This window comes from Zootoca vivipara, chromosome 6, assembly GCF_965207765.1.
Source record: "Zootoca vivipara chromosome 6, rZooViv2.hap1.1, whole genome shotgun sequence".
NCBI classification, from domain to species: Eukaryota; Metazoa; Chordata; class Lepidosauria; order Squamata; family Lacertidae; genus Zootoca; species Zootoca vivipara.
Window position 1 is genome coordinate 94,822,247 of NC_142589.1, and position 70,259 is coordinate 94,892,505.

At 47.3% G+C, this 70,259-nt stretch overlaps 4 protein-coding genes across 4 annotated transcripts in view; 2 read left to right on the plus strand and 2 right to left on the minus strand.

The window, feature by feature from the left end:
- The first annotated feature begins 589 nt into the window (after positions 1-589).
- LOC118087557 (nuclear receptor ROR-beta) lies at positions 590-37,550 on the plus strand. The gene is made up of 10 exons (XM_035120322.3): positions 590-904; positions 23,315-23,400; positions 25,335-25,476; positions 26,463-26,876; positions 28,154-28,275; positions 29,228-29,360; positions 30,461-30,568; positions 30,680-30,790; positions 32,471-32,583; positions 33,229-37,550. Exons 1-10 carry the CDS (start codon positions 898-900, stop codon positions 33,388-33,390), a joined length of 1,398 nt encoding a protein of 465 aa, XP_034976213.1. The 5' UTR covers positions 590-897; the 3' UTR covers positions 33,391-37,550.
- Positions 37,551-43,943: 6,393 nt separating this feature from the next.
- Positions 43,944-45,497, plus strand: LOC118086464 (RING finger protein 224-like). The gene has a single exon (XM_088671314.1). It carries the CDS (start codon positions 43,951-43,953, stop codon positions 44,431-44,433), a length of 483 nt encoding a protein of 160 aa, XP_088527440.1. The 5' UTR covers positions 43,944-43,950; the 3' UTR covers positions 44,434-45,497.
- A 1,494-nt stretch (positions 45,498-46,991) lies between these two features.
- Positions 46,992-57,464, minus strand: KISS1R (KISS1 receptor). The gene is made up of 5 exons (XM_060275224.2): positions 57,203-57,464; positions 56,061-56,185; positions 53,177-53,312; positions 50,535-50,773; positions 46,992-48,458 (listed from the first exon to the last, which is right to left on the minus strand). Exons 1-5 carry the CDS (start codon positions 57,447-57,449, stop codon positions 48,099-48,101), a joined length of 1,107 nt encoding a protein of 368 aa, XP_060131207.2. The 5' UTR covers positions 57,450-57,464; the 3' UTR covers positions 46,992-48,098.
- Positions 57,465-63,113: 5,649 nt separating this feature from the next.
- R3HDM4 (R3H domain containing 4) overlaps positions 63,114-70,259 on the minus strand; it is a 14,126-nt gene continuing 6,980 nt past the window's right edge. The window contains exons 6-8 of the mRNA XM_035118142.3: positions 68,897-68,982; positions 68,371-68,426; positions 63,114-67,204 (exon numbers count right to left, since the gene is read on the minus strand). Of these exons, the coding sequence (XP_034974033.1) occupies positions 67,101-67,204; positions 68,371-68,426; positions 68,897-68,982 (246 nt within the window). The 3' untranslated portion in view covers positions 63,114-67,100. The remainder of the gene's footprint in view (positions 67,205-68,370; positions 68,427-68,896; positions 68,983-70,259) is intronic.

The window sequence follows — 70,259 nt, forward strand, 5'->3', positions numbered from 1 at the left end:
TTGTGTGACTGCAGTGTACATTGTTTATTGCTTTGATTTTATGGATCAATGGTCTCATTAGATATTAAAATTCATGTTAGATTGCTGTTTTAGGGGTTGTTTTTAAAAGTGTGGAACGGATTAATCCATTTTGCATTACTTTTTTGGAACACTTTGGTTTAGGAACGGACTTCCAGAACAGATTAAGTTTGAGAACCAAGGTACCACTGTAAATGAAAACAAAGAATTAAATAGCCCTGATGTTGAATATCCTTTTGCCAGGGGTGGACAGAGCAGGGGATATATGGCTAGAATCACGGAATCACACAATGGCAGACTCGGGAGGGACCCCCAAGGGGCATCTGGACCGATCACCTGCAAGGCAGGAGTATCGGTGAAAGCATGCAATTTTGTTACCAAAATAAAAATAAAAATAGAGAGGGAGGAGGAGGAGAGAGAGAGGTGATGTTTTGCATTATATCACAAGAAGAAGTTGCGAGTAAGATGACATAATAACAGGGGTGGGCGGGGCCTGTGGAGGCATGTGATTGACAGGAGATGGGCGGGGCCCTGAGCCCGGGGATTCTCTCCTGCAATTTTTTTCCACGCTTTGCAGGAAAGTAGGTTAGCAGATCTCTCCAAGCGCGCTTGGCAAAAGGCGAGAGAGAGGAGGCGCGCGAGGGAGCTCCCGGCCACCGACTCGCATATTATTATTATTATTATTTATGCCGAATAATTAGGGTAGCAAAAGCAGAAAGCAGGAGGGAGGAAGAAAGAAGGAGCCTCGGCTCTCCATCTCTCCTTATTTATTTCTCCTTTCTGCTCCATCATCCATCCTCCTGCAAAGAGTTTCGCTTCTGCACTCAATCTCCTACATGCGATTTCCAGAAGCGCGCAAATAAAGGAAGATCAGCCAACATGCGAGGTAAGGGTTTTATTTCAAAATTTTAAGGGGGGGGGGAATGGAGAGAGTTTAAATCTCCGCTGGTCCCGATCCGAGCGCTTTTTAAACAACCGAAAAACAACAACAACCACCCCAAACTCTGCTTTACGCAAGGGGATAAAGGTTAGAAGCGTGCGTAAATCTCCCCGCGCGCGGACGCTGAACTGCAGCCTATTCGGAGTAAACCTATTGAAATCGGGGGGGGGGAATCTGATTTAAGTGGGTCAACTCTTGAGGAGGATTTGGTAGTGCTTGGGTCCGCAGAGAGGGAAGAAGAAGCTGCGCTCCTCCGAGCCGCGCCTACTCCGAAGTAAATCTCCTTCTCTCTCCCCCCCCCCGGTTGCAATAAAAAAAGGGGTTGTTGGAGCCACCTGGATTTTACTCAAGAGTAGACCTATTGGAATAAATGGGGTAGCGGGAAGACTTATTGCCACCCGAAAACTGTGGACCCCCCCCCCCATTCATGCGCAGGCTTAACCTGGGAGTAAGTAAGTCTCATGCTTATTTGCTTCCGAGTAGACTGCAGAGGGATGGCGCTGCTTACTTGGGAGTAAGTCTGCGTTTAGAGAGGCTTTACTCACTCGTAAACGTGCTTAGGCTTTTGCAGTCTGAATGATGACGCCGTGGGGTTGACTCGCAGGCAAATCCTTATGTGCGCAGGGAAATGAACGCGTGTAGGATCGCATTGTGTAGGATCGGATTGTGTTCCCGGCTTTTTAGAAAATGATATTTTCTCCCAACATCAAGCAAACATTTGGCCCACTTTGGAGCTGAGCAACTTTACAGTATATGGCGTCAAAATCCAGCTAACAATAACATTTATTATTATTATTATTATTATTATTATTATTGCCATAAGGGAAAAATAAACTGTCGATTGCAATCCACCCTTTAAAATGAATTTTGAGTCAAGTAAAGTTGCGTCCATTCATTTCAATGGGTCTTCTCTGAGTAGGGTTGGGTCAATGATTGCCATTCCCCACCTTGATTTATCCCCTGTCTTGGTGGCGATTTATCTTGCCTTGAAGATTCAGGACCTGCAATTATTATTACTAAATCCTGAGCAACTCTTACTTAAGTGATGGACATCGGGAGATACAATTATGTTGGTGAGGCATACAAGATGACAAACATTATATAAAATTTGTATACACTATGTAGCATTCCAAGGGTTTTCCTTTTAAAAAAAATTCAGAGAGAGAGAGAGATTCAGAAACTGGGTTGTGTCCCCCCCCCAAAAAGGTGCAAAAAATATCTCATTTTGAACTTCACCGATTAGATTCCTGCCTCTTCCTTTAAAAGAAAAAAAGTTAATTTTAAAAAAGACGTTTTATTTTGCTATCAAGAGGTTGTTTTTTGTTTTTTGCTGTAAGGTTTTGTTGTGTTTTCCAGACTGCAGATCATTCAGGCTGCAATTGTGAATTATGTTTGCTATGGATCATGCCCCCTGCCCATAGCTGCCAAGTTTTCCCTTTTCTCGCGAGGAAGCCTATTCAGCATAAGGGAAAATCCCTTAAAATAAGGGATAACTTGGCAGCTATGCCCCTGCCCCCAGAAGCCAGTGGGACTTACTTCTAAGTAAAACATATTGGAGACTTCCCTGCACATCTCTTTGCTTCTCCATTCCCTTGTATAATTTGATGGCTTTCCCCCTCGCTGGGAGGGTATTTTGTTGGAGAGCTAGATTAGGCGGGGGGGGGGGGGAGTTAGGCATCTGATAATCCATTTCATATGGGTAGCAATATTAATTTTCGGGAAAACTTGCTTCTCTAATCTGGAAACCTTTCTCCCATCGTCCCACACACCCCTTGTTGCTCGGTGCACTCTGCACTTCCTCAGGGGCACCCTTGCCCTGCCAGAAATCCGGCCTCGGTGAAAGGGCACAGTTTTTTCCTTTTTTAAATTTCCGGATTCCCCCAGCGCAATATCTGCTGCAAATAGCTTCCCACTGAAACGTTGATCTTAAATGTTTTATTTCTGTTAGGTGGGTTAGTGCCATTAAAAAAAAGTTTCCAGGGTTAACATGGAAGGAAATATATATATATATTGTCCTTTAAAAAGGGGGGGGGGAGTAACAGCCTTGATGAAGAGATTCTAGAGGGGGGAAATAGGTGGGCCGAAAGAAAATAGGATATATATATATATTAAATCACCCAGTAGACAGTTCCCGTTCCATTTGAGAGCTGCCCACCACGAAGTTAAAAGTTCAATTAATCATTATTTTTCTATAACGTTAATACCAGGCCTTCAGCATTCAATTTGGGCAGCTGCAGAAGAATTGTTTGTTTGCTTGCTAGCTTGCTTGCTTGTTTTGAGAATGTATTGACTTGTAGGACTGTCCTGCTTCGTAAACGTTTTATAGGGAGGGTCTCGGTGAGGGTTTAAGGAATTAAGTGGCGTGTCATTAAGCCCCCCTCCCCACTTTGTGGCTTGGTGGGTGGGTGGACTCTTAATCTCGTGCTTGCGGGCTCAAGATCCGCGCCTAGACCAAAAGATTCCTGCATTGCAGGGGGTTGGGCTGGATGACCCTCGGGGTCCCTTCCAACCCGAAGATTCCAGCATCCTGTTCTAGGATAACCTAGCAAAATACCCAGTGCTGGCAAGCTTCCTGGTAGCCCAAGGCAAAAAATGGGTAGCCGGAGCTAGGATAGAGGGTCCTAGAAAAGGCCGCTTCGGAGGTGGGGCAGCCCAGACCCCACACCAAAGCCCTTTGGGGGGGGGATACCGGTCTTCTGTGCCCCACAGTCGGACCCTGGCACCGCTGAATTCATACAGATTTCTCCATATTTGATGCCACACATCCATATTCCCCCTCCTTCTCCCCAGATTCACCCCCTGCCATCTGTTGACCCAGTTTTTTACAGTCACGACCCACAGATTGCCCAATATATGGCATATATATATCCCCGAAACCAGATTTACAGGATTCGGGGGGGGGGGGACATACAGTACTAAGGATATTACACGTATCTTGTTGATTCCGTCTCTTCTGGCAGACCTGAGTTTCTGTCAGGTATTACTTTCTGAGAAAAAGAGAGGCCCGGATTTTGCTACTAGGTGCTAAGACAGTCGAAGGTCTGTGCCAGCTTTCGCGTGGCCCTGAGGAATGTTCCTGTGTGACCCGCAAGGCTTGCGCATTGCCACACCTGGCCCGTCATGTGCTTTGGCATAAATTGCTACCGGCCGCTGTTGTTGCGTTAACAGTCTCGGAAAAAATAAAGAGGAGCAGTTATTTGGGTCAGCCTTTTCTGCCCGGGTTTTAAATTGCATGCCAGTGTGGGCAAGTCAGCTGAGCTGCAAACAAGAGACTTGTGAGACCTGGCAGCTTGCATGCTTGTGTGGCAAAAAGAAAAAGAAAAAGCTCTCTCTCTCTCTCTCTCTCTCTCTCTCTCTCTCTCTCGCTTTCCTGTTCATCTTTCTCCATCCCTCCTTCCCTCCATCAACCAAGGGACTGTGTGGGTTTTGCAGTGTGATGGAACAAGGTTTTTGTGACCCCCTTAAAGGCATAACACATTCTTATTACGGAACGCTCTGTCATGGAATTAGGAAGCCATGTCTGTAGCCTTTTTGGTGGGTAGAAGATGCAGAATTGGTGCGGTTCAGTAGAATGTCCCTATTTTCACCGGATAAATGTTGGGAAGCATGGAGTTATCTGACTCATGCGCTGTCTGAAGGCAATCCTGTATAGGGAAGTTTTTTCCCCATGTTTTATTATGTTTTTATATATGTTGGACGTCGACCAGAGTGGCTGGGGCAACCCAGTCAGACGGGTGGCATATAAATAGCAAAAATATCCTTACGGAATGGGACGTTTCATTGGAGGAAGGTTGGAGTGCACAGCACATGTTGAGAGCAGGCTTGGGAAAATTCACCTCGGCCTTCTCGAAAGCGTTCTGCCTTTTAAAGCAAAAAAGGAGAGGTGTTTTCTGTCCTTCTGTGGTTTTCCTTCGAGCCGCACGGCCTCCGCCACGTGTCGTGTGTCGTCCCCCACCCCCATGTCGGCCATTTTGCAGCGGCCTCCGCCACCTCTTCTCTTCCCAGCCGTTCCAAAGATGGCCGCAGCGATGCTAACAGGCAGTGGAGGCGGGGAGAGAGAAGGGCGACTGAAGCATGAAGAGAGGTAGAAACCCCTTTGCTTGGCAGGAGGGCGACGGCGTTGCGGGAAAACATCTCGCGCTTCCGTTCGTCGCCGAGCTTAGGGGTTGCCGGTGTGCGGATAACGTATGAAATTTCCCACACTGGGATTTGCAGAGAGGATTAGCTGTGGCAGAGAGGGAAAATGTGCTCATCCCTATCTCGCATCCCTGGACCCGAGCCTCCAGTTTCCATCTGGTCTCGGTTCGCACATGTCCCCGGCGCCATTTTGGTTCCATGCGCCACGTTGGCGAGAACCAGTATGTGCCCCTCCCTTCTCCCGGCGCCATGATAGCTAATCCTTTTCTATCGGCGGGGAAAAGCCAGCGCGCTTCTCTGCAACATCCATGCTCACATGCATGAGCCTTGGCATTTCTCGCCGAGCTCGTGGCATCCATTTTCAAAATGCCTCCTTCCTTTATTTCTGCAAATATTTGTGGGTTGTTGGTTTGTTTTTGTTTTGTTTTTGCATTCGGTTTCTGTTGAGCATGGGAGCAAGGACCCCAAGGCCAAACGATGCAAGCATAAAAACAGCAACCGCTGCGCTTTTTTCGGCCTAGTGGCACCAGTGTTCCTATTGGAAACGAGGGGCGCCCCTAACATTTTGACGTTTCATTCCCCTTGCTGAAAACAACCCCGTTCCACCAAGGTTTTTTTTTTTTAAGAGAAATATCTTGGGGTTCTTTGTTCCATATTTTGTGGCTGCGTATGCACCCCCAATTTGAAGCATCAGCCCGGGGAGGGGGGGAATTCATGGGAACTGTAGTTTGCACACCCAGATCCACAATTCCCAGGTTTCTTTTTGGGGGGAAAGAAAGAACTTGGTTCAGTCTTGGGGTTCTTTGTTTTGCGTATGCACCCCACATTTAAAGCCCCCTCTCCCAAGAGAACCCAGTTTGCCCACCCAGAGCTACAGTTCCCAGCACTTAACAAACACTGGCTCCCGGGATTCTTTTTTTTTTTCGGGGAAGGTGGGGAGCCTGGGACCAAGAAACGATCCCATTTCAGCGTGGAAATTTGGAGAAGCTGAGGTTATGACCATCTCAGCTGCTCCCCAAGACTTCTGGGAGCTGTAGTTTGCCCAGAGAGCCGAGAGTTGTGAGGAGACCCCCCCGGTCCCCCTCTGAGAGAACTACAGTTCCCAGAGTCCCCCCGGAATAGGGATTGATTTGTTAAACCTCCCTGGGAATTTTATCTCTGGGGCGAGAATAGCGGCCTTCCAAGTGACTCTCAGCACCCTTCAGCCTCGAAATATTTAATTTAAAGTGGTATTGGCACCTCCCCGCCAAATAATTCTGGGTACTGTAGTTTTTAGGAGGCCCCCAATTCCCCTCCCAAAACTATAACTCCCAGGGCAGTCCCTTTTCCCGCAGGCAGCTCTGGGAACTGTAGTTCTGGGAGGCGAATCTGGGGGAAGCCCAACTCTACAATTCCCTGAAATCTCAGCAACTTTATAACAAACTACAGTTCCCAGAATTGCTCGGAGGAAGCCGCGGCTATTTAAAGTGGCAACATGGTGCTTCTAAAGGCCCAGGGTGCAACCTTCGAGTCGGTTTGGATTCTGTTTGCGGAAGAACAACATTTTGGGTGACATTTTTGGGGCTGCAACTGGCGCCGAGACCTTGCAGGGGATTCCTCAGAAAAGGGAGAATTTGAGTTCCCTTTCTCCTGCTCCCAGAAATAGCTTCTTGTTAGCCGCTCCTTAGGGTAGTGATGAAGTGGGATATCAACTCCAAACTCCTCCTCCTCCTCCTCCTCCTCCTCCTCCTCCTCCTCTTCTTCTTCTTCTTCTTCTTCTTCTTCTTCTTCTTCTTCTTCTTCTTCTTCTTCTTCGAGTTTCTTTGCCAAGCGAAGGGGGGAATTTATTGGGTGGTTTTTGTTTTTATTATGCATTCTGTGTTTTTCACATTGCGGTTTTAAGTCGTAACCGCCCTGAGACCTGTGGGTCGAGGGCGGTATACAATTTTTAACAACAACAACAATATTAATAATAGCAATAATTAAAATAATATCCCGACTGCGAAGCGGTTGTGGAGGACGTGCAACATTCGCTCATGGTCGAAGCGTTGGAAAACTGAAGGGAACCTGGCCTTGGCCCAGATGGGACTGATTTTGACCCTAAGGGCTCCATCCATGGCTTTGGGACTCCGCTCCCAGTGGGTTAAGGAAATTTTTTATATATTGATAGCTTATTCAAGTTGGCACCCCAAGATGCCGCAGAGCGCCTCTTGTGCAGGACGGGGGGAAAGCCAGCGCTTCCATACCCGCAATTTTGGAGCAGCTTCCTCCTCTTCTGGCTTCTTAAAAACCTCCTGGTGTTTCTGAGCAGATTGCTTCTGCAGAAGTCGAGTGTCCAGATCAAGGAAAGTCATTTGTTCTTGTTTAGTCGTTTAGTCGTTTCCGACTCTTCGTGACCCCATGGACCAGAGGACGCCAGGCTCTCCTGTCTTCCACTGCCTCCTGCAGTTTGGTCAAACTCATGTTCGTAGCTTCGAGAACACTGTCCAACCATCCCGTCCTCTGTCGTCCCCATCTCCTTGTGCCCTCCATCTTTCCCAACATCAGGGTCTTTTCCAGGGAGTCTTCTGTTCTCATGAGGTGGCCAAAGTCTTGGAGCCTCAGCTTCAGGATCTGTCCTTCCAGTGAAAACTCAGGGCTGATTTCCTCCAGAATGGATAGGTTTGATCTTCTTGCAGTCCATGGGACTCTCAAGAGCAGGCATCCCCAAACTGCGGCCCTCCAGATGTTTTGGCCTACAACTCCCATGATCCCTAGCTAACAGGACCAGTGGTCAGGGAAGATGGGAATTGTAGTCCAAAACATCTGGAGGGCCGAAGTTTGGGGGTGCCTGCTCAATAGTCTCCTCCAGCACCATAATTCAAAAGCATCCATTCAAAAGTCATGGTCCCTCTCTATTCTGGCTTGGTCAGACCACACCTGGAGTCCTGTGTCCGGTTCTGGGCACCACAATTTAAAGAGGATGCTGACATGCTGGAAGGTGGGCAGAGGAGGGCGACCAAGATGATCAAGGGGTCTGGAAGCCATGCCTGATGAGGAATGGTTGAAGGAGCTGGGGATGTTCAGCCTGGAAAAGAGGAGCCTGGGAGAAGATAGGAGATATCTTCCAATATCTGAAGGGCTGAGACAGGTAAATCTCCTTCTTTGGAGGTTTTCAAGCAGAGACTGGATGATCCTCTGTTTTGGATGCTTGAGCTGAGATTCCTCCATTGCAGGGGGTTGGACTAGATGACCCTTGGGGGTCCCATCCAACGCTATATAAACCTAAGGAGCAGTGAACCTTTTCCCCAAGGGAGAAACTTTCTTTTAAGGGACATCGGGGCTGGGGTTGCCAGGAAAATGCTAAAGTTGAATTCAGCCAAAGATGAAGGGCTCTGAGGTTCAGGGGACAAATACAACCCCCCCTCCCAAAAAAACCTTATATCTGGTCTACCCATCCTGCCCCCCATCACTGGTCCAGATGTTTTTGCCTGGCTGGGATGAGTCCCTGGAGGGAGGCTAGAGAGGGAGGGAGAGGCCTGCTTAGGAACTTTTACAGATGTAACAATTACCAAATGTTGCCCCCATGTCCTTTTTGCCTCTGGCGCTGCCCATCCCTCGCCTGTGGCCCCCACGAGGTTGTGAGGTGGCTCTCTGCTTAAAGAAGCTCCCTACGCTGCCTTAAGCTGCACATTATTCAAACGGATCCTTCAAGCATCTTAGGGCAACTTTTTGGAAATCTAAGACGCTGGTTTAGATTGCCCATTTCACAGAAGGGAAAAAAGGCACAGTGCCCAGGGGGAAAAAACACCCTCTTGCACAACTTACCCCCACGCCAAGCAGGAAACCCTCAAGAAGCAGGCAGCCTCCCCCCCCCAGGAAAAAAACCCTCCAGCCCCAAACTAAACCCTTAAGCCCTTAATATATATTTTTTTTAATGCATTATAACCGGGCGGGCAAAGGCAGGTGTTTGCTAGAGCCACATGCACCCAATTGGGGAACCCCGACATTTTGCCATCAACTCTTTGAAGTGAGAAGTTTTGGAGGCAAAAGGTCCCAGGTTCCTACCTATAACGTGACTAATTTTCCTATTTTATTTTATTATTTTATTTTTGTATCCTTGTTTGTTTTTCTCGTTTCCCCTTTGTCATTTTTTGCAAGTTGGCATTGATTGCAGCGGTGCCTTGGTACCCGAACGGTTTGGCTCCCAAACAAATTGGCTCCCGAATGCCGCAAACCCAGAAGTGAGTGTTCTGGTTTGCGAACGTTTTTCATAAGCCGAATGTCCGGTGCGGCTTCCGATTGGCTGCAGGAAGCGCCTGCAGCCAATCGGAAGCTGCGCCTTGGTTTCCGAACAGTTTGCAGGCAGGCATAGGCAAACTCGGCCCTCCAGATGTTTTGGGACTACAACCCCCATCATCCCTAGCTAACAGGACCAGTGGTCAGGGATGATGGGAGTTGTAGTCCCAAAACATCTGGAGGGCCGAGTTTGCCTAGGCCTGGTTCTAGGAGTCGAACGGACTCCCGGAACGGATTAAGTTCGAGAACCAAGGCTCCACTGTACTAGCTATTCCGCGTCAATTGCATTCCATGTTTTAATACTTTTGTCGGAAGCTGCCCAGAATGGCCTGGGCAACCCAGCCTGATGGACGGCATATAAGTAGTTGTTTATTATTATTATTATTATTATTATTACTATTACTATTACTATTATTACATCTCCACGTAGACTTGGAAAAAAAAAACCCTGTCTGAAACGCCTGAGGGATGCTGCCCAGGTGCCAGTGTTGACAACCAGGAGTGCCAGCTTGGCCCTGAGACTGTGGGTGCCCGTGTATTGTCCGGGCACCCAAATTTGTGGGTACCCAGCCCCTTCGTGAGGAATTTTGTGGGTGCTTGGGTACACTGGGCCCCAAGGAGTCGGGCACCAATGGTTTAATCATTTCCCCCCTCCCTGGGATTATAAGGGGGGCTTCCAGGAAAAAGGATGGAGTCTGGTCTGGTCTGTTGTTCCTCTGGAAAAAGTGCTGGGCTTCAGCTTTGGCCCGCCGCCTCTGTTTTTTGCGGTGCAGAAATAATGCCAGTCGGAAACCCAAACTTCCGGTGAAGACGTCTTTGCTGCCTCTCTCGCCCTGAGTCCTCCCCGGCACACCAGAAACCCTCAGCCTCCGTTCCTTCCCCTTTGCTTTTGCAAAGACCTGCGGCGCTTTAAATCCGTCCGGCTTCTCTCGAGGCCTCCCGGTTCTCTGCAGAGGCAAACGTGGCAGAAGTAGTATTATTAAGAGCTGTTCCAGTGACCTAGATCTGTCATTGCGGCGGGGCTTGCGTGTTTACGCACGAGGGGTGTGTGCGCAGCTGAGAGGGAGGCAGAGGGGGAATTGGAAACCCAGGGGAAAAAAGCTGGAAAGAGGAGCAAGAGTCAGGAAAGGCAGGGCTTGCAAACCTCTTAAACAGCAGAGTTTTATTCCCCCCGTGATATGCATCATCTCTCGTCGCCCCTAACCAGTGCCGGATTTACGTATAAGCTAAACAAGTTATAGCTTAGGGCCCCACTCTCTTGCCCCCCCCCAAAAGAATTATGAGTCTTTGTAAATTGTGTTTCTAAAGGAACTTTTGTTATTGCCAAATGCCAATGTGTTTGCATTATTAAGTTTGTCATCAGTAAAACATCATAGCATAGAATCGTAGAGTTGGAAGAGACCACAAGGGCCATCCAGTCCAACCCCCTGCCAAGCAGGAAACACCATCAAAGCATTCTTGACATATGCCTGTCAAGCCTCTGCTTAAAGACCTCCAAAGAAGGAGACTCCACCACAGCAAATTCCACTGCCGAACAGCTCTTACTGTCAGGAAGTTCTTCCTAATGTTTAGGTGGAATCTTCTTTCTTGTCGTTTGAATCCATTGCTCCGTGTCCGCTTCTCTGGAGCAGCAGAAAACAACCTTTCTCCCTCCTCTATATGACATCCTTGTATATATTTGAACATGGCTATCATATCACCCCTTAACCTTCTCTTCTCCAGGCTAAACATACCCAGCTCCCTAAGCCGTTCCTCATAAGGCATCGTTTCCAGGCCTTTGACCATTTTGGTTGCCCTCTTCTGGACACATTCCAGCTTGTCAGTATCCTTCTTGAACTGTGGTGCCCAGAACTGGACACAGTACTCCAGGTGAGGTCTGACCAGAGCAGAATACAGTGGTACTATTACTTCCCTTGATATAGATGCTATACTCCTATTGATGCAGCCCAGAATTGCATTGGCTTTTTTAGCTGCTGCATCACACTGCTGACTCATGTCAAGTTTGTGGTCTACCAGGACTCCTAGATCCTTTTCACATGTACTGCTCTCTAGCCAGGTGTCTCCCATCCTGTATTTGTGCCTTTCATTTTTTTTGCCCAAGTGTAGTACTTTACATTTCTCCTTGTTAAAATTCATCATTTTAAGTTGGAGCTTAAGAATTGTTTCACTATTAATATACTTCTGAATTGTTTCTTAATTATATTGCAGATCAATAATTACCTTGATAAAAATACCTATTTTGTTACGTGCAAATGGCTAGGTCCATCAATGACCATATAGCAGCTATTCAACACAAAAAAAAAACAGTGACAATTTGTTGTGGACAAAGGACAGCTGGACATAGAAAGGGCCTCATTACCTGCAGGAGCTGAGGGCCACATCAAACCTAAATACGGCCCTGCCCCTAACCATTGGACATGCTGGCTTGGGCTGCTGGAAGGTGACTATAGGCCACATGGTAAAGGCTGGCATTGTTCTTTTAAATTTAAGGGTCTCTTCCCCGCCACCCCATTGCACACAAATAAAACTGCAGCGTTGGAGGGCCAGAAATCAGTTGGCCACAATAAAACCTGTGCCAGCGTTTAAGGGCTGGGTGGGTGGGTGTTCAGATGGACTCCCAACTCCTATCCTTCGTTTATTCATTCATTAAGAAATGTATAAATCTCTATATGCCACTCATCCATTTGAAAGAAAAGAAATCAGGGCGGTTTGCAAAGACGGCACACAAAACCGTATTTTTAAAAGCCCAAACCGGAAACCGGCTAGCTGTTGTTGAAAGATGTATTTATTGCCTGTTTGAGAATAGGAAAGTTTAGACGGGCACGTTGCAATGGACGGCAGCTGGTGAATCCCTAGTGGCGGAGAGTTCCGCAGGACTAGGCTATGACGCTATAGCTGGGGTGCCCAAACTTTTTCTAAAGAGGGCCAGATTTGATGAAGTGAACATATGTGAGGGCCGACCCAAGTTGGTGAGCTTTTTTTAGGATTGAAGTTGTTGAGCTTTTCTTATGACTTTACCCCAAAGTTGCTGAGCTTTTTAAGGACATATACTGCCATGGGAACTGGATTAAATCAACCGGCGGGCCAGATTAGGCCCCCGAAATGGACTTTTCTTGTCGTTGCCGAATGAGAGCCTAAGGACCTTAGCTCATTGACAGAGCAGCTACCGGGCAGAAGATCCTGGGTTCAACCCCAGCATTTCCGGGTAGGGCTGCTGCCAGTCAGAGCCGGACGAATCAGTGGTCTGACTTAGTAAAAGGGAGCTTTCTAGTGTTCCTAAGAAGAGCTGGGGGAGGCCTCTTCCAGTTACCCGCTTGTCAATTCCTAAACATTTTAACGTTTGCTGGCGATATCTCGTGCCCGCAACCCTGGAGAGAAGCTGCCAGTCAGAGTTGGGAAAGATGTAAAGTTTCGTTTTGTAAACCGTCAGACAGGAGGGAGGGAAGGAAGTCATTAGGCTCAGTTGAGCCAAGGAGATAAGATAAGAGGGTACGAGATATATATATATATATATATGAATGGGAGAGAATATTGAATTGGATGGACAGTGGTCATATTGAATACAGTGGTAACTTGGTTCTCAAACTTAATCCGTTCCAGAAATTCCGTTCCCAAACCAAAGCGTTCCCAAACCGAGGCACGCTTTCCCAGGGAAAGCAATGCAGAACAGATTAATCCGTTCCAGACTTTTAAAAACAACCCCGAAAACAGCCGTTGAACATGAGTTTTACTATCTAACGAGACCATTGATCCGTAAAACGAAAGCAATAAACAATGTACTGCAGTCACACAGTCAATCCATCAGTAGCTGAACTGGGGTTCTTCCACACAGGCCTGAAAACGAAACAAAAAAAAGAGCTGCAAAAACAGAAAGGCAAAACAAATAGCAAAAACAGACAGACCGAAGCGTAACCCTCAAACCGGAGCACGTTTGGCTTCTGAAAAATATTCATAAACCGGAACACTTGCTTCCGGGTTTGCAGTGTTTGGGTTCCAAGTTGTTTAGAATCATAGAATCGTAGAGTTGGAAGAGACCACAAGGGCCATCAAGTCCAACCCCCTGCCAAGGAGGAAACACCATCAAAGCATTCCTGACATATGCCTGTCAAGCCTCTGCTTAAAGACCTCCAAAGAAGGAGACTTCACCACACTCCTTGGTAGCAAATTCCACTGTCAAACAGCTCTTACTGTTTGAGTACCAAGGCGCTTGAGAACCAAGGGACCACTTTAATGTAATATGTTGCTCACGGTGATCAATAGCTGGTGGAGTTTTGAGTTTGGGGAGGGGTTTTCCAAGGCAGCGTGGCGTAGTAGCTAGAGCGCACCGACAATGTTTATCTCTTGGCCCAGCCTACCTGATAAGGTGGTTGTTGCGAAAACGACACAGAGCAGCGAGGGTGCTGTGCGCATCACCCCGGGTTCCTTGGAGGAAGGAGAGCGAGAGGAACAATTTGCCAGGAAATCGTAACGGGCGAGGCTTCGGCAGATCCTGCCAAAGGAGCCGGGAATTCTGCAACTTGCACAAAGCATGCAAATTCTTATGCAAGGGCAGCCGAAACAATCGCTGGGATGGGGCAACTGTGATACGAGGGAAGGTTGCGCCATTGGGAAGCTCATTATTTACTGTATTCATATTTTTATTTATTTTTATTTTTTCCTTGACTATCAAACCTTTATTAGGCGTTTTACAAATAGAACCGCAAGAATAAGAGTCACATACAAAAGTATTTAAAATGCATACAAAGAGGCAACAGTAAACTGCATATACTAATTTTGTGTGTGTGTATCTGTATGTGTATGTGTATGTGTGTGTGTATAGATAGATAGATAGATAGATAGATAGATAGATAGATAGATAGATAGATAGATAGATAGATAGATAGATATATGGGACCCAGGTGGCGCTGTGGGTTAAACCACAGAGTCTAGGGCTTGCTGATCAGAAGGTCAGCGGTTCGGATCCCCGCGACGGGGTGAGCTCCTGTTGCTCGGTCCCAGCTCCTGCCAACCTAGCAGTTCGAAAGCACATCAAAGTGCAAGTAGATAAATAGGGACCGCTCCGGCGGGAAGGTAAACGGTGTTTCCGTTTGCTGCTCTGGTTCGCCAGAAGCAGCTTAGTCATTCTGGCCACATGACCCGGAAGTTGTCTGCGGACAAACGCCGGCTCTCCCTTGGCCTATAGAGCGAGATGAGCGCCGCAACCCCAGAGTCGGACACGACTGGACCTGATGGTCACGGGCCCCTTTACCTATATATATATATATATATATATATATATATATATATATATATATAATCTGACATTTCAGGAAGCTTATTAAATGAGGCCTGCCATGGAGAGAGAGAAAAGCTGTTCTCCTTCTCTCCTAACCCCAAGATGTCTTGGACATCAGTGCTGGAAAATTCGGGACGGATAAAAGGAAGGACTCGTCCATCGAGCTGTGGAACTCCCTGCTGCTTGATGGCTTTTGCAGAGAATTGGGTGAATCCATAGAATCGTAGAGTTGGGAAGGGACCCCGGGGTCATCTAGTCCAACCCCACTGCAATGAGATGGAGAATCTCGTTTTTCTACTTTCTGAGCTATCTCCAAGGTCTGTGGAGGAGGAGGCGGAGACTGTCAAAAGCCTCTGGCCTTATGTTATTCCATGAAACGTTGTCAATATGTTGGGGACACTCGATGCTTTGCCACCCAACACTTGGACGTCGCGGTTTTTGGAATCTCCACTTTCGTCTTCAAAACCAAGTTTCTAGTCCCTATGGGGTTGCGCCGCATCGAACCCCAGAAGAGGAGGTAGGGAAGAGAAGCAGGCTCTCAGGCAGTTCGACTTCGCGGCCTTGCTGCATTTACACTGCTCGTTTGGCAGAAACGAGACATTTGCGACACTTGAGGTCTAGAAACATGATTCAAAAGGAAAGTTAAAGCGTGTCATTCCCAGTCTGGCCGAAGCCACACTTTTCAGGAAGGGAAAAGGGGCGAGAGAAGCAATGAGGTTTTCAGGATTTCTGTATGCCGGGGGGGGGGGATTTCCTGGGTGCAGAAATTCAGTTTATTCCTGCAGAAGGCACAGGTGTGATTCTATGGGATTACGGCCTCCAATGCCCCACCCATCTCTCAAAGCAACTCTTCTCTGCCTCTACCCCCTTTCCCCCGCTTCCTCCTCCTTATATAACAAATCTTGAGTCCATGCCTTTGTGCCCAGGTTCAGAGAGTTCTGTCTTCTCCGTTCCATTTCCTTGTCACCATCCTCCTTCTGCTGAAACTCCTAACCCTGGTTCATTTCTCCTAACCCCAATTCATCTTCCCCCTAACCCCGGTTTGTCTCCGCTAACCCAGGTTTGTCTCTCCTAACCCTGGTTCGTCTCTCCCCTAACCCTAGTTCATCTCTCCCTAACCCTGGTTCACCTCTCCCCTAACCCTGGTTTGTCTCTCTCCTAACCCCGGTTCGTCTCAAACCTCAGCCTGTGTGTCTTGCTTCTCCGCCCCAACTCCTTCCAACTCTACAATTCTGCAGTTCATTTGGAGGAATCTGCCTGGCCTGATCCAGCACGCCTTTGGTCCATAAGTGGAGTTTCCGTGTATTATGCAAGCATCGCTTTGGTGGTACCCGTCAAAAGGGGGCGTATCCCCTTGTGGGCAGGGTTTGGGGCGTGGTGTGGGTGTGGCTACAGAGAAGCGCTGTCATCCTCAGGAACCAACAGGGCTCCAAGTCATTCTTCCGCCCTGGCTGGGACACCGCTCCTTCTCTCCCCCCCCCTTGGCTCTCGCCTTCCCGGATCCCCGTCGGTTTCCCCCTTCGGCGAGTAAGCAGGGGTCCAGATCCTAATTGGAGCTTCCTCCTTCCTCCCTGGGGTTGCCCCCATTCCGTGGCATCGACCGCATCCTCTGCAAAGCATTGTGGGCCGGGGACCTCATTTGCCCCCAAGATTTCAGCTGCTTAATTAACCACGGCACCACCGCAGAAACGGAAAGGACGTTGTGTCTCTCCCCTGGGTTCCCGTCGCTTCCTGTTTAATGAAGTCGAGAGGGGGTAACACCTGGGGGGCTGGTCGTATGAGACAGCTTCCTGTCCTCATTCTCTGAGGGCAGGCCCCTTCTGCTGTGTCTCTCTGGACCAATCAATGGATCCCGTTGCGCCCAGCACCAAGATCTGTGCCAAAACCTCCAGAGGAGTTTTCCTGCTGTGTCTCTGCATGAGTTGCTGTTCTGGGCATCTCTCTCCCTCCCTCCCTCCCCTCCACTTGCAGTCAGCATCAGGTTGTTCTTTTGGGTGCCTGGGCGGTGTGGCGAAAGCCAATGTTACCTTTATTTTTATTTTATTTATTTTTATTACTTGGTCAAAATAAAAAAACAAAGTAACGGCGGCAGCAGCAACAAATTATGTTGCATGTTATCTATACAATTGAAATACAGATAATGTTTGGGAACATTTTTTTACTTAGGTAAGATAACTTTCCCCTTTTGAAACCTTCCTTGTGTATTCCACTAAATATCATTTATTTTATGCAAAAAAAGGGAGGGGGAAACCCAGCGTTCCTTTATCCCCTTTTAAACTCGTATCGTTATTTCGATTGCGCGTTAAAATCAGTTGCGTGCTTCCACTCTTTACGCAGTGCGAAAGGACCCCTGCAAACAGGAATAATGACCGGTTTTTAAAATAAATTTCCTAAGTTTTGAATGTGTTGCCTACGGAACACCACCTGCATTTTATTTTATTTTTTTCCAGGCATGGGTACCTCGCTGTGCCCATACATCGGAGGGGGTGTTGTAGTGATGCTAGCTGCCAGACATTAAAAATCTGTTTTAAAAACAATAAACTGCATTCTGGGGGTTCCAGCATGTTATGTGTCCGAGTCTCGGGGGGAAAGGAGGTTGCATTCTCAACGGAAACGGAAAACTTAGCAATGTGGGTGCCAACCAAACCTCCTTCCATACAGCTCAGACTGACTGACAGGTGTCAAGATCTTAAATCCTTCTGAGCTAATATATCAATTTTCGATTAAATACACCAGGGGACCAAGACATAACGTAAATTTCAATTTCTTCCCCCAGTCCCCAATCTTATTTCCTCTTCTGATTTCCACATCAGTTGGCAATCCTTTTCTTTCATTTTTAGGTTCAACGAAATTAACCGGCGTTCCGGCACAAATTCTGCCCCGTGCGTGCATTTTGGTGTGAGATTCCCGTTTTCCGAAAGTAAAGTCCCACAATTAGAACCCTTTGCTTTTCTCTAAGTCTGTACGTTGCTTTGCTTTAACCTAGTACAGCGGTACCTTGGTTTACAACCAAAATTCGTTCCGGAGGTCCATTCGTAAACCAAAACAGGTTGTCACCCAAGGTTGCGCTTTTGCCAGTGTTGTTGTTGTTTAGTCATTTAGTTGTGTCCGACTCTTCGTGACCCCATGGACCAGAGCACGCCAGGCACTCCTGTCTTCCACTGCCACCCACAGTTTGGTCAGACTCAAGAACACTGTCCAACCATCTCATCCTCTGTCGTCCCCTTCTCCTAGTGCCCTCCATCTTTCCCAACATCAGGGTCTTTTCCAGGGAGTCTTCTCTTCTCATGAGGTGGCCAAAGTATTGGAGCCTCAGCTTCAGGATCTGTCCTTCCAGGGAGCACTCAGGGCTGATTTCCTTAAGAATGGATAGGTTTGATCTTCTTGCAGTCCATGGGACTCTCAAGAGTCTCCTCCAGCACCATAATTCAAAAGCATCAATTCTTCGGCGATCAGCCTTCTTTATGGTCCAGCTCTCACTTCCATACATCACTACTGGAAAAACCATAGCTTTAACTATACGGACCTTTGTCGGCAAGGTGATGTCTCTGCTTTTTAAGATGCTGTCTAGGTTTGTCATTGCTTTTCTCCCAAGAAGCAGGCGTCTTTTAATTTCGTGACTGCTGTCACCATCTACAGTGATCAAGGAGCCCAAGAAAGTAAATATTTTGCCAGTAGGGCCTCCGAAAATCTAAAAAAAAGGGGGGGGTTGACGCGCTTCCGGGTTTGACGTGTTTGTATTTTGGGAATAGAAGTTTGGGAAATGGGTGGTTTTGGGAATACATGCCAACCAGGGTGAATTTGATTTAAATCAAATCGATTTAAATCACGATTTAAATCGCTAGTCAGTAAGACTTGATTTAAATCAGGCATCCCCAAACCAGGCATAGGCAAACTCTGCCCTCCAGGTGTTTTGGACTACAATTCCCATCATCCCTGACCACTGTTCCTGCTAGCTAGGGATCATGGGAGTTGTAGGCCCAAAACATCTGGAGGGCCATGGTTGAGGAAGCGTGGCATAGACAGATAATGATGACATCATTCTGAGGTTTAATAAGTTAACGGTTTATATTCGGACAGCGACAGCTTTTCCACTGGACTTTATTGGAAGGAGAAAAACCATCATTTCCTTGATAACAACTTAAACAATTCATTTAACTAAAACAATAACATTATAGAGTATGTATACCCATGTTTGTTAACTGATGTGGTTAAACAACAACAACTTAGACTGAGTTTTAGCACACATGAAAAACTTAAATACAAATCCTTATTTCCTCATGAATACCCTTTAGACTATAACGTAACTTAAATAGAAAATATTTAAAAACATTTTTCCTCCAAAAGCATTTTATTTTAAAAATCCAATTTAAATTTTAAAAAGTCCGATTTAATTTTTTACAAAAATCTGATTGATTTTTACCTGCCCTGCTGCCAACTCCCTGGGGCCCCGGGTGCCCGAGCACCCACAAAATTTCCCACGAAGGGGCCAGGCACCCACAAATTTCAGTGCCAGGGCCATGCACTCTGCGTGGCACCCCGGGCGCCCACATTCGTGGGGCCAAGCTGGCACTCCCAGATGGTGTTGAGAGCAGGGTCAGCAAGCCTTTTCAGCAGGGGGCCGGTCCACTGTCCCTCAGACCTTGTGGGGGGCCGGACTATATTTTTTTGGGGGAGAAATGAACGAATTCCTACGCCCCACAAATAACCCAGAGATGCATTTTAAATAAAAGCACACATTCGACTCATGTAAAAACATGCTGATTCCCGGACCATTCGCGGGCCAGACTGAGAAGGCGATTGGGCCGGATCCGGCCCCCGGGCCTTAGTTTGCATACCCATGATCAAGAGGTTTGCATACCCATGATCAAGAGGTTTGCATCTCATAAGATCTCCACCCTCCTTTGTTTACAGCTGCGGCGAAGGATCGGTGCAGATTTTTTTTTTTTCTGCTGGCGGGTGGGGAGGAGAGAGAAGGATGAGGCAAAGTGAGAGCTAGGAGGATGAGTCGCAGGTGAGTTGCCGGGCACGCCCTCGGCTGCTTGTGCCAGCTCCGGAGGAATGCGGCTCATCCACCGCAGCCGGCCGAGGGCACTGCCTGCTGCCAACGAACCTTCTTGGGCGTGCCCAGTGCCGGATTTACGTAGAAGCTAAACAAGCTATAGTTTAGCTCCCCACTCTCTTGCACACGCCCCCAAATCTCACTATTAATATTGTTGTTTTGTTGTTTAGTGGTTTAGTCGTGTCCGACTCTTCGTGACCCCATGGACCATAGCACGCCAGGCACTCCTGTCTTCCACTGCCTCCCGCAGTTTGGTCAAACTCATGTTCGTAGCTTTGAGAACACTGTCCAACCATCTCGTCCTCTGTCGTCCCCTTCTCCTAGTGCCCTCAATCTTTCCCAACATCAGGGTCTTTTCCAAGGATTCTTCTCTTCTCATGAGGTGGCCAAAGTATTGGAGCCTCAGCTTCAGGATCTGTCCTTCCAGTGAGCACTCAGGGCTGATTTCCTTCAGAATGGAGAGGTTTGATCTTCTTGCAGTCCATGGGACTCAAGAGTCTCCTCCAGCACCAGAATTCAAAAGCATCCATTCTTCGGAGATCAGCCTTCTTTATGGTCCAGCTCTCACTTCCATACTTCCATACTATTAATATACTTCTTTTTAATTGTATTTCAGTTCAACAATTGCGTTGATAAAATACACATTTTGTTATGTGCAAATGGCTTGAGATACCTATGAATTAGGTGATGGGTAGGGAAACTAAGGCCCGGGGCCCCCGGATCCGGCCCAATCCCCTTCTAAATCCAGCCTGCAGACGGTCCGGGAATCCGCGTCTTGGCAAGAGTCCCACCGGCTTGTCACGAGTGCTGCCCTTTTTTTCCTGCTTCCCCGAGGTAGACTGCGCCTTGAGAGGGAGGCTCCGTTTACCTTTCCTTAGCCCGCCTTGTTTCCCGTGCATCTTTTTTTTTAAAAAAAGTATTCTTAATTTCTCCAGCGCTTGGAACAGCATTTTGACCTCTCCCACCCCCTGGGGTGCTTTTCCGCACGCCGAAATGTTCAAGTATTTGCAAGCTGCCCCTCCTCTCCCCACTGTTTCGGGAGCTGATTGATGCATCCCTGTTACGCAACTGCTTTCTTTATTTTATTTTATTTTGCAGAGGAAAGTATGTCAGTAGGACAGGGTGACTTGGTGCGTGCTTTGGCGCAAGCCTGGCGGACGGGCCGACGGCACCGAGCCGTGAGTCAACGATCCTGGGGGCCGGGAGCCAATGGTTGAGCCTCGTTTGGGCAGCCCCACTCTCCCTCCCCGGATCCTGGCCACATGTCAGTGATATGTTTAGCAGATGGCGGTTATATAACCCCGGAGGAAGTTTCAGGCCTCTGGTAACAACAAAAACAACAGAGGCTTGGGGGGATAGGTTGGGAAACGGATGGTGCCGAGCAGGTGTCTGTGTTCCTTTGGTTTTCTTACATTTTTATTGTAGTTTATAGCACAAACCTACACGTTTGTGCAAGTGAACAGAGAAATAGTAAAGAACAGAAAAAAATAAAATGAAAATAAAACAGCAAAACACATTGTCATACAAGATTTCAGTTCTTCTTTCCTTCCTCCATCCTCAACACCAGGCATCCCCAAACTGCGGCCCTCCAAATGTTTTGGCCTACAACTCCCATGATCCCTAGCTAACAGGACCAGTGGTCAGGGATGATGGGAATTGTAGTCCAAAACATCTGGAGGGCCGAAGTTTGGGGATGCCTGCTCAACACGGTTCTATTTTCATTTTTTGGCAAACCATTTCCATCTTATTTCACTTTTACTTCCTTTCCTTTCCATTTCCAGCTTCTGCACCATAGTTTTATTGTAGAAGTTAATCAAAACAAGTCCAAGTATTAATTCGAGGGCACGGCTTTTTAAAGTGTTCTCTATATTTTCGCCATTCCTTTTGAAATTTTTGTTTGGATTGCATCTGTCATTCTAGCTAATTCTATATAATGATAGCCATGTTCAAATATATAAAAGGATGTCATATAGAGGAGGGAGAAAGGTTGTTTTCTGCTGCTCCAGAGAAGCGGACACGGAGCAATGGATTCAAACTACAAGAAAGAAGATTCCACCTTAACATGATTAGGAAGAACTTCCTGACAGTAAGAGCTGTTCGGCAGTGGAATTTGCTGCCAAGGAGTGTGGTGGAGTCTCCTTCTTTGGAGGTCTTTAAGCAGAGGCTTGAAAGGCATATGTCAAGAATGCTTTGATGGTGTTTCCTGCTTGGCAGGGGGTTGGACTGGATGGCCCTTGTGGTCTCTTCCAACTCTAGGATTCTATGATTGTATATAATCAAATAATTCCTCTTTGCCGTTGAATGAATGAATTTATTATTTCGGTCCCAGACCAGTTCCACCTCGCCTACAAAATCAGAGAAGTCATAAAACACTTGGGGGGGGGACTTTCAAAGGTACTCAAACAGAGGAGAAAGATGGCCTTCTTCAGGACCAGTTCCATTTGGTATGCACGGACTTCTCCACCGTGAAAAAAATTCTTTTGCGGCATTATTTTAGGTTTGCCCCCCGCTGGGAAAAAGAGTTCAAGCGGCCAGAGAGCGGGCTTTCCTTTCCTGCCTCAGTTTTGCCGCCTGCAAACTGGGCGCGCGGCGTTGCGCAGAATGATGTCGCCGAGGCAACGGCAGGGCCAGCTCGGAAGGATCTCATAATAGGAAGCTTTCTTTGCAGAGGAGGAAGAGACAGTGATTTTAAATATATTTATATATATCTCTCAACACTTCCTTCTCGGAATGATTCACTCTCACGCTCGACAACAAGCTACGCCCGAGTGGAAAGTATTTCTCCCTGCATTGAGGCTGGAATCTTCTCTGCGGTTTTCAGAAGGACTTTCACGTGGTGTGCAGTTTCTCGTGGCGAGGGGAAGGCACTCTGGACGCGCTCAGAAGAGCCTGTGTGCCGGAGCCTGGCTCCACAGCAAAACCTCAGGACTCCCCCCCACCCTAAAATAATAATAATAAGAAACCCTTGGGCGATGACGTCCCGCTTCTACTTGTTTCCCCCTGCCTGTAATTTACAACACCCTAACCGGTCGCTCTGGATGCAAATCCTGCTCCTTGGAAACATGAAACAGGAGACTCCAACTCCCAGCAGCCATTATGGGATGGCGGGACTTGACATAAGAGAGGCCTGATGGACCAGGCAAGAGGGCAGCCAAGGGTTGTCATATTTCAAAAAAGGAAAATTCGGAAACACAAAGTTTTGGCTTTTTTTGCGAAATCTTGTCAAAGGGGAAATGGTTTTTTGAGCTGTTTTTAATGAAAGCCGCCAAAATCTGACATGGGCTGCCATGTCCCAAAATAGCTTAAAAACTTGGGGGGCGGAGGGAAATTTTGCAAAAACAAAACTAAAAAATGCTCAACAACTTTTGTGACTGGATTTTCACTTTTCCAACTCGACGATTTTATGGTTCTATGAAACGGCGTAACTCAAAATACGAATCCGCTCCCTGTTGATTCCTGTCGAAACATGCGAATGCAAGAAGGTTGGGGAAGAGACCCTCTCCCCAAACTTATGCTCGCCTGCACTGCAGCTTTTCAAAAATGCATTTGTTGTTGTCATAATTCCCAAGGTGGAAAATTAACGTGGTTCTTCTCTGTTTCTTTTTTCTTTTTTCCTTTCCCCCAGCGCAAATCGAGGTCATTCCTTGTAAAATATGCGGCGACAAGTCGTCTGGAATCCACTATGGCGTGATCACCTGCGAAGGGTGCAAAGTGAGTTTTGTGTGTGTGTGTGTGTGTGTGTGTGTGTGTGTGAGAGAGAGAGAGAGAGAGAGAGAGAGAGAGAGAGAGGGATTTAGAGGGGCGAAATGGCAGCTGCCAAACCAAGCCAGTTCCCCACACAAAATTTGCACCCCTCAAAGTGTTTGCTTATTTATAGCAACATTTTTTCTCTCTGCTCTTAACAACAAAAAACCAGCAACAACCCAGAGCAGGCTTGTACAATATTTAAATGACAAACAAGGCCACGCCTGCTTGCAGCCTTGCGATGCAAAAGGCACGGCACAAAAGGAAAAAGCCAGGAGGGGGGAAGAGGAAAAGAAGCGTACAATAATATATTTTTTGTAAAGTCCTCGCAAAAGCTTGCCATCGCCTGAGTGCATGCTGCTCCCGACATACACATACAGTCGCCGCCGAAATTATCCAACGCCCGTTGCAAATCAGGTCCAAAGGTGCAGACTTTTCAGCTGATTACGAGGAGGAAATCAAACGAAATCCATGGAGGCATTGTGCAGTTTCCCCAAATCCAGCTGAAAATGCAGCTTGGATTGGCTCCCTGCAAACAGCGGGCAGCCTGTAAATTTGGATAATCAAACTGATTTGCAATTTAGGGGGGGGGGCGTCGAATAATTTCGACCATAGCTGTACATGCAAGTTGTTTCCCTTGAGATGTCGTGCATTCTTTTATTTTCAGTCTATGCATGCTTTTTTACTAATACAGTGGTACCTTAGTTCCCAAACTTAATCCGTTCCAAAAGCAAAGCGTTCCAAAGGCAAGGCACGCTTTCCCATAGAAAGTCATGCAGAAAGGATTAATCCGTTCCAGACCTTTAAAAACAACCCCTAAAACGGCCATTTAATGTGAATTTTTGCTATCTAACGAGACCATTGATTCATAAAATGAAAGCAAGAATTAATGTACAGTGGTACCTCGGGTTATGAACACGATCCGTTCCCGGTCGCGGTTCGTAACCCGAAAAGGTCGCAAACCGAGCACCATTTTTGCGCATGCACAAAGCGTGTTTTTTTGCAATTTTCGCTTTTGCGCATGTGCAAAGCACGCACACCGCTTCTGCGCATGCGCGGAACGCGCGCGCGACGAATACACTTCCGGGTTTGCGGAGTTCGTAACCCGAAGTGTTCGCAACCCAAGCGGTTTGTAACCCGAGGTACGACTGTACTGTACTATAAAATAAACAAGGCAGTATTGTAGATGATAAAAATTAAAATAATTTTTTTTCTTTACCTGCACTGTTGACAGTCATTGTTTAGATGGGGGGGGGGCTTTTATCAATTTCTGCAGTCACGCAATCCATCAATCAGTAGCTGAACTGGGTTCCACACAGTCACAAAAACAAATGAACCAAAAAAGCCTCAAAAACAAAAACGCAAACTAAAGAGCCAAAACAAAAGTGCCAAACTTAATCTGTTCCGGACGTCTGTTTGACTTCCGAAATGTTTGGAAACCAAGGCGCGGCTTCTGATTGGGGCAGGCGCCCCGGAAACAATAGCCGACAGCCGCCTCGGACATTCAGCTTCTGGAAAACGTTCGAAAACCGGAACACTGACTTCCGGGTTTTCGGAGTTTGAGAATCAAAGCGTTTGAGAACCAAGGTACCAATGTACATGCAAGTTATTGCCCCTGAGATGTTGTGCATTCTGTTATTTCCAATCTATGTATGCTTTTTGCTAATACATCTTTCGGGGTTTTTATACCTGTTTGGGTTGGAGAACCTGCGCCGGGAAAATTCGGAGAGGTGCAGATTTTAAAGGCTAGTTGGGCGTGGTTTTTCGGAGTTTTGAACAGTGGGTGCCCTCCTCTAAATGCAAAGAGAATTGGATCTTCTTTCCCCCTCGTCCCCCAATCCCTACAGCTTCCTCTGTGTCGGCCGACGGCCTCAATTCCACCCTCATTTTCTCTCCCAAAGGGGTTTTTCCGCAGAAGCCAACAGAATAACGCCACTTATTCCTGCTCGCGGCAGAGGAACTGCCTCATCGATCGGACGAACCGCAACAGGTGCCAGCATTGCCGGCTGCAGAAATGTTTGGCGCTGGGCATGTCTCGCGATGGTGAGTCGCCAACCCAAGAAACAGGGGGAGGGGGAGGGAAAGAAAGGGGAGAAAATAAAGAAGTGTCAAAGGGTGTACAGAGCTCTCTGTTTTCTGCAGCTGCAATGTCATATTCATTCCTTTAAAATTCTGCTTTATCACCTATAATGTTTTATTATGTTTTTATATATGCTGGAAGCCTCCCAGAGTGGCTGGGTCAATGCAGTCAGATAAATACTGTAATAACAGTCAGTCCTTTTTTTCCCTAAAAGAAAATAATGTTTAGGGATACTCGCGTTTCGACTCAAGAAAACCACCGTTTTGTAGTTCAAATCGGGGGAAATAAGTACAGCAAATGGACAAAAGTATAATAGTTGTAGTAGTAGTAATTATTATTATTATTATTATTATTATTAAATACCCTGCCCATCTGGCTGGGAGGCTTCCAGCAAAATATTAGAATACAATAATTCATCAAATATTCAAAGCTTCCCTAAACGGGGCTGCCTTCAGATGTCTTCTACAAGTCAGATTGATGCACAAAATATTTAGGGGTATGCGTACCCCTGCATCCCCCCCCCTGAAAAAAGCACTGATAATACTACTAAAACTACTACTACTAATAATAATAATCTTATTATTATTATTATTATTAACTAATATTATTAATATTATTATTAGTAACCAGTATTATTTCCATCTTCAAACCCCGATATTGCAAAAAACAAAAGCATGATTGCAGGATCATTTAGTCCTGCGTCTTGCAGCCGCCAATCAGAAACTCTCGGAAAGCTGGAAGACGGGAAGGGGGCATCCACTCAGAGCTTGTTGGCCCAGAGGAGAACCCTGATTTTTTTTCCCCTGGGGAAGGGAAGGGGTCTCTGCAGCCCGCTTGCGGGAGGCCCGCTGTGCTCAGACACGGTTTGACCGGTTTTCAGCCCCACGCTGACCTCTCCTCCTCCTCCTCCTCCTTCTCTCTTTCTTCCCCCCACCCGGTGGTCTCGCAGCGGTCAAGTTTGGCCGCATGTCCAAGAAGCAGAGGGACTCCCTCTACGCCGAGGTCCAGAAGCACCAGCAGAACCAGGAGCAGGGCGGCGGGTCCAAGGACGAGGCAGAGACCTTGTCGAGGGTCTACACCACGAGCGTCAGCAGCGGGGTGTCCGAACTGGATGACATCTCCATGCTGTCAGACGGCTTCCTCTTCGACTTCCCGCTGACCCCGGAGGGCAGCGGCGGCTACTATAACCTAGACCTGTTGACGTCCGCCCAGCCATCGCCGGACCAGTCCAGCATCGACGTCAGCGACGCCAAGCTCATCAAGCAGGAGTCCATCTACGAGCTGATGCTGGAGCCCAGCCTCTTCCCCCACAGCTCCCTCGAGGGCGGACCCTTGGCCTCGGACGTCTCCAGGATAGAGATCGGTGAGTACGCGGGGCCATCCGATCGCCAAGGATGGAGTTTTAAGCAGATTCGCCCCGTTCCCAATGCACAGGTTACCTTTGCGTTCCGAGATTTGCGCTTTGACCGTTTGACATGCTTCTTCTTCTCTGACGATCCCTCGTAGCTGAGTAAGATTGTAAGATAAGATAAGATTGTAAGAGTAAGATAAACACGGTTTTAACAATGAGTTCGTAAGTGACTGTGGAGGCCAATTCTGGATCCCCATGTCCTTCCACAGTGAGGACATAGGTTTCCAGGCGGGAGTTGATCCCAGTGAGGGTTTGCCAAGCATGCCTTCCTCTTAGCACATTTCTCCCTTGCGTCCTGAGTTCGAGTGTCTTCAAAGCCCACGACACCTTTGGTCAAGGCTGTTCTCCAATTGCAACGCTCGCAGGCCAGTGTTTCCCAATTGTCGGTGTTTATCCTACATTTTTAAAGATTTACCTTGAGAGAGTCTTTGAACTCCTTTTGTTGACCGCCAGAATTACGCTTTCCATTTTTAAGTTCGGAATAGAGTAGTAGCTTTGGAGGACGATAATCAGGCATCCGAACAACATGACCAGTCCAACAAAGTTGATGTTGAAGAACCATCGCTTCGACACTGGAGATCTTTGCTTCTTCCAGTACACTGGCATTAGTTCACCCAACTGACATGCAGCGGCGCCAGGGCTCCCAAAGTGCTCTGACATGCAATAGTAAATGGTATTTGAAATTTGGATTTGGGGGAAAAATTGCCGTCAGGTTTTGTGCGCCAGGTTGTGACATGCAATAGCACTAGGGCCCCCCCAAGTGTTCTGACATGCAATAGCAGATAATACTGGGCAGCTGCCCTTCAGTTAGAAGTTTTCGCGTCTGACTTGGGTCAGAATCCAAAGGGATACTGTGCTGAAATCTGGATTTGCAAGGAAAAAACTTGCCTTCGGTTTTTGTGCTCCGGGTTCTGGGCTCGGACATGACCATGATGCGGATCAGTTAGATCGGCTCTTAACCCACTGCCCTGAATTTTGTCTACACCAGACACACTCTGAATACAGCTTCTCCCAGGATGTCTTGAGATCTTTCTTTGGCATCAGGCTATCTTTAGGTTTCAGTATTGTGCTTTGCCAATTTGACATGCAATAGCATTAGGAATGTCCGATTTCTTTGCAAAAAATAAAATAAAATAAAATGATTTTTTGCACGTGGCTCGGGAGGTCGGTATGGCAGAGTCGTAGGGGGAGAAATCCTGACGGATGTTGTGTGTGCCTTCCCTCCGCAGAACGCCTGGCCCAGAACGTGGTCAAATCCCACCTGGAGACGTCTCAGTACACCGGCGAGGAGCTGAAAAGATTGGCCTGGATGCTCCACTCCCAGGAAGACATCCGGAACATGCAGAGCAAGGTACGTGCCGGCCGCTCGCCTCTGGCGAAGCTGAGGGTGCTCAGGGGCGACTAAGCGCCGCAACCATGCCCGCCCTCCGGCGCCAGAAGTTCCTTTCATCATTGGACCACAAACCGTGGCATTTTTATGATAACAATTTTAATTAAACTTTCAGTTGCCATCCAATGATAGCCAAGAGAAAGCGTAATTAAATTAGAAAACGTGATCTTCGAGATTTCCGTGCGTTTGGATCATTTATTGTCAAATTGGAGCGGCAATGCCTCTTTTCCATTCCCATTTCCTTTTCCAAACCCTGCTGGGGTGGCTACTTTATATTATTTCATAAAATGTACACACTGCTCGACTGTAAAAAGAGAGAGAGGAAGAACCTTCAAAGCGGTTTACAAAACGGTAAAATCAATTAAAAAACAAACAAATGCAGCCGCGCTTTGAAAAAGACAAAAGTTAAAGTACTAAAACCAACTGAAATCATTTGGAGAGATTAATCTCTTTCCACGTTTAGAGGCTCCTCACCCTCTGATGCCCTAAGACAACAACAACAACAACAACAACAATTTATTTATACCCTGCCCATCTGGCTGGGTTTCCCTCTGCCACTCTGGGCGGCTTTGAAGAAAAGATTAAAAACACATTAAAACATCAGTCATTAAAAACTTCCCTAAACAGGGCTGCCTTCAGATGTCTTCTAAACGTCAGATAGTTGAATATTAATAATTAGTGTAATAAAGTGTAGCTTTTGTGTCGATTTGGCATGACCAATACACCCAGGGGGCAGGGGAGGGGGGTGGAGAAAGCCGCCCTCTCCGTCGTTTGTCCCCAGCAGAGGTAGACTGCTCTTGCACAAGGAGGTTCCATTGTAACTGTCCCGCGCTGGAGGTGCCGAAGAGACTTGTTGGGGCCTCAGAGTTTGACCCTCTCCCCCCACACACCTTCCTTTCCATGTCCCGTGCAGAGCTGTGAGGCCATGTGGCACGAGTGCACGGTCCAGATCTCCAATGCCATCCAGTATGTCGTGGAATTTGCCAAACGCATTGATGGCTTCATGGATCTTTGTCAAAACGACCAGATCATCCTTCTCAAAGCAGGTGAGGGCTGGCGGATGGACTGGCAAGTCTCGACAATGGCGCCCGCTTATTGCAAACCATGGATAGCTTTCAGAAATGTTGGAGTGGATGGAATAGGACATCCCTATTTCCATGGGAGAAATGTTGGAGGGGATGGAATAGGACGTCCCTATTTTCAGGGGAGAAATGTTGGAGGGGATGGAATAGGACGTCCCTATTTTCAGGGAAGAAACGTTGGAGGTGATGGAATAGGACGTTCCTATTTTCACGGGAGAAATGTTGGAGGGGATGGAATAGGACGTCCCTATTTTCAGGGAAGAAACGTTGGAGGGGATGGAATAGGACGTCCCTATTTTCAGGGGAGAAATGTTGGAGGGGATGGAATAGGACGCCCCTATTTTCAGGGGAGAAATGTTGGAGGGGATGGAATAGGACGCCCCTATTTTCAGGGGAGAAATGTTGGAGGGGATGGAATAGGACGCCCCTATTTTCAGGGGAGAAATGTTGGAAGGGATGGAATAGGACATCCCTATTTTCACGGGAGAAATGTTGGAGGGGATGGAATAGGACATCCCTATTTTCACGGGAGAAACATTGGAGGGGATGGAATAGGACATCCCTATTTTCACGGGAGAAATGTTGGAGGGGATGTGTACATACAGGTAAAGAACTACTTACCTTGAGGAGCCACTTTGAGCTCCTGGGAGGATAGCTGGATATAAACATAAATAAAATGAATGGGAGTGGGGAATAAATGTTTTTTATGATATACTTTTTAGAGTTTTAATGTGGACCAGTTGGGGAGTTCTTTTTTATAGCCTGTAAATCAATTAGATAAACAAACAAACAAACATTCGTAGAGTCTAAACTTCTTTTTATTGCCTTCCTTCCTTCTTTCCCATTCCTTTATTCCCAAACAAAATCTGCCTCGTTCTGATTTCTTCCGCCTCTTCCTTCCCCTGGGGGTTCAATTCCTGTGATTTGTGGTCTGCATTCCTTTCTGCCCGCCAACCTCCCCCCTGCTGCCCCCCCCAATGCTGCCCCTACCTGGGGGACAACCAAACCTTTCCTCCTCCCTCCTCCTTGCCTCTTCCTCCGCTGCCGTTTCCTCTCTGCGTCAGGCTGCCTAGAGGTCCTCCTCATCCGAATGATACGGGCCTTCAACCCGCTGAACAACACGGTGCTGTTTGCGGGGAAATACGCCGGGATGCAGATGTTCAAGTCTCTCGGTAAGAATCAGGGGTGGGAGAAGGAATCTGGCTCCGTTTAGGAAAGCCCGTCGAGACATGTAGACTGCGTTTCCCAGCGACCCAACCCTTCTGCTTTTCCTCTCGCCCCAGGCTGCGACGACCTCGTCAACGCCATCTTTGAGCTGGGGAGGAATCTCTGCCGGCTGCAGCTCTCCGACGAGGAGGTAGCGCTCTTCACGGCCGCCGTCCTGCTCTCTCCAGGTGAGCAGCTCGCCCGCGGCGAACAGAGGGCGAGAAGGGGGCTTGTCGGAGTGCTGAGCAATTTGGACCGATTGGTTTGACCCAGCAGAGTTAGTCCTTGGCTGTTGGCCGGCAGATGACCACCTAGCATTTATTACGACAGTCGTACTCTGGAAGGCAAATGGAATCCGTTCCGGAAGTCCGTTTGACTTCCAAAAACGTTCGGAAACCAACAGGCGGCTTCCGGTCGGCTGCAGGAGCTTCCTGCACACAATCGGAAGCTGCGTCGGATGTTCGGGTTCCAAAGAACGTTCGCCAACCGGAACACTCACTTCTGGGTTTGCGGCGTTTGGGAGCCAAAACGTTTTGACTCGCAAGGCTGCTGAAAACTTGTCTATTGAGAGTTCATCGCAAGCTCATGGATGTTTGTGGTTAACCTTTTTGAAACGCTTTCGTTGCACGGTTTCTATCTAAATGACATAAAAGGATGTCATATAGAGGGGGGAGAAATGTTGTTTCCTGCTGCTCCGGAGAAGCGGACACGGAGCAATGGATTCAAACTACAAGAAAGAAGATTGCACCTGAACATTAGGAAGAACTTCCTGACAGTAAGAGCTGTTCGGCAGTGGGATTTGCTGCCAAGGAGTGTGGTGGAGTCTCCTTCTTTGGAGGTCTTTAAGCGGAGGCTTGACAGGCATATGTCAAGAATGCTTTGATGGTGTTTCCTGCTTGGCAGGGGGTTGGACTGGATGGCCCTTGTGGTCTCTTCCATCTCTATGATTCTATTGAACGTTGCAAATTTTAGGATTTAGCGGGATGGAAATATTTTTAAGGAAAGAAGGACTTTAAAGGTTCAGTGTGGAATGCGGCCCTTTCGCCTGATCTTGCAAAGTGCATGCTCTGGTTATCTCTCGCTTGGACTACTGCCATGCGCTCTAAGTGGGGCTGCCTTTGAAGGTGACCCGGAAACTGCAACTAATCCGGAATGTGGCAGCTAGACTGGGGACTGGGAGCAGCCGCCGAGACCATATAACACCGGTCCTGAAAGACTTACATTGGTTCCCAGGATGTTTCCAAGCACAATTCAAAGTGTTGGTGCTGACCTTGAAAGCCCTAAATGGCCTCAAAGACCCAGTATACCTGAAGGAGCATCTCCACCCCCCTCCTTCTGCCCAGACACTGAGGTCCAGCTCCGAGGGCCTTCTGGCAGTTCACTCTCTGCAAGAAGCGAGGTTACAGGGAAGCAGGCAGAGGGCCTTCTCGGTGGTGGTGCCCGCCCTGTGGAACGCCCTCTCACCAGATGTCAAAGAGAAAAACAACTACCAGACTTTTAGAAGACATCTGAAGGCAGCCCTGTTTAGGGAAGCTTTTAATGTTTAATAGATTATTGCATTTTAATGTTCTGTTGGAAGCTGCCCAGAGTGCCTGGGGAAACCCAGCCAGATGGGCAGGGTATAAATAAACTGTTATTATTATTTTTGAATGGTAGAGTTGAGAGGGGCCCCTAGAGCCATCTAGTCCAACCCCACAATGCAGGAATCTCAGCTAAAGCATCCCATATCCAACCTCTGCTTAAAAACCTCCAAGGAAGGAGAGTGCCCTGCCTTCAACGGGATAATGGCTCTTGAAAGTTCTTCCTTTCATGTGTGGTTTTCCAGGCCAAGTTTTGCAACCCAAGTAATCTGATGTTTTGTTCCTCAGACCGTCCCTGGCTCTCCGAGTCCAAGAAGGTGCAGAAGCTCCAGGATAAAATCTACTTGGCTCTGCAACATGAGATCCAGAAGAAAAACGGCAACGAAGACAGGCTCTCAAAGGTAAATGTGGGGAGGGGAGAGGGGCATGTTTGAAATGGGGCAGAGAAGGGGGCAGTTTCAAGGTTCCTCTATGGGGAGAAACAGAAAAAACTGCCCCAATATTACAGGAGAGAGAAGGCAAACTAGATTAATTAAGGCAGTGTTTCCCAACCTTGTGCCTCCAGATGTTTTGGGACTACAACTCCCATCATCCCTAGCTAGCAAGACCAGTGGTCAGGAATGATGGGAGTTGTAGTCCCAAAACATCTGGAGGCACAAGGTTGGGAAACACTCAATTAAGGCTTTATCTTGCAAGCCACCTGCATAAAGATGCAGAAAACAGGGAGGGAGGCATGGAGGTCCAAAGGTTCAGAGTAATCTTGTAATTTAATGTTTGAATTTGTCAGAGATGAAATGTGTAAAAGTGTGAAAACTTAATTTAAAAAAAGTATTTTTAATAAAAAGAAACAGAGAAAAACCAAAATGGACTAAAAGGCACAATGAGGGTTAGCACATCTGGCTGCGAACCAAAAAGTTGGGGGTCTGTTCAGGGGCTGGGGGCCGGACTCCTATTTTACAGGGGGTTGGGCTGGATGACCTTTGGGTTCCCTCCCGGCTTTGTCCTGCTTTGATTCTATGATCCCTTTCTCCTCCCCCCCGCCACAGATTATCTCCAAACTCCCATTGATGAAGACCATCTGCAACCTGCACTTGGACAAGCTGGAGTTTTTCCGCCTCATCCACCCAGAGATTGCCACGAACTTTCCGCCTCTCTACAAAGAGGTCTTCAACTCCGAGCTCCACTACAGCGGCGGCCGGGAGAGCTAAGACGGCCCAAATCCGGAGGGAGAAAACTTTTAAAACTTTGGAGGACGGCGGAGCCGAGAGACGGGGAGGTGGGGCGTTACGGATAACAATATCTCTTTTTTTAATTTTGAAAAAGGACACACACACCCTTGCCCACCGCCACCTGGGAGGTTTGTTTTTAAACCCAGCGGCCGGCCGCAAGACCTTTCCGGGGCCGCATTCCCTTCCGCCCGCGGTCGCTCTTGAATGTAATAGCACCTTCGACGGATGCTCGGAAAAGGAAACGGCCCTTTTTCGTTTTTTGCGAAATGAATGTGAAGCAAGAAGCTGCGCTGTGTGTTAACCTCTCCCGTTTTTATTTGCCGCACGCCAACATCCACACGGAAGCACGCCTTCGCATGTGCCGCGAAACTTGCGGGTTCCATAACCGTTTGTATAGTACTGATATTATTATTATTATTATTATTAGGCGGTCCCTCGTCCCCCCCCCCCCGGCACGGATGGAAATGGGGGCCGATGCGGACTTCTTCAAGCCGAGGGGGAAATCTGTGACACCGCAGCGTATTGTGGTAGCCTTTCGTTTTGCTCTGGGGTCCCCCCCCTCTCTGAGCGCCATGGGGCAGCTAAAAACAAAAACCAGGAGGGCTGGACCCTCCTGCGTAAACGAAGGGGCGTAAAACAGGGACCAGTCGATCACACTCTTATTCTGGTCGATGGCCAATATACGGAACAGGAATCTCCGACGCTTCCCTTTCAGAGACTTAGTGCTGCTAGCAGGATAGAGCGTCTGGGGAAACCCAGCCAGATGGGCGGGGTATAATTATAATTATTATTATTATTATTATTATTATTATTATTATTATTATTATGATAGGGGAAAGGGCCTCTCAGGGACGGGGCGATTGGCAGGAGGGTCTTGCCACTGCCAGATGCAAAGATAGGATGGCTCAGTCGGGCACAAGACTCTTGATCTCGGGGTCGCGGGTTCAAGTCCCACCCTGGGCACAAGATCCCTGCCTTGTGGGGGTTTTCGATTGGATGACCCTCATGGTCCTTTTTGAACGCTGCAATCCCATGGTTCTGTTCTTGGGTGCGGGGGGATAATCTGGAAAACGAGCCATAGAGAACCCAGCGGGTTGTGTTCTGTGTTTTCCCTGCTCCTGATAGGCCCGTTGCCGTGAAAGCGCAGGGCAGAATTGGGACCGCGGCGCTGCTTTTGAGTAGAAGGTAGTGGGACACAGCCGTGGGGCAGTGACCAGATCTAGCCCCTGCCTTCTCGCTAAGCATGCTGGTCATTGTTTCGAAAAGTCAGTACAGTGGTCCCTTGGTTCTCAAACTGAATCCGTTCCGGAAGCCCGTTCCAAAACCAAAGCGTTCCAAAACCAAGGTGCGCTTTCCCATAGAAAGGAATGCAAAATGGATTAATCCGTTCCAGGCTTTTAAAAACAATCCCTAAAGCAGCAATTGAACAGGAATTTTACTATCTAACGAGGCCACTGATCCATAAAATGAAAGCGATACACAATATACTGCAGTCACACAATCAATCGATCAACCAGTAGCTGAACTGGGTTCCACACAGTCACAAAAACAAAACAAAAAAAGCCACGAAAAGAAAAACGCAAAATGAATAGCAAAAACACGACAGAACTCAGTGTAACACTCAAAATGGAAGTGTGGCACTCAAAACGGAGCCCGTTCGGCTTCCGAAAAAGGTTCGCAAACCGGAACACTTACTTCTGGGTTTGCAGTGTTTGAGGACCAAGGTGTTTGAGAACCAAGGGAGCACTGTATGGCCATTTCCCCACTTCTGGGCCTTTTAAAAGGAAACAGGAGTCACGCCCTGGGACTTGGGTTGCGATAGGTGCAGATTTTCCCGGATATGTCCAGGATTTTAAATTGCGGAAATAGCATCCTGGGTTGAACATCAAAAAACCCCAGCAAAACGTCCTAGTTTAGAACCAGGAAGTTTGGGGTGAATTCCCCCAAGGAAGCTCAATATGTCCAGATTTTTATTTTATTTTTTACTTTCTTGAGCTACGGCAACCCTAGAGATGTATTTTTCGTGCGGGGTCGGAGAGGCCCTGGGAGGTTAAAGCATGGTGCTTTTATATAAAAGGGTTTGGGGTTTTTTCCGCTGCGGGGCAATGTAGTTCCCAAACACCGCAGAGATGTGTCGGCCGAAGCAGCGTTCGAGGGGAAAGGGGAACGGTTTATCCTTCCCCACGGAATCGGCGAACCCGTTTTTGGAATGGGGTTGTGGCGAAGGACCCCGGAGGGGGGGGTGTCTTCATTTCATCCGCCATGAGTTTGGGAAAGCACTTTAAAGACGTCGTGTGAAAGAGACCGATCCGGGGCGATGGATCCCGACTCTTCCCCAATGCTTTTGCAAAATGCACTTTACTCGCTTGCTCGTGGGTCGGATTGGAGAAGGAGACCTCCCCCCGCCCCCCTCGAGTTGTGTTTGACAATCCCCAAAGAGAGAGAGAAGAGAGAATATGTAAAAATAATAATAAATCTGATTTTTTTTTCCTGTTGACTGGCGATACGGAAAGGGCAGTGATAATACTTGCATCCTGAAAAATGCACTTTTCCCCGTGAGCTCAAAACTCCCGGAGGTTTATAAATAAAAGACTACACAGGGTTCGTATATCGGCCTGTTGTGTTGTTCAAATGAGAGGTGTCGCTGTGTTGGGGTGACCCCCGATAAAAGGGACCGGTAGCTTTTCTCCCTCACGTTCCCTTCTTAGCACACAAGAATCCCCAAACCAGAGTCCCGTTCTGAGCAATAAGGTTCGTGTCTGGGGAAACAAAACCGACATAAGCTTCTGGTCCTCATGAGGATAGACTTGAAACAGAGTGGGGGCTCGACTGGTGGGGTAAGGGAGATACCAAACCAAACAGGCAGTTTTCTTTCCCCCCCCCCAGCCCACCCAAATGGTATGCTAATAAATGACTCAATATAAACACACACACACAAATATATATGTATTTTTTTTCTTTCTTTTTAAAAAAGGAAGCTTAGATGTGTATTTATCACCTCTAGAAACCCTCACACTGTGTTTGGGGAAAAAGTTGCTTAATATATTTATTCTTGTGAATGTCGGTGCAAAAAGAGGAATCTAAACCGTTGCGGGCTTTGATGTTTTATGTTTTCGGACGAATGAGAAAAGGCATTGAAAGCATTTATCTGTTAAAACACTAATACTGTACACACACAGAGAGATACACGCGCAGAGATTTAAGTGTTCTGGAAAAGACCTACCTTGGGATTTTTTTTGTTTTTCTTTTAGCCTAACGAACCGCTTCTGTTTGCATTGAATGTTTTGTGTAAAATTGTAACTTCTATTTTTTTAAAGAAAAGTGGGGTGGGGTGGGGGGGAAAATAAAGCCCTACATTTCCTATTAGGGACTCTGGACTGTTTTGGAAACAACAACAAAATGCAGAAGAAGGACAGTATTTATTTAAATGGGGGGGAGGGGAGAGAGAAAATGGGTTTTTCATAAAAAATTAATATAATGTGCTTAAAACAACGAGAAGGAGAGGGACCTTTTGGGTGAGATGTTCTATTCTGTGGGGCGATGAGATGTATATTGCACAATGAGAAAGGATGGATCGAGCAAAAATAAAGCCTTTTGAAGGATGGAAAGGAAAACGGACGAGTTTGGTGTGTTTTTTGCCATTTCCCCTCCTTGTAAGAACTAGTCCGGCGCCCTGTGGCAACCCAGATGCGGGACCCGAGTTCGAGAGCAGCTCACCCCTCCTGTGGTTTCCAGCAGCTGAAATTCGGAAGCATTGCTCAGCCTCCGACTCTGGTGGCAGGGCAGAGCCATTCCAGCTGGGAGATTTCCATAGCCTTTTCCTCCGTGAATCTGCCCAGTCCTCTTTTAAAGCCTGTGGCAGGGAGTTCCCGGGTTTAGCTCTGTGCTGAGGACCTTCCGTTACCTTTCCTGGGCCCTTTGCTGGGTGTCCCAAGAGTTGGAAGGGTCTTATCTGGTCCCAGCCCCTGCAAAGCAGGAAATTTTGTGCCCATCTGGGACTCGAACCCGCGGCCCTGAGATCAAGAAAAGTCTCACGCTCTGGAAACGGAGCCACGTCTGAATGAACGAATCTTTATTTGCGTCAGCCGTCGGCCATAGCAATAAAACAACAATACGATATACAAAGAATAGAAATAAAAAGTCAATTATATAAAATACATTTTAGGGTTTTGAATCAGCAGTCAAATAGTGGATCTTATTCTAATTGCCCCAGCTAAAAACCTTGCCACCTTTGCTGTCCCCTGCTTATCTTGATCTGCCCAGAGAAAGGACACTGGGGCAGTGGCTGGGTGACCCGGAATGGACAATAAAACAGGAGTAATAATCTCATTCCTCCAGTCTTTAGCCAGAAGGGCATGCGCCACCGATTTGGGACTGCCATCTCTACAAGAATGTTTTTCATGTGGCATCTGTTGGAATCGCCCAAGTCCAGCCGTGGTTCAATACATTCAATCTTGCGAGAGTCAAAGCACGTCTGTATTTTGGAATTGCTCGGTTATGCAGATAGGGTGCTGGAGAGTCGAAATGGGAAGGTGGAAAATAGTCATGCCATGGGCAAAAGTTCCTTATTGTGGCCAAGTTGTTCTGACGCTCGAGATCATTTAGGCGCTGACAAATTAGTAAAGAGATTTCTTTATGAAAGCCTACGGGACCAAAAATGGGGTTCATCCCAACATACAGTCCCTCCTCTGACCATTACACCCATTCAGCCGCGATTCCTGCCTTGCCTTGAAAGGGGGTCAGACTAGATTGCCAGGGGCGTCCCTCCCAACTTCGTGATGCTAAGATTCTCTCCTCGGCAATTCTTGCGCCTGCTCCGAGGTCACACGGATTGCCTACTATCAGCTTGGGGGGGGGTGGGGGTGGGAATCACATTTATCCAGTTGATAGTATTTTTAATTGGGGGGGGAGGGAGGGGGATATTTTTTTTTGTTTGCAAACAGTGACATCTAGTGGACGCGTGTCGCATGGCGGCTCCATTCACGCCATCCATTGGAAGCGCTGGCGTCCCACTTGATTGACAGCAGTGGCTTCCCCCAAAGAATTGTGGGAGATGTAGTTTGTTAAGGGTGGTGCTGAGAGTCCTTAGGTCCAGGAGGCGCCCTGTCCCCCCCAACCGCCCAGAGAGCTACCATTCCCATTCTCCTTCCTTCCTTCCTTCCTTCCTTCCTTCCTTCCTTCCTTCCTTCCTTCCTTCCTTTCCTTTCCTTTCCTTTCCTTTCCTTTCCTTTCCTTTCCTTTCCTTTCCTTTCCTTTCCTTTCCCTCCCTCCCTCCCTCTGTTTTTCTTTCTTTCTTTCTTTCTTTCTTTCTTTCTTTCTTTCTTTCTTTCTTTCTTTCTTTCTTTCTTTCTTTCTGCCTGCCTGCCTGCCTGCCTGCCTGCCTGCCTGCCTGCCTGCCTGCCTGCCTTCTCTCTGTTTCTTTCTTTATTTTCCTCGGTCCCTCCCTCCCTCCCTCTCCTCTGTTTTTCTTCCTGCCTACCTGCCTTCCTTCTGTTTCTTTTTTCTTTCTTTCTTTCCCTCCCTCCCTCCCTCCCTCTTCCTGCCTGCCTGCCTTCTCTCTGTTCCTTTTTTTTCTTTTCCTCCCTCCCTCCCTCCCTTCTTCCAAACAAGCTGGTTGGTTGGTTGCTTGGTTGTTGTTGTTGTTGTTGGTTTGTTGTTGTTGTTGTTGTTGTTGTTGTTGTTGTTGTCGTACCCCCACGCCCATCACTCTGGGCTGCTTCCAGGGTATTCTTCTTTTTCTTCTTTGGCGACCCCTTGTAGCCGAGTAAGATTGTCTTCCATAAACACAATTTTAACAATGGGTCCGTAAGTGACTGTGGAGGCCAATTCTGGATCCACACGTCCTTCCACAGTGGGGACACTGGTTTCCAGGCGGGAGTTGATCACGGTGTAGATTTGCCAAGTGTGCCTTCCTCTTAGCACATTTCTCCCTTGTGTCCTGAGTTCGAGTGTCTTCAAAGCCCAGGACACCTTTGGTCCAGGCCTTTCTCCAACTGGAGCGCTCGCAGGCCAGTGTTCCCCAGTTGTTGGTGTTTATCCTACATTTTTTTTAGATTTGCCTTGAGACAGTCTTTAAACCCCTTTTGTTGACCACCAGCATTATGCTTTCCATTTTTAAGTTCGGAATAGAGGAGTTGCTTTGGAAGATGATCATCCAGGGTATACAGAAACACTGAGAAATTAAACATTAAAATAAACTTCCCTATACAGAATTGTCTATTGCCAACACTCGCTTGGTCCAAGACCCCCAAGAACTGGGGGAGTCTCAAGGCATCATCCAGACTCAAATCTAGAACGATACGTGTGCATCTCAGAAGACCCTCTGCCCCACCCACTGCGGAAACTCTGAAAAGCCCCCAGTCTTGCGCTTGCAAGATGTTTGTGCCTGTTTCAGGCTGGCTTATTTCCATCTCTGCTTAAAAACCTCCAAGCAATGAGAGCCCACCATCTTAGCAAATTTGGTAACAAACCACTTCTCTAGAAACTGCAATATGACTAACATACAATCGTTTCCCTCGCGGAGCAGTTTCTTTTTGAAAGTTAAACTGCATGATTTTGGTTTTTTAAAAATAGTTTTTATTGTTTAAAATAAAGAACACACGTATTTACAACAAACCTTGCACAAACCTACATACATTACACAAATAGACAACTTTAAACAAACTCTCCATATCTAATACATCCATTTCTCTTTTATAAACAATAAACTTCCATAAAAAAATTCATTCAGTAGCACCTTCAAGACCAACTAAGTTTTTATTTTGGTATGAGCTTTCGTGTGCATGCACACTTCTTCAGACGAAAGCTCATACCAAAATAAAAACTTAGTTGGTCTTTAAGGTGCTACTGAAGGAATTTTTTTATTTTGCTTCGACTCAGACCAACACGGCTACCTACCTGTAATAAACTTCCAGTTAGTCTCACTGTAATTTATATTTTCCTATCTCTTTATCTCACAGTTATGAATTTCTTTTTATCCCTTAATTTCATATACTCTTTATTCTCTTAATCATAATTACGTTTCAGCCGGGTCCGTCTATTTCTGCCATTAGGATTTCGTTTATACCATTATTCATCAAACATTCTTTAAACACCCGCCACAACTAGCTAAAACAACTGGAAAGAAGAAGAGGATAAACTGCATTATTTTGACTACACCATAAAACAACAGGAGGGCAGGTTTTTACATACCCACGAGACGACTCACGTGACATGCCGGAAATTTTATATTTAAAAAACAACAAAGCAAAAACAATTCCCTTTGTTCAACCTTCCATCCCGCGCTCGAACAAAACTGCCAGAAAGTTTTTTCCATATGTCAAGTCGGAATCGCCTTCCTTGTCACTTGAAGCCACGGGTTCGAGTCCTGCCTTCCAGAGTGGGAGAAAACAAGCATGCTCGCTCTTCCATGCGACAGGCCTTGAGATATTGGAAAATGGCTATCATATCTCCTCTCAATCTCCTCCTTTCCAGACCCTTGATCATCTCGGTCGTCGCCCTCCTCTGCACACCTTCCAGCTTGTCAACATCCTTCTTAAATTGTGCTGCCCAGAACTGGACACAGGACTCTGGGTCAGGTGTGGCCTGACCCAGGCAGAATAAATTGGGACTATGACTTCCCTTGATCTGGACACTAGACTTCTGTGGATGCAGCCTAGAATAGCATTTGCTTTTTTTGCTGCTACATCACACTGTGGGCTCCTGTTCAGCTTGTGGTCCACTGCCTGCATGCAAACAACAATTGGAAGAAAAATTACCTTGCCTCCTGCAGCAGCTGGGTCCTCAAATTTCAGACGCTGCCGTAGGGCTATTGTATCAGTCGCAAGGAAGCTGACCTAGCCGGATAGGGTTACCATCACCCCGGCCAACAATAGGCTCGGAAATACAATCGCGTGCTCCCCTCCGCTTCCTGGGCTGAGCTCCATATACATCATAGAAACGTCAGGTTGCAAAGAGACCCCAGGTGGTCATCTAGCCCAACCCCCTGCAAGGCCCACTATCAAGCCAGAAATATATGCAGCCATCCCAAACAGGGATCGAACTTGCAACCAGCTGAGCTCCAGTGGTACCTTGGTTCTCAAACGCCTTGTTTCTCAAACGTTTTGGTTCTCAAATGCCGAAATCCAGAATTTTGGGGGGGCCCCAAGAGAGTGGGGCCCTAAGTTATAGCTTGCTTAACTTATATGAAGGCAGCCCTGTTTAGGGAAGCTTTTAATGTTTAACAGACCAATGCATTTTAATATTTTGTTGGAAGCTGCCCAGAATGGCTGGGGAAACCCAGCATGATGGGTAGGGTATAAATAAAAAATTATTATTATTGTTAGTAGTAGTAAATCCAGCACTGGAGCTCAGCCCAGGAAGCCAGCTGGGCGGAGGGGAGCGCACGATTGTGTGTTTCCGAGGCTGTTGTTGGCCGGGACAACGGTAACCCTACCTGGCTGGTTCGCCTTCCCTGCGGCCGATACAATGGCACAGCGGCGTCTGAAATGTGAACCTCCCATTATGAGCGGACGGCAGGCTGGCGGGAGATGGATCCAGGAGCCCCGCCGAGGCCACCCAGCACCCAAAGGCAGATCGCGGGTTCGGTGTTTGCCGAGGGGACCTGGACGCAGCGAGGATGGAGCCTCTGCAATGGGAAATGTAAGTTTTCTCCTGTCCGGTGTTTGCATGAAGCCGGTGTTAGAAATTAGCCAGGCGCGTTTTGCAACCGATCTCTGGGTGCCAGAACATCTCCATTCTGCTGGCCCCTCCAGCTTTCTCCAGCAGGCAGTGGAAGAGCTTATCCCCTGTGTCTTTATCCCACCCTTTTCTCCCAAGGAGTCCCTGGTTCGCCCCCCCCCACTCAGTTAATCCCTACGATGACCAGACCTGCAAGGTAGGCCAAGAGGCTGCGACTGACTCCAAGGTAACCCAGTGAGCTTATTGACGGAGAGGGGATTCGAACCCTGATCTCCCGGGTCCTAGTCTGACCCTCTAACCACTGCACCCCACTGTCTTCCTAGAGTCCTGCTGTTATGGCAGTAGCTCTATAAATCAAGTCGGTAAATAAATATGGGGAAAGCAAAGTATCCCTTCGAGAAGGATCTGAAAGAGTTTCCTTGAAGCTTTAATTGGTTCTGTTCTCGACTGTTTCATTTGATGAAAATAGGGACGTCCTATTCCATCCCCTCCAACGTTTCTCCCTTGAAAATAGGGACGTCCTATTCCATCCCCTCCAATGTTTCTCCCTTGAAAATTGGGACGTTCTATTCCATCCCCTCCAACGTTTCTCCCCTGAAAATAGGGACGTCCTATTCCATCCCCTCCAACATTTCTCCCTTGAAAATAGGGACGTCCTATTCCATCCCCTCCAACGTTTCTCCCGTGAAAATAGGGACGTCCTATTCCATCCCCTCCAACGTTTCTCCCATGAAAATAGGGACGTCCTATTCCATCCCCTCCAACGTTTCTCCCGTGAAAATAGGGACGTCCTATTCCATTCCCTCTAACATTTCTCCCGTGAAAATAGGGACGTCCTATTCCATCCCCTCCAACATTTCTCCCGTGAAAATAGGGACGTCCTATTCCATCCCCTCCAAGGTTTCTCCCGTGAAAATAGGGACGTCCTATTCCATCCCCTCCAACGTTTCTCCCGTGAAAATAGGGATGTCCTATTCCATCCCCTCCAACATTTCTCCCGTGAAAATACGGGCATCCTTTTCCATCCCCTCGAGCGTTTCTCCCCTGAAAATAGGGACGTCCTATTCCATCCCCTCCAACATTTCTCCCGTGAAAATAGGGACGTCCTATTCCATCCCCTCCAACGTTTCTCCTGTGAAAATAGGGACGTCCTATTCCATCCCCTCCAAGGTTTCTCCCGTGAAAATAGGGACGTCCTATTCCATCCCCTCCAACGTTTCTCCTGTGAAAATAGGGACGTCCTATTCCATCCCCTCCAAGGTTTCTCCCGTGAAAATAGGGACGTCCTATTCCATCCCCTCCAACGTTCCGTGAAAATAGGGATGTCCTATTCCATCCCCTCCAACATTTCTCCCGTGAAAATACGGGCATCCTTTTCCATCCCCTCGAGCGTTTCTCCCCTGAAAATAGGGACGTCCTATTCCATCCCCTCCAACATTTCTCCCGTGAAAATAGGGACGTCCTATTCCATCCCCTCCAACGTTTCTCCTGTGAAAATAGGGACGTCCTATTCCATCCCCTCCAAGGTTTCTCCCGTGAAAATAGGGACGTCCTATTCCATCCCCTCCAACGTTCCGTGAAAATAGGGATGTCCTATTCCATCTCCTCCAACATTTCTCCCGTGAAAATACGGGCATCCTTTTCCATCCCCTCGAACGTTTCTCCCCTGAAAATAGGGACGTCCTATTCCATCCCCTCCAACATTTCTCCCTTGAAAATAGAGGCATCCTAAGGAAAAGCGGGATGGCTTCTGGCCATCCAGGACTGTCCCTGGAAAACCAGAATGCTTGGAAGCTCTGCTAGCACTGACTGGCCTCTCTCCCCCCCCCCAGGACACCCCAGGCTCCTCCGGAAAGCCACATGGAGGCTGCAGAGCTGCGGTCCGAGGGCCAACCGTTCCTGCTCTCCGGCCGCGGGAGCCCCAAGATGGACTGCATCGTCTGCTACTGCTCCTACGACCTGTCTGGCCGGCTTCCCCGTCGCCTCTACTGCGGCCACACCTTTTGCCAGGCCTGCATCCGGCGGCTCCACATCGTGGTCAACGAACAGCGCTGGATCCCTTGCCCGCAGTGCCGCCAGAGCACGCCAGCTCCCCGCGGAGGGGTCACCATGCTTGACCTGGATCTCGCCGCCTTCCTGGCGGTCAAGTCAGAGAAGGAGCACCCTCGGGCCGTGGCCAGGCCCGAGCCGGAGCCGGCCTCCAAATCGCCCGCCAAGCAGGAGCCGGTCACCCGACAACCTGCAGGCCTGTGCCACGAGGCTGTGCCACGGCCGTACTTGCCGCAAAACAACTGCTGCGCTGGCTGCCTCTGCTGTGGGACCACGGCGGATTTCCAGAGCTGACCGGGAGTCATCTGGGCCCCCCATCTGCCTCACATCCTCCTTGAAGGGATAGCGGAAGGCAGCTCCCCGTTGCAAGCTCACTTGCCTTCCAGCCCGTATTGTCCGAGAGCCGCGTATAAAAAAATTATTTCCGCTATTTTCATCTATCGAGTTCAGATCTCGCGCTCTGTGCCTAGTAAGCTGACCGAGATTCCTAATAACGGCTGGAAATGCAAGCAGGACGCTTCTTCCCGCATGTGGTGCCATTGTAGGAAAGAGAGGGAGTTTTGGGAGACGATATACGACGAGATGAAAAAGATGTGATGGTACCAAAAAAGCCCGAAGCTTTTCCTTTTCGTCCCAACAGATATGCGGCCACAAAGAATGGACTCTTCTGGAAAGTTCGGGTACGAGAAGAAGATGGGGGAAACTTCTGCTCTGAGGTCTGCGCAGAGATCATTTTCCGGCATGAACCGGGGACATTGCAATTAATTTATTTTGTACGCCTAGAGGGGGCCTTGTCGCTATGCCAGGATACTGAGACACCCCCCCCCCCCGGTCTGTTTGCGGGACTGCCCCAAGGTCAACATTTTCTGGGCAAAAGTATATTTTTTTAGATCTCTCGGATAACTGGGCAAAAACCATCCGCCTCTCCTTTCAGTCTGTCTCTTTGGAATTTGTATATTTGTTATTGAGGCCTAAATAACAAGGAACCAGTTTTGCATCCAGCCAGGACTGCCAAATTTTGGATGACCTCAGCCGGGCAGGTTCCTCGCTCCTTCCTGAAGATGAGACTCATTGAAGTCTTTCGTCTGCGGAGACCAAACTGCCCCTCCGGAGGAAAATCAGCTTGTCCGAGCCCCAGAAATGGATTTCCTGAAGTCTGCTCAGCAGACTTTGTATAACGGCATTTTGTTAGCTACCGTGAGGACTGGGATTTCTGCACTAAAGAGGGTTGGACTAGATGACCCCCTGGGGTCCCCTTCCAGGACTCAAGCAGTCGCCTAACTCATGGACTTCTCCGGACACTCTTGACAGACTCTGCCACGTCCGCGATAGCCTGGCCAAAGATGAGACGCAGTTTGGAGAAAGAAGTTGAATTTTTAAAATTTTATTATTATAGTAAAACCAGTTTTTGCAAGGTTTGCTCTCAATAAACAGGGTTTAGGACAAACAAAATTAAAAAAAATTCTTCCAGTAGCACGTTTTGGTGCGTTTTGTGGCATGGGTTAACTTCCTAATCCTATCCTGCCTGCTCTAACCACTGTTCCTTACTGCCCAAACCAGACGCCGTCCTCCCTGTCCCCCCTCCCAAGCCCAACTGCCTTTAACTGCCCTGTCACCTGCCCGTCATGCTCTGTCCTCAGCAAATCAGCACGCAGCACACTTCAAAGGTCCCGCCCACTGGACTCCACCTTACCTCAAGCCCTACAAATATCTCTTTGGGTAACGCTTTGCCGTATGTCTCTTAATATACAAACCCTACACAAGCTCCACACACACAAACACACAGAAAGCAGCCTTGCATTGGGGAGTTTTTAAAGCTTGGCATTTTATTATGTTTTTATCTGTGCTGCAAGCCACACAGGGTGGCTGGGGAATAATAATAATAATAATAATAATAATAATAATAATAATAATAATAATAATAAGGAGGAGGAGGAGGCGGCGGCGGCGGCGGCGGCTCTGGCACCTCTTCCTTCCTTGGAGCTTTTTAAAGCAGAGTTTGGATTGCCATCCATCATGGATTCTTCCGCTGGGTTTCCTGCATCAAAGGGGGTTGGATTGGATGGCCTTTGGGGGTCCCTTCCAACTCTTATAAGAAAAAAAAACCCTGCTCCTTTTCCCTTATGGGGTATCCAAGAGCCACTATAGAGTCCTTAAGTGGGTTCCCTATTGGTAGGAGAAAATAACAGAGGCCAAGCAGAGAATATTGAGAAGCAAAGCGGCTAGTAAGCCTGATCTTTATTCAAGGAACTGTTGCAACAGGGACCCCGCTCACCACAAGAAGGAGGGAGGCGAGGGACCCAGAACATTGGTGAGCAAACCCCTATATAGACTTTTGAAGTTGCCCACCCTGTAGCCCAAGACCACCCCCCTGAAACATCATACATACCTCACAGAAGGAGGCAGGTCTGCAGCAGAAATCCTGCCTGCCAGGATACCTGATAAAGGTCACTGACTGCATTACCTTTGGTGATGGTTAATACTCTAATTCCGGGATCCAGGTCACAGCAGGCTCACCCTATGAACATTCAATTTGTATTTGAGACCTTGGGATTCTTATAACACTACGATTCTGTGATTCCACGCATGGAGACCATTTGCAGAAGATGACCCATTGGGGTCCCTTTCCAAGCAGGGAAGGACTCAGTCCAAGACTTGCCGGCCCGCCTGCCTCTGTGCGGTTGTGTAGCCATTGTTCCCAGGGCCAGATTGAGGTTTGAAGCGGCCCTCAGCGCCTGAAGGTAATGGGGCCCTTTCTATGTCCAGCTGCCCTTTGTCAACAACAAATTGTCGCTGTTTTTTTGCGTTGACTATATGCTATGTGGTCATTGATGGAGGTATCTAAAGCCATGTGCACATCACAAAATATGTAGTTTATCAAAGTCCTTGTTGAACTGAAATACAATTAAGAAGAAGTATATGAATGGTGAAATAATTATGAAGCTCAAACGTGAAATGATTTTTTTTTTATTCACAACAAACTGAATAATGCTAACACATTGGCATTTGGCAATAGCAAAAGTTCCTTCGGAAACACAATTGACAAAAACTCATCATCTGGTCTCTAGAAACTTGCTAGAACATGAAATAATAAGAGGTGTAAATATATGATGCAAACTACTAATAATGATAAACAGCAGAATGTAGGCACCCTATATATAGAAAGGAGCAAACCAGTGATATTTTAGGGAGCAGGCTCGCAGGCGGGGCCCATGACTTACATCACAGGAGCCTACACAACACAAAACACGGTTGCTGTATGTAGGTTTTGTTTTATTTGTCTTTAATCTTATATTTTGGAAATGTACATACAGGTTGTTGTTTTCCTTTAATTTTTGGGGGGTCCCAAGAGAGTGGGGCCCTAAGCTAGGGCTTGTACGTAAATCCGGCACTGCTTTTTTGCCTTCCCTGAATGTCCTCTCTTTAGCGCTCGCAAAGAACAACATTGCAAAGACCAGGACCCTCCGCAGCTTACTGGGACTGGTGGGGAGACCTCAGGGACCCCCCTGGCACGCCATGGCCTTCGCTATCTGTCCCCAGGTGACACCCCCCCCATTCTTGCCTGTGTTGGCCTTGAACTCCAACGATGGTGTAGGACCTAGTACAGAAGCGAATATTCAAATCCATTGCCCACTCATCCCCACTGGCTCCACCCATTGCTAGCATGTGGCCCCCGGGAGCTTTGGCAGGCAGGGGAAGCGGCCCTCGGCTGCAAAATAGCCCCCCTCGCGTCCCTCTCTGGCAACATCCTTCCCCGTCCTTTCCTCGCCCCGATCCCGGGTGTTTCCTTGTCGGGCCGGGGCATCTTCAGAGCAGCAACGGCGCGGAAACCGCCCCAGGCGACTCGAGCGAGCGAGCCCAGCTGCGCAGAGAACAAGGGAAAGGAAAGCCCAACGCCACCTGGCTCGCTTTTGCTCCTGCAAAAGACCCTTCGAATCGGGGACACCGCAGAGAAGGCCCTACATCCCCGAAGAGACAAACTGCATCTCCACGTTGGCGCCGGGCCGGCCGGCCGCCTCGCAGCTGCCCACCCGGCGCTTCGCGGGGAAGGGGCAGACTTTCCGGAAAGCCCTCTGGAAATTGGCCCCCATGAAGGCGTAGACGATGGGGTTGAGGGAGGAGCTGGCGTACGACATGCAGTGCGCCCAGATCTTCAGCTTGTAGGTGTAATAGTTGCGCCGGAAGCCGCTGCCAAAGGCCTGAGCGAGGATCAGCAGCTGCATTGGGCCCCAGCAGATGGCGAAGAGAACCACGATGGTGCCCACCATGCGCGATATCTTGCCCCGCATGGCTTCCGAGCGCTCGGCCAGCTGCCGGACCTGCAAGGAGTCAAGAAGGGGACTTGCAATCAGATTGGCTGGGCCTCTGCGGTCCCTGCTCTGCTGTCCACGGAGGAGCAGGTCAATTCTGTCTCCAGGGCGGCTGTCTCCCAGCTCCATCTGGTACGCAGGATGAGACCTTACCTGCCCGCAGACTGTCTGGCCAGAGCGGTGCATGCTCTGGTTATCTCCTGCTTGGACTACTGCCATGGGCTCTCCGTGGGGCTCCCTTTGAAAGTGACTCAGAAACTACAACTAATCCAAATAAAAAAATTCCTTCCAGCAGCACCTTAGAGACCAACCAAGTTTGTCATAGGTATGAGCTTTCGTGTGCATGCGCACTTCATCAGATACACACACATGCACACGAAAGCTCATACCTATGACAAACTTGGTTGGTCTCTAAGGTGCTGCTGGAAGGAATTTTTTTATTTTGTTTCGACTACGTCAGACCAACACGGCTACCTACCTGTAACTACAACTAATCCAGAATGTGGCAGCTAGACTGGGGACTGAGAACGGCCGCCGAGACCGTATAACACCGGTCCTGAAAGACCCACATTGGCTCCCATGACATTTCTGAGCGCAATGCAATGTGTTTGTGCTGATCTTGAAAGTCCTAAATAGCCCTGTATACCTGAAGGAGCATCTCCACCCCCATCGTCCAGCCCGGACACTGAGGTCCAGCTCCGAGGGCCTTCTGGCGGTTCCCTCCATGGGAGAAGTGAGGTTCTTGAAGCTACAACAGTCTCTGCCACGTCTCAGTTCTCCAAAGGAACACAGACCCAGGTTGAGAACCCCCTGGCATCTTGTAGAGAGAGGGGGTAGCTTTTTAAAATGCAGGGCCATCGAAATTATTAAAAAAACCCATTGTTCGAGGTTCTCCTCTCTCCTGCGTGTGGGGATTGGGGACCCTGTTGCAACAGTTTAATAAAGATCAGGCTTACTAGCCGCTTTGCTTCTTCTCAATATTCTCTGCTTGGCCTCTGTTCTTTCCTCCTACCGATAGGGAACCCACTTAAGGACTCGAGACGGGCTCTTGGATACCCCATAAGGCAGGCAAAGGCAAACTCGGCCCTCCAGATGTTTGGAGACTACAATTCCCATCATCCCTGACCACTGGTCATGTTAGCTAGGGGTGATGGGAGTTGTAGTCCCAAAACATCTGGAGGGCCGAGTTTGCCCTATGCCTGCCTTAAGGGAAAGGGAGCAGTTTTTTTCCTTGCAATCTCTATTTCCTAAAATATATATTTATTTATTTATTTATTTATTTATTTATTTATTTATTTATTTATTTATTCATTCATTCCCCGCCCATCCGGCTGGGTTTTCCCAGCCACTCTGGGCGGCTTCCAACCAAATATTAAAACAGTACAGCATTAAACATTAAAAACTTCCCTAAACAGGGCCACCTTCAGTTGTCTTCTGAAAGTAAAATAGTTACAGGTGGGTAGCCGTGTTGGTCTGAGTCGAAACAAAATTAAAAAAATTCCTTCAGTAGCACCTTAAAGACCAACTAAGTTTTTATTTTGGTATGAGCTTTCGTGTGCATGCACATTTTGGTATCTGATGAAGTGTGCCTGCACACGAAAGCTCATACCGAAATAAAAACTTAGTTGGTCTTTAAGGTGCTACTGAAGGAATTTTTTTTAAAGTAAAATAGTTACTTGTCGCCTTGACATCTGCTGGGAGGGTGTTCCACAGGACGGGTGCCACTACCAAGATAACTCGTAGGAAAGATCTGCCTAGCCCAGCCTTGTCTTTCTCACATTGCATAACCAGATATTCCACCAGGAGATTGTATAAACTACAAGTTGAAGAGTCGGAGCCTGAGCTCGCTTGGTTCCCTCTTCCCTCCCCATCCCTCTTTCCTTTTGTGCTCTCTGCAGTTTCCTCCTACCGATAGGGAACCCAATTAAAGACTCTATACGGGCTCTTGGATACCCCATAAGGGGAAAGGAGCAGTTTTTTTCCCTTATAAGATTTTGATAATAAGCCTGGATTTGCAAGGGATGGTGGTGAAATAATTCCAATGGTGACTGTGAGATCGCCACCGTGCATCCGGCAATGCGATACCTGGCATTGGTTGTCAGAAGCCTCCACCGTGGGTCTCCCCATCTGGTACAGCATGGCGGTGTAGCAAAGGAGGATGGTCAGCAAGGGGAGAAGGTAAACCACGAGGAAATTGTATAGGATGAAGGCCGTCTGGTGGATGACGGACGGGAAGCTCTCGCTGCAGTAGGTCCGCGGGCCGAACCAGTAGCCTTCCGTCAGCTGGTTGTAGACCAAAACCGGAGTGGAGATGGCGAAAGAACCTGTAAGCGGAAAGGCCAGGGCCCCAAATTCACCCAACAGTTCCAAAGTCTCGGACAGGACCGACTCGAATCCTAGGTCAAGTGGGGCAATGTCCTCTGCTTAGGGGGGGGGCATTCCTCACAACTCCCCCCACTGCCGCACCCCTAACATTAAGATAAACCACCGTGACAATCTCCCTGATACGAGATATAATGTACAAACTTATAAGACGACTCCCAACTTTTCCAGTTAAAATATAGAATTTGGGATATACTCGCCATATAAGAAATATGACCCGGCGTATAAGACGGCCCCTGATTTTCCTGGGTTAAAAAGTAGTCTTATACTCAGGAATATACTGTAGCTCGGACTATTCCAAATTATTTATCAGGTATAATACTCCCAATACTTTGGCCACCTCATGAGAAGAGAAGAATCCTTGGAAAAGACCCTGATGTTGGGAAAGATTGAGGGCACAAGGAGAAGGGGACGACAGAGGACAAGATGGTTGGACAGTGTTCTCGAAGCTACGAACATGAGTTTGACCAAACTGCGGGAGGCAGTGCAAGACAGGAGGGCCTGGCGTGCTATGGTCCATGGGGTCACGAAGAGTCAGACACGACTAAACGACTAAACAACAACAACAACAACTCCCAAATCAAAGTCAAACGAAGAAACTTAAATGCTTATAAAATAAACTATAAATCAATTCACCTAACGAGGGGCCGGCTATTTTCTCGTTTCATTGGAGCTATCTTCCTCAGAGGGAAAAGATTAGAGATAGGTTTTTAATATCTTATTGTTTGAATAATATCAAAAGGAGCCAAACTCTCCACTGCAATTATGCTAAACTTTAACAAAGACTAAATCAAACTGCTCAGTTTGGGAATTACCCCCCAAAAATGGTTAAAGTTATTTCTATATGAGGTTCGGCAACCTACAAAGATATTTAATGAAAAGGAAATTCTATTCTTGCAAGATTAAAACACAGGCTGTCTCCAGCCCTCTAACGATAAGTTTTCAAACCAGCATAACTCTGACTGTTCTGGACTGTTTCATTTGATGTTTTAATGTGTTGCAATACCCCTCCAACATTTCGCCCGTGAAAACAGGGACGTCCTATTCCATCCCCTCCAACGTTTCTCCAGTGAAAATAGGGACGTCCTATTCCATCCCCTCCAACGTTTCTCTGGTGAAAATAGGGACGTCCTATTCCATCCCCTCCAACGTTTCTCCCCTGAAAATAGGGACGTCCTATTCCATCCCCTCCAACATTTCTCCAGTGAAAATAGGGACGTCCTATTCCATCCCCTCCAACGTTTCTCCCCTGAAAATAGGGACGTCCTATTCCATCCCCTCCAACGTTTCTCTGGTGAAAATAGGGACGTCCTATTCCATCCCCTCCAACGTTTCTCCCATGAATAGAGGGACATCGTATTCCATCCCCTCCAACATTTCTCCCGTGAAAATAGGGACGTCCTATTCCATCCCCTCCAACGTTTCTCCCGTGAAAATAGGGACGTCCTATTCCATCGCCTCCAACATTTCTCCAATGAAAATAGGGACTTCCTATTCCATCCCCTCCAACATTTCTCCGGTGAAAATAGGGACGTCCTATTCCATCCCCTCCAACATTTCTCCGATGAAAATAGGGACTTCCTATTCCATCCCCTCCAACATTTCTCCGGTGAAAATAGGGACGTCCTATTCCATCCCCTCCAACATTTCTCCGATGAAAATAAGGCAATCTATATGGAAGATAGATTGTATACAGTGGTGCCTTGGTTCTCAAACACCTTGGTACTCAAACAACTTGGAAACCAAACACTGCAAACCCGGAAGGAAGTGTTCCGGTTTGTGAACTTTTTCCGGAAGCCAAACGTGCTCCGTTTTGAGTTCTGTCGTGTTTTTGCTATTTATTTGTTTTTGTGACTGTGTGGAACCCAGTTCAGCTACTGATGGATTGCTTGTGAGTGTGGCTGTGGTACATTGTTTATTGCTTTCATTTTATGGATCAATGGTCTCGTTAGATGGCAAAATTCATGTTAAATTGCAGTTTTAGAGGTTGTTTTCAAAAGTCTGCCTTGGTCCTCAAACATAATCCGTTCCGGAAGTCCGTTCCAAAACCAAAGCGTTCCGAAACCAAGGTGCGCTTTCCCATAGAAAGGAATGCCAAGTGGATTAATCCCTCCCAGACCCCACCCGCCCACCCAAGGGTCACCCAGCCCAACCCCCTGTAAGGCAGGAATCTCAGCTCAAGCATTCACAATAGACTGGTACCCTTTCGTAAGCCTGCTGTATCCCTGGAGATGGGTCGCGAGGGGCCGAGGGCACTGGCCGAGGTTCGGGCCGAGGTGAATGGGCAGGAATCCCCCTTTTGTGGTAACCGAGGGGTCCTCCATGCTATTCCCCCCCCCACTCACCAGCCCAGATGCTGACACTGACGGTGGCCGCCACGAAGGGGGTGCGCTGCCGCAGGGCCCGAAGGGGAAAGACAGTCACGTACCAACGGTCCACACTCATGGCGGTCAGGGTGATGCATGTGGCTTGCACAGAGACCTGCGAAGCCAAAAAGACAGGGGGGGTGTTTATTATTACAGTGGTACCTTGGTTCCCAAATGCCAAAACCCCGGAAGTGGCTGTTCCAGTTTCCGCACGTTTTCCGGAAGCCGGACGTCCGACGCGGCTGTCGGCTACTGTTTCCGGGGCGCCTACGCCAATCAGAAGCTGCGCCTCGGTTTCCAAACATTTCGGAAGTCAAACGGACTTACATCCTAGGAGCCTACCCAACACAAAACACCATTTTAAAAATTCCTTCCAGTGGCACCTTAGAGACCAAATTTTGTCACTGGTATGAGCTTTCGTGTGCATGCACACGTCTTCAGATACCCTGAAGAATATCTGAAGAAGAAGTGTGCATGCACATGAAAGCTCATACCAATGACAAACTTAGTTGGTCTCCAAGGTGCTGCTGGAAGGAATTTTTTTATTTTGTTTCGACTATGGCAGACCAACATGGCTACCTACATGTAACTAATACAAAAAACTGTTACTGTAACAGGTAGGTAGCCGTGTTGGTCTGAGTCGAAGCAAAATAAAAAAATTCCTTCAGTAGCACCTTAAAGACCAACTAAGTTTATATTTTGGTATGAGCTTTCGTGTGCATGCACACTTCTTCGGATACACTAGAAACAGAAGTGTCAGACCCTATATATATACAGAGGGTGGTTACTGTTACTGTAATTAGATTTTATTTGATGTACCTGTTAAGACCATTCATATGGTATGCATTCATGACTGGTTGTGTATACAGGGTTGTCATTTTTATGTATATAGCGTATGCAAATAATAATAATAATAATAATAATAATAATAATAATAATAATAATAATTTATTATTTATACCCCGCCCATCTGGCTGGGTTTCCCCAGCCACTCTGGGCGGCTTCCAACAGAAAAATGAAATAAAATAATCTATTAAACATTAAAAGCCTCTCTAAACAGGGCTGCCTTCAGATGTCTTCTAAAAATCTGGTAGCTGTTTTCCTCTTTGACATCTGATGGGAGGGCGTTCCACAGGGCGGGCGCCACCACCGAGAAGGCCCTCATATATAACGGATTTTATTTTACAGCATCGCCACCTGATGAAGATTTACTACTGAAAGAGTTTGCCATCTGGAAAAACCGTACTACACTTTGGACCATCCGTTATCGCACGGCTATTGCGACTGTTGAAAATCCTTGTTTGCCTCTCTCAATACCGCTGGACTATATTGTCTAATTTTGTTCGTACAACAGCGGCAGACTTTCATTGGCTGTGGTTCTATTACATATTCTCTGTTTAAGAATTGCTACGCTCGGAGCTTCTGTTACCGCGTGATCACAGGATCACAGGTTTGGGACTGTTGACCTGTTGCCGGAGTGGGAACTCATAGAAGAACAAACCAAATCAGTAATGGTGAATTGGGCCCAAGAATTTGGATATAATGCCCTTATGGAACAATGGGAAAGGCTGTGGAAAGTAGACCTAAAATTTACCACCTGTTATAATTTGGAGGAAAACATCTTAAAAATGATCTACAGGTGGTATCAGACACCTGAAAAATTAGCCAACATGTATAAAAAATCAATCATCTACATGCTGGAGGTATGAAATGGAAATAGGATCTCAAACGCACGTGTGGTGGAAATGTCCAGAGATCTGTAAATACTGGAATGACATTTACGAAGAACTAAAGGAAATTTATAAAACTCGCATTCAAAAAGAGACCAGAAATGTTCCTTCTAAATATAATTCCAGAGGATATTAAAAGTAGAAATAGAACTCTGTTAATGTATGGAATAGTAGCGGCAAGAGTACTAGTCGCGAGAAACTGGAAAAGCGAAAACACACCCACAGCATGTTAGATTGGCAAATTTTAATGAAAGAATACTGACAGCTAGCAAAATTTACTGGAACAAAACAAAAAAATAAAAAAAAGGAATGGAGGATATTTGATGAATATATATTGAATAATAAGATATCCAAAAATCCAAATGGCAGAACATAATTGAACCTAAATTGAAGTTAAAGGAAAGATAATAAGTAAATAGGATAAGAATTGTGTGATATAGTAAGGATAATATATGTAAATTACAGAGTGAAAAATTGGAAGTCAGCATAGAGAAGACATAAATGATTGTTTAATTTATATTTTTGCTTTTTTTCCTATTGTAAATGATTTTTGGTATGTAGAATGTTTTTTTCTTTTTTGTAAACATGTTGTGTGCTAATGTTTTTAAAGAAATAAACTAATAAAAATTTGTTTTTTAAAAAAGAAAAAAGAAAAGCTTGTTTGTGATATTGATTGATTACCTTCTCTAATTTGGTTCGTACGGTATTGATTTATTTTATCATTTGTATCTCCAGCATATATTTTGCGTTTAAGAACTGTGAAAGAACACATGCTACAGATATTTTGTTAGAACATTATTAGCCATGTGTTGCCTTTTATGGTTTAAAGCAGGGGTCAGCAAACTTTTTCAGCAGGGGGCCGGTCCACTGTCCCTCAGACCTTGTGGGGGGCCGGACTATATTTTGGAAAAAAAATATGAACAAATTCCTATGCCCCACAAATAACCCAGAGATGCATTTTAAATAAAAGCACACATTCTACTCATGTAAAAACACACTGATTCCCGGACCGTCCGTGGGCCGGATTGAGAAGGCAATTGGGCCGGATCCAGCCCCTGGGTCTTAGTTTGCCTACCCATGGTTTAAAGTTTTTTTGGGGGGGCAGATTCCCCCGCAAGCAGCCAAAAACTCACCTGTTGGATGTAATTGACAAATTTGCACATAAACTCCCCAAATATCCAGCCCGGAAGAGGATAAAGGACAGCCGTGAACGGTACACAGCAGACCAGGAAAATGATATCCGTGACGGCCAGGTTCGCTGTTTGGACAAAGGGCACAATTTGGAAAAAAGTTTAGAAAAAGAGAAAAAGGTCAATTGAACGGAGCAACTTCTCTCTTAGGAAAACCTGGCGGTTTTTCATTGCAAGGAAAAGCAAGTAAGGGGCATACATGAAATTATGTAAAAAGTGACTAGAGGGAAGTTTTTCTCCCTTTCAGAAATGGCTAGCTTAACTGGTAGAATAAAGGGATGGATCTACACACAGGGGGTGGGGTGAGGGGAAACGATATAAATAAGTCAGAAATCAAATTGTTATAACAAAAGAAAAAACTGCTATGGAAAAACTGCATAGAATTCTTTTTACTCTCCTGCGCCCTCTGGTGTTGCATGTTTATAACGCTTTCAAAAGGTTGATTTTTTAAAAAAACTAATGCGTCTGAATTATCAAAGAGAGCAGGAAGAGTCTTTAAAGAAGACTGGGGGAGGGGGGGACAGTGGAACATTTGAAAAAATTATTGTCAGCAACTTGAAATGTTAGCAGGACGAGAATAAATTTAGCGGCAAAATGATCAACGGAGGGAAAATGGGAAGAGAAAGAATAAGGAATAATTAGAATACGCAGCAGTAAAGGGAAAATTGAAATGAACCATGGAAGGGGCGTGGGAGTCAGTGCTTGATGTATGCTTTGTTTTTGTTTGAAAATGATAAATAAAAATTTTATATAAGTTTTTCTCCCTTTCTAATAGCACCAGGATTCGTGGGCATCTCATGAAGCTGGAAGATTCTGGACAGGCCAAAAAAACACAATGTGCTCCCTCTCCTATAAGAACATCACAAAAGAGCGTAATAATTGCTTGGCCCATCTGGGCCAGCACCCTTTTCTCCCAGTGACCGACCAGATGCCTTTAGGAAGCAGGATTTGAACCCAGGGCATTCAGAAGCATTACAGCGGTCCTGGCTAGCAGCAAACAGAACAGGCACCAGCTAGTAGCCATAGCAGCTTTGACCCTCTGTCCCACCCACCCAGTTGCACCCCGTTATTCTCACCGAACTCACCAATGTAGAAATTGGTCACCGTCCTCATCTGCTTGTGCTTGGCGATGACGTAGATCACGAGGGAGTTGCCCGCCAGACCCACCAACATCAGCACGGCGAAGAAGAGGGGCACCAGCCATGCATCCACCAAGCGTGGTGGGCTCTGGGGCTCCGAGACGTTGGCGCACCACAGCCCTGCGGTGCAGGCCGAGCTGTTCGGGAATAGGAAGGAATCGTTGAGGTCGGAGGCGGAGGAGCCCACTAGCATGGCTCCGCTTTGCGTCGAGAGCAGCCTCTGCTGGCCAGGAGCACCGAATTGGGGCTTGAGGCGTCTGGTGGCAAGTTTTCAGCACCTCGGAGAGCTCACCAAGCAAGAGAGATGTTGTGCCGCTCCTCAAATGGGAATCTAGGAAACTCTGGCGGACTCAGGGGCTGAGGGACATGTTGGCGGTCTTGTCCTGGCTTGGGGTCATCTTAAGAGTGAATCCCGTGGCAGTTATGACTCTCTCCTCCCCTTAAGTTTCAGAAAGAGACCTGCATCTTTCCTCCTCCGGAGTCCTTCTTGCACACCTTTGCCGCACCCTCTGCTTCTCAAGTTCCTTGCAGAATGAAGGATGCTCTCCTGAACCTCAACGAGGACCGGCAACACACCAGGGACCAGTTCCCAGGCACGAAGGTGGCACCCTTCAGCAACGCATGCCGTCAAACGGGCACGCTCCTTTTGGAGTAGAAGGCTCGCATTCCGATCCAGGGACAATCTTGGGACACAGGAATTGTGTGAATGGTGTCTGAATGGATTGCCGGCCCAACCATCCAGCCACCTGGGACCACCGCCCAGCTCTGAAAGGACCCAGGAGTCCTGCGAGTTGGAGAAAGCCAGGCGGAGGGAGGGCTGCTGGAGCGATTGCTCCCCTCCTGCGCTTTGCAAGAGCAGGATTTCTCCTCAAGCAGGCGATTGGCTGATCTCTGTTTTTCTCCTCTCTCTCTCTCCACCTGGGGAGGGGGAGATCTTGCTACCAAGCAACCCCCTTTGGAGAGGACTCGATTAGTGGGCTAATTCAGCAGCCATGGAAGGCATGAAATTATTGTTCCATATGGAGAGAGAGAGAGAGAGAGAGAGAGAGAGAGAGAGAGAGAGAGAGAGAGAGAGAGAGAGATGGACGGCACAAGCAGCTCATTTTGCTCCTCATTCCAGTTTGCAGACAAAGTACACCAGGTTCAGGAAGAAATTCCATGTGCCGATTAATAACTTTTCACCCAAGTTCAAAAGCAAGCAGGTTGGCAGCAGCTTGCGAAAATTAAGCCCCGCACATCCTCTGTTTTCGACGTAAACGGGCAAATCCCTTTTGGCGTTTCGATTCAAAGCTCTATCTGCGACCGTCAAGGTTCATTCAAGTTCACTGCCATAGAAGCTGAAAGCAAATTTGCGAAAAACGCAGAAAGAAACGGCGTTGGCCCAAGACAGGGGCAAACCCCGAGGACTCAAACAGAAAAGGATTTAAACCATTTGTTTAGTTTCAAGCAGCTCCTAATATTTAGCATGGATGTGATTCCGAAAGGCCTTCCTTGATATGTGCAGCTGAATGCAAAGGACAACTTCATCTGCACAATGCGTTTAAAATCAGAGTTATGCCCAGGGCCAGATTTAGGTTTGATGAGGCCCTAAGCTACTGAAGGTAATCGAGCCCTAAGCTACTGAAGGTAATGGGGACGCGGGTGGCGCTGTGGGTTAAACCGCAGAGCCTAGGGCTTGCCGATCAGAAGGTCAGCGGTTTAATCCCTGCAACGGGGTGAGATCCCATTGCTCAGTCCCTGCTCCTGCTAACCTAGCAGTTTGAAAGCATGCAGTACAAGTAGATAAATAGGTACCGCTCTGGTGGGAAAATAAATGGCGTTTCCGTGCACTGCTCTGGTTCGCCAGAAGTGGCTTTGTCATGCTGGTCACATGACCCAGAAGCTGTACGCCTCGGCCAATAACGCGAGATGAGCGCCGCAAACCCAGAGTCGGTCACGACTGGACCTAATGGTCAGGGGTCCCTTGACCTTTACCTTTAAGCTACTGAAGGTAATGGGGCCCTTTCTATGTCCAGCTGTCCTTTGTCAACAACAAATGGTCACTGTTTTTTGTGTTGAATATATGCTCTATGGGAATTTATGGACCTCATAGGTATCTCAAGCCATTATGGATCATTTCCCAATACTCTTTTCCCCCTTTCCGTCTCATTTCTTGGACCTGTCTGTTTACAGTGGGAAATATTCACGAAATATTCTTTCCACAAGGGCCAACATTGATGCCGAAATCCAGCATCACCCGAGCTCTGCGAGTACGGCTTTCTCCTGATTGAAGTGCAGAGTGTTTGAGGACCGGGACATTTGCAGGGAAACCAAAATGCTTGTTTACAAAGCTATTGTACTTCCAACCTTACTGTATGCTTGTGAAACATGGAGCACTTATAAACGCCATCTCCAACTCCTCGAAAGATTCCATCAACGGTGTCTCCGGAAAATTTTACACATCACTTGGGAAGACAGGCAAACTAATGCCAGTGCACTGGAAGAAGCAAATATCTCCAGTGTTGAAGCGATTGATTCGTCAGCATCAACTTTGTTGGACTGGTCATGTTGTGCGGATGCCTGATGATTGTCTTCCAAAGCAACTCCTCTATTCCGAAATTAAGAATGGAAAGCGTAATGCTGGTGGTCAACAAAAGAGGTTCAAAGACTCTCTCAAGGCAAGTCTTTAAAAATGTAGTATAAACACCAACAATTGGGAAACACTTGTGAGCGCTCCAGTTGGAGAACAGCCTTTACCAAAGGTGTCCTGGGCATTGAAGACACTCGAACTCAGGACGCGAGGGAGAAATGCGCTAAGAGGAAGGCACACTTGGCAAAACCCGCCTGGAAACCAATGTCCCCACTGTGGAAGGACGTGTGGATGCAGAATTGGCCTCCACAGTCACTTACGGACTCACTGCTAAGACCGTGTTGATGGAAGTCAATTTTTCTCGGCTACAAGCAGTCGCCAAGAAGAAGCTTCACGAAGCACTGAATCATTGCCAGCCAAATCAGCTTTCTGCCTAAACACCATGAAGTGTTTGCTCCTTCCGGGTGCTTGAAAACGCTTCAGCTTTTGTCTCAAGTGCACACTGACCCAAATGGAAGAGAGGGCATGCGAGATCAGCACTTACATAGAGCACTAAGTGGCAGAACACAGCCAAAATTGACTCTCTCGCTCGCTCCCAAAGTGGTTGGAAATTGGAGCATCATCGCGCGAAGGTCTTTGTTCCGAGGAAACGAAAACACCCGATAATTTATTTCTCCGCTGCCAGAGAAGGTGCCAATTTAAGTTCATATCTCTGTTTTCCACCACCCCCTCCCCGACCTTTAAATCTCCATGTTTGCACAAAGAAGATGTCCTTGTGAAAACTCGGAATGTTTGGGCTGTGGCCTCTCCTTCCCTTTAAATCAGAGGTTGCAAGGGGTGCTTTAGCTGAGATTCTCTCAAATTTCTGTTGCAGATTCCCTCTTTCCAGCGCTTTTCGGGTGGTCTTTTGGCTAAGGGCCTGAGCAACTTCTAAAGCATGGGTAGGCAAACTAAGGCCCGAGGGCCGGATTCGACCCAATCACCTTCTTAATCCGGCCCTCAGACGGTTCAGGAATCAGCGTGTTTTTACATGAGTAGAATATGTCCTTTTATTTGAAATGCATCTCTGGGTTATTTGTGGGCTATAGGAATTCGTTCATTTCCTCCCTCAAAATATAGTCTGGCCCCCCACAAGGTCTGAGGGACAGTGGACCGGCCCCCTGCGGAAAAAGTCTGCTGACCCGTTCTAATGTCTTTCTCGCACACACTTTTGCAGTGGGGAATCCAGCAAATGGAAAAACAAGAAGAGGAAGAAGAGATGGAAAAATTAAAGGAAGAGAAGGTCCCTTTTATCATATGCGCTGTCCGTGGGACTGCCTTTGAAGGAGACTCGAAAACTACAACTAATCCAGAATGCGGCAGCTAGACGGGACTGGGAATGGCCGCCGAGACCACATAACACTGGTCGGTCCCGAAAGAGCTACATTGGCTCCCAGGATGTTTCCGAGCACAATTCAAAGTGTTGGTGTTGACCTTGAAAGCCCTAAACGGGCCAGTATACCTGAAGGAGCGTCTCCACTCCCATCCTTCAACCTGGACACAGAAGTCCAGCCCTGAGGGCCTTCTGGCAATTCCCTCCCTACAAGAAGTGAGGTTACAGGGAACCAGGCAGAGGGCCTTCTCGGTGGTGGTGCCAGCCCTGAGGAACGCCCTCCCATCGGATGTCAAGGAAATAAGCAACCGTCTGACTCTATGGCAATTGATGGACCTAACAGGTATCTCAATCCATTTGCCCATAACAAAAAATGTATTTGATCAAAGTCATTGTTGAAACGAAATACAATTCAGAATAAGTATATTCATAGTGAAATAATTATTAAGCTCTAACTTAAAATGAGCACGTGAAAAGGAGGATAAGAGCGGGCGGCATCACCCCTCCGCCCTCTTGCCGGCTCCTTCCAATTTATTTGCATCTGCAAAGCGGCGAGCGGAACAGATTGTACACAGCGAGGAATATAATGGATATTTGGAATATGCTCTTATTATATGCTCCTGTGCTGGTCTGGCTACTTCTTCAGCTGGCACAGAAAAAAACAACACGTGCGTTGCAGTGTTCAATCGCCGGAAACATAGAATTGCAGAGTTGGAAGGCACCCCCAGGGCTCATTTAGTCCAACCCCCCCCCCTGCAATGCAGGAATCTCGGCTACAGCATCCCCAACAGAGGGTCATCGAACCTCTGCTTAGGAACCTCCGAGGAAGGAGGGTCTGCCACCTTCCGTCCCACGGTCAAACGACACTTACTGTTGGAAAGTTCATCCTGACATTGAGTTGGAATCTCCTTCTTTGTCACTCGGCGCCATGGGTTCGAGTCCTGCCCGCCGGAGCAGGAGAAAAACAAGCTTGCTCCCTCTTCCATGTGGCAGCCCTTCAGATATTGGAAGACGGCTCTCCTATCTCCTTTAAGTCTCCTCTTTCCCAGGCTAAACATCCCCAGCTCCTTCGACCGTTCCTAATCAGGCTCAGTTTCCAGTCCCTTGATCATCTCGGTTGCCCTCCCCTGCACACCTTCCAGCTTGTCAATATCCTTAAATTGTGGTGCCCAGAAATGGACACAGGACTCCAGGTGTGGTCCGACCAGAGGCAGAATAGAGCGGGACTCTTCAGAGTTCCCTTGATCTGGACACTAGACTTCTGTGGATGCAGCCTAGAATAGTGTTAGCTTTTTTTGCTGCTGCATCACACAGTTGGCCCACGTCAAGTTTGCGGTCCACCGAGACCCCCCAGATCCTTTTCACATGCACTGCTAATAAGCCCGGTGTCCCCCATCCTATATTTGTGCATCTGGTTCTTCCTGTCTAAGTGCAGAACCTGGCCTTTGTCCCTATGGAAATTCATATTTTTAGCTCTGGCCCAGTTCCCCGATCTGTTAAGGTCATCTTAAATCCCGTTTCTGGCTTCTGCGGCATTCACCCCCACCCCAAGTTTGGTGTCATCTGCAAATTGGAGGCATCGTTGATTGCTGAGTGGGGTTGGGGAGCGGGTCCTTCGCAGCCCAAGGGCCGCATGCCTTTGTTCCCAACTTCTGGAGGGCCGCTAAGGAAGTTTGGGTTCTCCCCCTCCTCATGAGGAAAGCTACATCCGCCCTTTCCGGCTGCCTGACTCACCAACTCTCATCATTCCCAGGCTCCTGCAAATCAGAAAAAATGCAGAAATCCACCACTGCTCCTTATTACAGGAAGCCGCCTCACCTGTTGGATTTCTGCCTGCGGCTTGGAAATGCAAGCAAGCCTCCCCCCCCCCACCTTCCCAACGAGTCCCCTTTCTGCATTTAAGAAAGGCAATACTCTTAAAAGCATCATTTTTTATTATTATTTACATGAAAACATCTTACACGGAGCAACATTTGGTTCTTCTGGAAAATGCAAAGTTGGTTTGTATGTTCAGCAGAAGGAAGGTCTCTGCGCCGTTGCAGTGCAAGGAAAGTGTGTAATTGTGGAGGGGGGTGTTTCATGTTCAAATGCCCCCCCCCTCCAATTCTTCTTGCACATGGAAAGTTAGAAAGGTTGGGCAGAAGTTTCCTTGGCAGATTAGATTTCTGCAGGCAGGGAGTTTTCCCCTCGTAGGGGGAGCTTGCAAACATGGGGGGGGGGGGAACCCAGCCTAAGTATATTTCAGGGGAAAGTATTTCCTCTGACTTAGGGCCAAGTTAACCCCAGGAATTTGGCTGCCCCCCCCCCACAAAATCCCACTGTTTTGACACCATCGTGGCAATACAAGCGGAAGAAGAGATCCTTTTAAAAAACCAGAAATTCGGCATCTTCCTTGAAAAAGTCTGAAAATCACCATAAATGCCACAACTCTCAATAAGAAGAACAGTTGCAAAGGGAAACTGACACCCCGGATAATCATAAAACCAAACACACACACACACACACACACACACACACACACACACACACAAACTCAACTTTGGTATAGTTCTCTGAGCATGCAACAATCAAAATAAAAATCCATATGTGATCAGTAGCCGGGGAAAAAGACCCTCTATTTCCCGATGATATTCCTCTTCAGCAGATGATTCCTGATGAATTCTAGAGTTGGAAGGGATCCCCAAGGGTCATCTAGGCCAACCCCATGCAATGCAGGAATATTGGCTCTCATCTTTATTGATCACCAGGCTCCCAAGGTCAAGAAATCCATCCCTTGTACAGACAGGAATTCAAACTAGCATGTGAAGGGCAGACCGGTATATCAGACAGAGGTACAGCAGGAAGCCTCCTCCAGGTTCACCTTTTTTTAAAGGATCCAATCGCATCCGATGCAAAGAGCCTTTGACAAAGATGCCTCAGGGCTGAGATCCTGCGAGGAGGTTCCCTGTCGCACCCCTGCCTGATTTTCTTATTTTATTAATTTATTCAACTAATTGTGACCCTTGGGTCCCTTCCAGCTCTACAATTCTACGATTCTAACAATTGAAAGACCACAGATTTCTCTTCCCTGCCCTACGGAGGGAAAGGAATCCATTCCCGAGGAGCGGGGTCGGCTAAATTCATTTTTGAGGTTTTTTAAAAACTTGCGTAGACTTCTTTGGAACAGACGGCGATGCATGTTTTAATTTAATATAATTTAACATTTTAAAAAACTCACTTTTCATTGCACTTTATGGCACGACAGAGCAAACTGGGAAAACCAAACAAACGAATGAACCAGCGGCGAAGAAGGAGGGATAATAATAATAATAATTTTTTTGCCAGGGTCATTTCATCAGTACATAGCAATTTGGGGGAAACCGAAAATAAAATCCTAATCAATTGGCCATAAAACTTACAGATACACACCTATTATCTTTAAAAATACACTATATTACATTTTACAAAACACAGGCTGGCTTCTGGCAACTTGGGGGGGTGGGCAAAAAAAGGGGAAATCTGCAATTGTCATTCATACATTTAGAAAATGAGGCAGTTCGGCTGAGAACGGACGGCTGCTGTTGTTTTTTTGGGGGGGGGGTTGCTACAGACACGATGCGATCCGACCCCCAAATTCAGAGAAATTCGGGTTACAAATCAAAGCACCGTTAAGGCCAGTTAGAACAGTTTTTTCCTCCTGTAGGTGTTGCAGGAGGGCACCCAGTTTCCAAGAGGTGTTGTTTCCCCCCCCCATAATAAAAGAGTGTTGAGACAGAAACAAACAAAGCCCATTGTAGCTAAGAGAGAGAACCTCCCATCCCAGGAGCAGTCTACCTGAGCCCAGATGCCAGAACAGATGGGCGGCTGTTTCCTGGCACGACCCCCCCCCCCCGCGAGGCGGACCCGATCCTCTCCTGAACTGCAGCAACGCAGCCCCTTGAAAAATGGTCTCACGCACCCCCCTCCGCCCCAAGGATTTATTGAGAATTCAAGGCGCTTGTGGGGAAACCCAAATTCTGCCGCTTTAAAATCAGTTAGAGTCTCCTTTTGACCTCTTTTGGCAAAGCCAGGCTAACGACGACGCCAGCTCTATAACATTTATTTTTTTAGAAACCAGGGATATATAAATAGATAAATGTCTCCAGGTCAAACGGCTGCCGATTCGAGAGGCATTGTGGATATTTCGAGAAAGCTTGCGGGAGAGAGGAAACCTTTTCCCCAAAAAGCTTGCGGGAGAGAGGAAACCTTTCCCCCCCCCACCCCCAAGTTTGCATTGCAAAAACGCAAAATAAAAAAACGACTGCATCAAATTGGGTCGACGAAATCACCCCTTTTCAAATTCTCCAAAGTTATTTGAGATGCGATGCTTTCGTTTGCAGGGGGGAAAAGGAGTTGTATCCCATTCGCACTGAGCCATTTATGATATTACTTTAAACTGTCATGGGTAACCCCCCCCCCCAAAAAAAAATCCTGGGAGTTGTAGTTTGATAAGGGCGCCGAGATGTATTCCTCTCCGCCACACTGCTGTAATTTCCAGCGGCGCTCCCCGTGAAGAGGAATGGGTTGTTAAACCATTCTGGAAACTGTAGCACTGGGGGTGGGGAATTGGGGGGGGGTCTCCTAACAATTCTCAGCGCCCTGAACAAACTATAATTTCCAGGGTTCTTTAGGGGAGAAGCAAGGACTCTCTAAAGTGGTGCCACAGCACTTTAAATGTCTAGTGTGGAGGCATCCTATCTTTTTCTCGGGGCAGACGAAATTAATTGAGCGCTGAAATAAATGCACTCAAGGGGGTCATTGCCCATCAATTTCAACAGGTCTACTTCGAGTAGGACGTAAAACTGGGCACAACCTGAAAGGAACACCATCGATCTCTGGCCCTGAAGAGCCCACAAAAATTTCACCCTACAAAAAACTTTAAAAAGTTTGGGTTTTTATAGTCCTGGCCCTGGATGAGAAAACATCGAAGCGTTTTCTTGGATTGGCACAACGCCCGCTCACAGCTTCTGTGCCAAATTCGAATCAAGTGTCAAATCCGAAGGTATAAAAGAAAGAAAAGCAAATTTGAACCCTTCTGCATCTCAGGGGGAGGAGAAGCATTCCCTTTTGAGTAAGAAAGAAAACATCCTTCAGAAATCCCAGTTTTCATTTTCAAAGAAAGAGAGACCTATTAAAAATATACAATTTTTTAGAAATTGCTGGCTGACTAAATCATGGGCTGCATTGAAAAATCAAAGGATTGAATTGAAAATCAAGCGGCCTGGCCAGCTGAGTCGAACAACGCAATGCAATCCTATTTTGGGGGTGTGCGGACTTAAAAAAGGGATGATTTCTCACCCACAAACGTTGCAGTCTCCCTCTCCCAAGCAGCTTCGTTAACTACGAACCCCAAAATCCGGGATCCCCCTCGAAACCGGTGCCAAAGTTTTGCGGTCCTTTTTTCCATGGCAAAGAAACACCCCGCGCTTTGCGGCACCCCCAAAAAACAGAGCCATAGCTAAGACCCTCAAACCTGGGGGTCACCCCCCCTAAAACCCCCAACGGGTTTGAGGGTCTATGGCTCCGTTTTCGGGGCGCTGCAAAACATTTGCCAAAGCCCGGCTCTGGTTTGGAGCGAACCGGATGACATGGAGTTTTGGGGAGGTGGGAGGCGGTTGCTAGGCAACCACAGGCAACAAAAGCATTGGCTGGCCTGCATCCTTCCCTTACTGAGATGGGAGGCGGTTGCTAGGCAACCAGAGACAACATCCCTAGCCCCCAGCATCTCCGGTGAGAGATGCCCTCCCCGCCACAACTCATTTGTCTTTAAATACTTTTTTTTTTAAGCCAACGGAAGCAGAAATTTCAAAGGGGGGACGACCCCCGGAAGATGACCCGGATTGATGCTGGAAGGGGGGCGCCCCCCGCTGTCTCCCGGGCCGCCATCAGCTCATTTGCTCCAGGTAAGTCGAGAGAAGGGGGTCCGGAGGCAGGAAAATGGTGTGCTTGTTGCTAACTTTCATCTGGCGTTTTCCTTCGTAGTCAGAACCTAAGACGGAAATAATAATAATAATAATAATAATAATAATAATAATAATAATAATAAATGGTAGCAATAACTGTAATGGTGATAATAATTTTGGTGTCTTTAAACACCTTGAAAAACAAAAGGACAAGGTGTTCTTTTCCAAAAGGAAACAAGCAAATACAAGTTGGTTCCCAAACACTGAAAACCCGGAAATAAGTGTTCTTGTTTTCGACTGTTTTCCGGAAGCCAGACGCCCGACGCAGCTGTCGGCTCTTGTCTCCGGGGCGCCTGCACTAATCAGAAGCCGCGCCTTGGTTTCTGAACATTTCGGAAGTCAAACGCACTTCCAGAATGGATTAAGTTTGGCGCTTTTGTTTTTGCTCTTCATTTTGCGTTTCTGTTTTTAAAGCTTTTTCAGGTTCATTTGTTTTTGTGACTGCGCGGAACCCAGTTCAGCTACCAATTGATGGGTTGTGTGACTGCGGAAATGGATAAAAGCCCCCCATCCACGAGAATATGTAATAGAATCACAGCAAATGAAAGTCTGCCGCTGTTGTACGAACAAAATTAGACAATATAGTCCATCGGTATTGAGAGAGGCAAACAAGTCTTTTTCAACAGTCACAATGACCATCATCTGTGCAGGTAAGAAAAAATAATAATTTTAATTTTTATCACCTACAATACTGTCTTATTTATTTTACAATACAGTACATTGATTCTTGCTTTTGTTTTATGGATCGATGGTCTCGTTAGATAGTAAAATTCATGTAAAATTGCTGTTTTAGGGGTTGTTTTTAAAAGTCTGTGACAGATTAATCTGTTTTGCATGACTTTCTATGGGAAACTGCGCCTTGGTTTTGGAACGCTTTGGTTTTGGAAAAGGACTTCCGGAACAGATTAAATCTGAGAACCAAGGGACCACTGTAGAAGAAAACCTTAGGAGATATTGGGGGGGGGGGGAGTTGGGCGAGGGAAGCAGGGCTTTGCAATTGCATTTTTTTAAAATAAAAGAAACGTTATTTCCTCCTTATCACCCAGCCATGGAGGCCGGAATGGAAGGCAGAGGCAGCCCAGAAAGGCCTCGCCCTCCCTGCAAGGGAGAGATAGCCACGTTCGACGTGAGCAAGCAAGTTTCCTCCCCCCCCCAAAAAAAATACGAAATAATATCAGAAAGGAGCCCTTACTGGCAGAAGCGAGGTCCATGTATTGGCAGACGGCGTGAAGGAGCAGCCTTTCGAAGCTGCAAGAAAAGAAATCGAAAAACACATTTTTATCCGCTTCTGCAAGTTCTCTCGCAACGGGGAAGGGGATGTCCAGATTTTGCTAGGTGCCCAGATCGCATTCCCCCATGACGGGGACGGATGGGAGCTGAACAACCAAGAACCTTTGGCCCATCGTCCATTTCCCATCGTCCTCACCGGGGTGGATAAAAATCAATGATTTTTTAAAACACACACACACACACACACACACACACACAAAATCGATTTTTTTTAAAAAAAATTAAATCGGATTTTTAAAATGAAATGCTTTTGGAAGAAAAACCTTTCTAAATATTTTCTATTTCAGTTACATTACAGTCCAAAGGCTGTTGATCAGGAAATGAGGATTTGTTTTAAGTTTTCCATGCACAAACCAAGTTGCACATCCCCCTTCTGTACTACAATTCCCATCAGGCAGCGGAACCCGTCGCGAGAACCGCTTTGTTACCTGTTGTCCATCATTGCCGTGTAGACGGAACGAGGGCTGGTGGAAAAAAAGGCCAATAGCTCATCCTCGAGGCACTCCAGGGTCCCCTGGGGGTGGGGGTGGGGGGAAGAAGCATGTCTCTTCTTTATTAATAATAATAATAATAATAATAATAATAATAATTGCATCCCTCCCGATATCACAGCAGGAATGCATATCAGTTAATATCTTGACCCTGCTCCACTGAAATTTCATAGGAAAACAGCCAAGTAAACAGCTATTTTCATAGAATCATAGAATCGTAGAGTTGGAAGAGACCACAAGGGCCATCCAGTCCAACCCTCTGCCAAGCAGGAAACACCATCAAAGCATTCTTGACATATGCCTGTCAAGCCTCTGCTTAAAGACCTCCAAAGAAGGAGACTCCACCACACTCCTTGGTAGCAAATTCCACTGCCGAACAGCTCTTACTGTCAGGAAGTTCTTCCTAATGTTTAGGTGGAATCTTCTTTCTTGTAGTTTGAATCCATTGCTCTGTGTCCGCTCCTCTGGAGCAGCAGAAAACAACCTTTCTCCCTCCTCTATATGACATCCTTTTATATATTTGAACATGGCTATCATATCACCCCTTAACCTTCTCTTCTCCAGGCTAAACATACCCAGCTCCCTAAGCCGTTCCTCATAAGGCATCGTTTCCAGGCCTTTGACCATTTTGGTTGCCCTCTTCTGGACACGTTCCAGCTTGTCAGTATCCTTCTTGAACTGTGGTGCCCAGAACTGGACACAGTACTCCAGGTGAGGTCTGACCAGAGCAGAATACAGTGGTACTATTACTTCCCTTGATGCTATACTCCTATTGATGCAGCCCAGAATTGCATTGGCTTTTTTAGCTGCTGCATCATTTTCGTGGAGGAGGGTCAAGATATTAACTGATATGCATGAAATTTCAGATATAGCTATATAATCCCTAGTGCAGTAAGATAAGACCTTTGGAGCAGGCATTTAATTTTTTTAAAAAAGTTTTTTTATGAACCACCCTATTATTTATACCATATGTTATGCCCCAGCCACTCTGGGCAGCTTCCAACACCTATAAAAACAATAAAACACCCAACGTTGAAAGCTTCCCGATATATGGGGCTGCCTTCAGGTGTCTTCTAAAAACTGCATGGTTATTTATCCGAATCAACAAGCTGCCCTCGGGTTTACAACCGACGGCACGACACAAAAGGAAGAAAGGGTTGCGGCGGAGGAGGAAAGGCAAGCGTTCCCAGGCGCCAAATCTCAGAAACTACGTTCTTGGCCAACAATCGGCTGGAAAAGGAAGGATATCAAGGAGAAGGCGGAAGCCGAGGATCTTTCGAGCAGAGCCCAGTGGAAACAG

What these genes read in the sequence shown, in the direction of transcription:
- LOC118087557 (XM_035120322.3), top strand. An exon ending in TCCGGAACATGCAGAGCAAG is followed by an intron (nt 28,276 to 29,227) that starts GTACGTGCCGGC and finishes TGTCCCGTGCAG; the next exon opens with AGCTGTGAGGCCATGTGGCA. An exon ending in ACGAAGACAGGCTCTCAAAG is followed by an intron (nt 32,584 to 33,228) that starts GTAAATGTGGGG and finishes CCCCCGCCACAG; the next exon opens with ATTATCTCCAAACTCCCATT.
- LOC118086464 (XM_088671314.1), top strand. Translation starts at nt 43,951, where the DNA reads ATGGAGGCTGCAGAGCTGCGGTCCGAGGGCCAACCGTTCCTGCTCTCC.
- KISS1R (XM_060275224.2), bottom strand. Translation starts at nt 57,449, where the DNA reads ATGCTAGTGGGCTCCTCCGCCTCCGACCTCAACGATTCCTTCCTATTC. An exon ending in TTGTCAATTACATCCAACAG is followed by an intron (nt 53,313 to 56,060) that starts GTGAGTTTTTGG and finishes TTGGCTTCGCAG; the next exon opens with GTCTCTGTGCAAGCCACATG. An exon ending in CTTCTGACAACCAATGCCAG is followed by an intron (nt 48,459 to 50,534) that starts GTATCGCATTGC and finishes GACTCCTTGCAG; the next exon opens with GTCCGGCAGCTGGCCGAGCG.